The sequence below is a fragment of the Hoplias malabaricus genome, chromosome X2 (genome assembly GCF_029633855.1).
Source record: "Hoplias malabaricus isolate fHopMal1 chromosome X2, fHopMal1.hap1, whole genome shotgun sequence".
Lineage (NCBI taxonomy): Eukaryota > Metazoa > Chordata > Actinopteri > Characiformes > Erythrinidae > Hoplias > Hoplias malabaricus.
In genome coordinates this window covers 43,535,329-43,607,417 of record NC_089819.1, presented here as the reverse complement: position 1 = coordinate 43,607,417, position 72,089 = coordinate 43,535,329, and the positions used below count along the sequence as shown (strand labels likewise).

Genomic DNA, 72,089 nt, shown 5'->3' with positions numbered 1-72,089 from the left:
ACGATGCTGAAATTTTGATCAGTTCGGTTTGATCAATTTGAGGAAAACAGTTGTGGTTTATCATCATTTTAGATTAGTGAGCATAGTTCATGTGTGATTTTGGCTTCCTATTCCATATCCCATTTCAACATTGGGAATTGCAAAATGCTTTGTCTGATATATTGAAACCTCAGTCATCAAGAAATTATCATTAAATCAATCAAGTTATCATAAAATGACTGTACCATTATGACATCAATTTTAACTGAGTTGTGAATACATGCAATTTGCATGACATTTTGTTGTTTGTTTTTTGAGAGTTAGTGTTGCTATTAGTTTTTAAAACCCAAAACTTGATTTTTTTAATGCACTAACATATTTTTAACAAAATATGATCACAAATTGCTAGCATAAAAATAAAACAACAGAAAACAAGAAAAAAAAAAATATATATATATATATATATATATATATATTATTGACTATAAATTGTAAATCAGAGGGAGTAAGCTAAATGAGGTCAAAGGTCATGAATAAAATCTCGGTTATTATTGAGGAATAATAAGCGAGTCATCCATTTTGTCATAATCTGTCAATACATTTGACGAGTTTGCAATTTTAGTTCACCCTTAATTTATTTAACACTAATATAATGACACATAGTTTACTTAACATTAAATTAATCTATTAATAGTCTACTACAGATCACTAATTGGAAATTACGTGTTCAGTGTTTTGCTAAATTTTCAAACACAACTTCTTAATGCACCTTTAAAATTTACACCAAAATCTGATCTACAAACATCTTATTTAAAAAAAAAAAAAAAAACAGTATGTATTTATACTCTAAAATCGAGTTTGTCAATATCTGAAAAAATAATGTTTTATACAGAATTAAATTAGGTCATTGATCAAAGCTAAGTGGTTATTGGGGAATTATCGAAAAATCAGTTTTACCATCCTTAATTATCAGTACACTGTTGACTTAGCAGTTTTACATTAGCTTCTGATAGTAATGGTATTTAACACCTGTTTCATTCCACGCTGCTTACTGAAATTAAATAAACATATCGATCAACAGTAGTTGTGTAGAGGTATGCTGTATTGGAAATTTGCCAAATCTTTGTACATACTACAGGTCTTGAACACATTGCCACTCAAAAATGAACAATCTTGCTCTTTTATTTAAACTATATATATTGCAAATTAAAAAGAAAAGTGGGGATAGATTAGGCCAAAGTTGTAGCAAAAACTGGGTTATGAGGAAATTACCAACAACTTAACACAGATGCATGGCATTACATTGATGACCTAACCTTATTTAACACTAATTTCATGCCTTGTGACTTACTCACACTATATCTACAGATCAAAGATTTTTGCTGTAGAGTTCTGGTGTAATAGATATCAATGTTCAGACTTACCAAATGTGTGTACATATTGCAGGTTCTTATCAAACTGGCACTCAACCTAAATGCAAATTTCTCCACCTCATATGATAGACGAAAAATATTTTTGAAAATTACTGAAGTTATCGGAACAAAAAGTATTTTACTTGACTCTTGTGGTGAAAGTTGTTTAGTAGATCTTATCAAGTAATTATCAGTGAAACAAACTTTGCAAAATTGCAGTACATATATGACTGTTATATATGCAGTTTAAATTAAGCACCAGATAATTTATTAATTATTAATTAATTATTTAACAAGTCTAATCTCAGGACAAATATTCTAGGTGGAGATAGATGCAGGCATTAATTTCACATTCATACATCCACACATGCTGAATCAAGGCAAAATTATGCAGTTAAGTTATTAATTCTGATGAACAGAGATTAACAATTTCTGAATGTGGTTGATGACTAGAAAAGAAAATATAATCGGTATTTTATTTATTTTTTATTTTGTTTTGTAGGACATTGCAAGTTCACTATTATACCATGAAAACATTGTTGTGCTAGCAAACTTAAGTAAATATCATGGATGATCAGTGAAACAAATTGTTAACAAAAATCAGTGAAAAAAATGGTTATATTAGGTTTGGCATTATTTTTCTGGAACAATGATACAAGGCATTATTGGTGCAAGCACCAACAACCCATATATATAGCAGTGCCTAAATTTGAATAAGAATGTGAGAAATAGCACCCCTTGTGGGGCAGTTCCCAGCTGTGAGTGAGTGAGTTAAAACCAGATCCCAGATTTACAGTAGAGTAAATTAGAACATGGCTCAAAAATGACCTGAGGATTGTATTTATCTACCGACATTATCTTCTGTTTACTCTTCTGTTTAATTATGTATAGTTTTTTGTAATATGTATCCTGTTAAATGAGCAGCCCATAAGCGACTAGCTGTGTTCCCTCAATCATCTCCTCACTGCGAGACACAGAGGATTGCACAGCTTATCTACTCATATTAAGCACTATCTAGGGGAAAGGTTAGCGTTACATTATAGCGCTGTTCTACACTCGACTAATGGGGCCAATCTGTCATTGAATAACATCAAGTAGAAAAGGCAATGTAGGTGAAAGGGGATTGCTTAGAGAAGGAACTGCATTGTGCCCTTTGAGGGTACATTCATAGAACTTCACAAGAGCAAGTAGTAGCAGTGTATTTTTGTCTTATCAGGGCAATACACAGTTGAGTATGGAACTTCGAAACAAAGCTGTGTCAAGTAGTTTGGCAGAAGAAAGCAAACAGTAACCGTGAGTTTGCATCGTTTAAGTCACACTTACCCCTGTGTTAGTTAATTACATTTTTTGTGATAGTTTGTTGGAAAACACACACTTTCAACATTCTACCTGTACCCCACATGTAAATGCTAAATTTTAAAAAAATTTGCAATTTTTTAGTTTGCAAAAAAAAGTTTGCATCTTTAGCTTTATGTTAGCACTATATGGCTAATGTGATATAGATAAATAATGGGTAGAGGTCCATGTATTAAAATCATTCCAGAATGTTGCTTCAATTGCACCATGGGATGCTGTGCAAAATGTATATTTAATTGAAAATAGTACAAAGACAGCATTTCAAATGAAACTGAGAAATTTGACTTATGCCCATTTTAAATTTGACGCCAACATTTCAAAACCTTTGGGACAAAGACATGTTTACCACTGTGTTAAATATAATTCAAAAAATAAAATGTATCATTTGTATACTTCAACATTTGAAGTATAATCTTTGTGCTATTTTCAATTAGAGTTTAAATGATTTGCACATCATTGCATTGTTTTAATTTATATTTTGCACAGTATCCCAAATTTTCTGAAAATGAGTTTTGCACATTTTATACAGACAAATTATGATATTTATATTGTATTATTTCTGTTATTTTCAATTACATTCTCTAACTGTTTTGTAACAGTAGTGAGTTTTTGTTGGTAGTTTTTGTTGATATCTTTTCTTCACAAGGCTGGACATGAGCATCCCTCAGATAGCACTGCATATGATACTGTCATGTTACCATAATAAATATAGTCACATGGGCATGGAGTACACAAACAGGCATTTTGATGTTGTTGTATCAAGAAACGCAACCTGAAACACTATTACCCAAAGAGAAAGTGACGCATCGAATCTATGCAGAAGTGCATAAATCTATGCAGATTTCTCTGGGCCCAAGGTCACCTCAGGTGATCCAAAAGACAGTAAAAACATGTACAGTGGTCGAGAGGAGTCCATGTTTCAGCTTCTACAATGAAAATTGTAAATGCTAATTATGGTAGTAAAGGTACCATCCAGAACATTACAATTGATAAGAGCAAAAGTCTATATTTCATGTATGTGGGGTTTAACAGTGACCATGGTATGGGTGACTTGCATATGTAAGAAAATTCCATTGATGTAAATGCAAACATTTGGTTCTTAGAGAGACATGTGCTGCAATGAAGACAACGTCTTTTCCTGAGTAGTCAATGATTTTGTTTTTTAACAGGACAGTGCCAGGCCTCATTCTGCATGTGCTACAGCAAAATGGCTTAATACACACAGAGTGCATGTGATTGACTGTCCTCCCAGAAGTCCAGGTATGTCTCCTATAGTGCATCATGAAGAGGAGGATCAGGCAAGAAACTGGCCAAACACTGTTGAGCAGCTGAAGTCTTGTTTCAAACCGGAATGGGAAAAATTCTTCGTGTGAGACTTTAACAATTAGTATTCCAATTTCCCAAATGATTAAACGGTGTGTTTAAAAGAAATAGTGATGTAACACAATGGCAAACATGTCTTTGTCTTACTTTTGTTTTTTGAGTGTGTTGCAGTCGTCAAATCCTAAATGTTTAATATTTGAAATTATGAAATTCTATTTGTTGTGCTCTTGTCAGTTAAAGGGAATGTATATAAATGCAGGTATATTCACTTCTCTTTTTTTCCATTCAGAAGCTCAGTGTCTTTTAAGGTGAAACCATATGTTTGAGAAAAAATGACGGTTTGTTTGTGGCTGAAGTTGAGAAAACATCATCAATTTTATAAAAGTGCTTTTAGATTATGATTGTGAATGTCACTTTTAAATAAAGCTTCAAGAAAATTGAAAAAGTTAAATCACTGATTGTTTTTAGTGCATTTTACTTTTGATTGTTTCCTGTCTGCAAGACAACACTAAAAACAGAGTTTTTGAAAAGGGTCCCTTTTTGGGACCTAACCATTCTACTCTTGTGAACTACTGTATTTTCTGTAAGTATTATTAACACAATGACAAGATTTAACCTGCTCCTTATACACATGGACTCACTCCAACATTACCCGAACTTTGTAATAGGGGGCTGGTAGTATGAAGTCCAGGTAATGTCAGTTTAAAGTGTTACAGCAGTTTGAGTTCACATATACAGCTCTTCCAGGTAATGTCCAGAAAATTCTGGGTTACCATGCATGTGTGAAAGGGACTTATGAAACTTGGATGAGAAAAACAGAATTATATTAAGTCCATATAAATCTGTGAATGAAAACTGAATTATGTATGCTTATAAGAATTTTAAAATAGATTATTTACCTATTTTCATACTACTTTTAGACATTTAAGTGTAAATTAAAATTAGAAAATTATTTTTTTTAAAGAATCCACTAAATTTGCTTACCCCACAAGCAAATTTTGTTGCTTAATTTGAGCACTTACATCTCATTTTCACTAATTTGTACATTGCTTTTGCTTACATCAAATTTAAAATGCTTAATTTACATATTTTACAGGATGCAAAGATCTACAGTGTTTGGAAATTTGTGAACACTTTAGAATTTGTCTTTATGCATAAACTTGTCCTAAAATGCCATTAGATTTTAACAGACGTCTTAAGAGTTGTTCAGGAGAACCAGCTCCAGGGACCTGGAGGTTATGGGTTCAAGTCCTGCTCCAAGTGACTCTCTATGAAGAGTTCTCCCCATGTCTGCATGGGTATATTCTGAGTACTCCAGATTCCTCCCACGGTCCAAATACTGAAATGAAATGAACCTTTATTGTCATTTCACATTGTACTTGGACAATGAAATTGGGTTACAGCCCCCCCTCCCCTTGGTGCAATTAAGAGAAAAGGAAATGAAAGAAGAAAAAATTTAAATAGAATTATTTAAAAAAGCAATAAGCAAATTTAAGAGCACAACTTAAATTATTAACTATAAGTTATCCTATGTACACAATCCACAACTGCAGCATCAGTTATTGCACAATATAACTTTTAGCAGCATCAGTTATTGCATATATACATGTTGGTAGGTGGATTGGCGACTTTAACGTGTCCATATGTGTGTGTGTGTGTGTGTGTGTCGCCCTGTGAGGGACTCGTGCTGCCCAGTGGTTCTGTGTGGGCTCCGGGCCCAATGCGAGTGGTAATAGACAATGAATGAAGGAATGAAAGTTTTAGTTCTCACAGTGACAGTTTGTTTCAATTGTACTACCTGAAATATGAAACCTTATTTGTCAAGGTGGCCCAACAATTCAGTTAAACCTGTAATGACAATTCTTTATACATCACCTTGCAGATGCCTACTGTTCTGAAGTTAGAGGTCAGGATGAGATTGAAATTTTTAGGTAATTTTTAGATTTAAATCTTTCACAGTCACAAAGCAGCAGGAAACAAGAAAAAGGCAGGGGAGTAATAAGGGGTGGGGTGCGCAGTATAAAGTCCAAAGAATGACCAGAGGTTCTGTATGGTTCAGTGCCCAGGTTTTACAGCTCACTGACTGTTTTATGTTCTCCAGAGAGAGAGCAGAGAGAGATATACAGTAAGAGAGTGAGATTAAGTCACTTGAGGCTGTTAAGAATTAAAATTCAGATTCAAATGATCAAGGCTTGCTCTGTGTAATTAGGCCAGATGTAATAAATAAATATGTACTACATTAAAGTAAATAAATTAATTACATTTTTTGGATTAACAGTAATCTGCAGTCAGAAAATGCCACATTCATACTCTTGCATACATACAAACGCCATTTCCAAAAATGTTGGGACAAATGTAAATACAAACTAAATGAAATAAATTAAAATAAATAATACCCTATATGTAATTGAAAATAGCACAAAAACAATATTTCAAAGATTGAAATAGATGTTTTTTTTTTGTTTGTTTGATTTATTGAAAAATATTTTAAAGAAATGATTATTGCTCACATACTGCTAAAACATCTATTGTTAAAACCGAATACAAAACTCCAGCCATAAACTGAGCAAAGGAATAATCTTTTTGCTATCATCAGTGCTCATGAAAACACCCTCAACCATCTCCTTTTTGAAAACTCAGGACAGATTGCCCTCATTGGTGTAGTAGAGAATTCTTTAAGTGACAGTAAAAAAATAAAATACAACAAAAGGCATTAAAAACTACTCCAAAATATATTGATCAGCCCCCCCTTTATATAAAAAAATTGAGATTAAGATCATTGGGGAACAAAGATAAAAGTTAAAATAGTCTGCAAAACACCAATCCAATTTTCCCAACATACAATAAAGGTAGGGCAAGTTTATTTATAGGGCATCTTTCATACACAGGGGCAATTCAATGTGCTTCACAGAGTCAAAAGAAACAATAAAAAAAAGAGTTGAATTATGAGCAAGAATAAAAATAATAAACATAATTTAAAAAAAATTAAAATAGTGCAATAAAAGAATATACATAAACATAGTAAAAGAAAACATGATTAAAATGATTCCAACAATTAAAATGATACAATAAAAGCAAAAACTAAAGTGCCATTACAGAATAAAAACTGCAGAATATTTTTTGTAAGCCTGTTCAAACAGAAATGTTTTCAGTCTTGATTTAAAAGTGTTGGTGCGCTTCTAAAGTTCTCAGTCAGCTGGTATAGTAGGACAAAAAGGACAAAAGATGAATAAAATAAAAGGACAAAAGATTATATAACATGTAGATCTAATAGTCTATGTTTTCCAATTTTGATGATAAATAAAATTTCACAAATGAGCACAAGATACAACTGTGACAAGGAAAATTACCTTGGGCATTGGAGAGGGTTGCAGAGGCAATGGCAATATATATGTATAACATATCTGCATAATCTGTCGCCATATTTTTTCCTCTAGAACAAACACAGAGGCACATTTGCTTTGTAAAATGTGTCAGAGTACAGAGTGCTAATAATATTCCACATTTTTTGGGGGGGAACCAGCTCTTGGTGTGAAGAACATACCTTTTTTCCTTTTTTAGAGCAGAAACAAGCCAATTCTGTGGAAATCCACATGGATTACATCATTCTTATACAATGCAAAAATTCAAAATAAAAAAGGACAAAATTATCAGTATAATTTTTAAACAAAATAACACTTTTTGGAAAATAATTCTTATTAAGATTACAATAGGGTTTTCAGCACTTCATGCTCGAACCCCAAAATACTGCTCCTCCGAGTAACCCAAATGAAGTTTTGAATAATCAGGGGCCACAATGGATTTTGTGGAATTTGTGGCTGGATTCTTATATTCTATTTCAGTAATTAACAGATATTTTTTGCAAGATTTTCTGACTTTTTAGCAGTGTGCAATAATAAAATAAAAAATATTGGACAAAAAATAAATAAATAAATAAATAAACAAATAGGCCTATTTCTTTCATAGGCCTATTTCTTTCTAAGAGCTTAGAAAAAGCTGTGGCACCAGAGCTCTGTTCATAAATACATAGAAATCACATATATGAGAAATTCCAATCTGGATTAAGGCCCCATTATAGCACTTCTCAAAATAGCTTTCAATATCTTTCAATCAAGTAAAATACTGAATGTTGTGTAATTTCTTTCATCAGAACAAAGGCTCTCCTTCTGGCTTCAAAAGCCACAAGAATGAAACAGTCAGAATTAATGATAAGGATAGCAGATTGCTCAGTAGCACCTGAAAAATACCTAGGTGGTCAAAACAGTGAGGTCTTGCAGCACACACACTCAAAGCAGTGTCAAAGCAGTGACTGTACTTACTAAGAAGGCTGAGGAATGTTTGCATGCCAGCCAAAATTGTCAGTAACTTCTACAGGTGTACAACTGAGAGTGTCCTTAACAGCTCCATCACAGTATGGTATGAAAACTGCACTGGTCAAGATAGAAAGGCTCTCCAGCAGGTGATCAAAAGTAAACTGTATCTCAGGAGCAGCCTTTCCTGCACTATAGGACATTTACTAATAAAGGGTCATTAGGAGAGCACTCAACATCATCTAAGATAATGCATACCTCCAACACAGACTGAACTACCTGATGGTAAAAGTGTGAAGTCCATGACAACCAGACTCACAAACATTTTTATCCATGGCCAGTAGGCTTGTGAATGATTTCATCAACACACTACCACTTCCCATCACTCTGACTAACATGCTACATATAAACACACTACTATCAAATTATACTATATGTACACACTTGCATGCATTTACTTGATACATTATACTTACTGCTGCAGTTTTTTTGCACAGTACTGCACCTGTAAATTCACTGGACATTTGTGACTGAAATTTACCTAATAGCATGTAATACCTTCAGAAGCAACAATAGCTGAGATTCGATTGTGCATGCACTGAAAAAATTTCTGGATGTAGATGGCAAATTTCAGCCATGTTAGCATCAAAGAATTGTGCAGTTTGGCTAGATTTTGTGAGGTTCAGTCCTGATATTTGAATGCTCCTGAATGTTCATCACGCCAATCCTTCAGGTTTGTAGTCCTGAGAATGCCAGATGTGTCATCTTGTAATTTCTGGTGTTGAAATGTTATATTCCTTGGTAAGATGATGAGCAAATGGCAAAACTGTTTATCCCAGCAGTTCAGTGTAGACACTGTGGTTCAAACTTACTGTCAAATGTACTGTCATCTCAACAAAAGGACCCATTTCCATGTAATTAAACACCCCCAATACAACACAGAACCTCCTTCAGCTTGAAAAACATCTTGGACCCAGTACTCACGGAAGGCTTCCTGAGGTCCACATTGAAAAAGATACCTAAATGTATCATTCACATACATGCAGAAAAGAGATTCATCTGACCAGATAACAAATTTGGGAGCAGAAGTGAGCCAAGGCCTTTTGCATGTCTCTCTGTTACATATGTTCATGGTATTCCTTCAGAAACTGGTTTCGAAGGACCTGGTTTCACTTCTAGAAGCAATTCTTACATGGGACGCGAAGTGATTTTTTTATACACAAGCCATAAAACATACTGGCAGTCCCTGTCAATCAATTTCGTTATTCAGCCACCATTCTGACAGGAATTATCTGTGCACTGGGATTTTTGCAACTGCTAGTAGACACATATGACTGTACTTTTCAATACACCTGCAAATTCAGCTACTTGCTTCACACTTTGGCTTTTAGCATGTCCAAATCAGTCCTTTTTGCGCATTGTTGTCAAGTGCTTTGCGACCCATTTTCCACATAACAAACCAGACATTCATTGCACTGTACCACCTCATCTCAATCTATGAAACTATGGAAATCTATGATATATATAACTTGATGCTTGAGCAATGCCATTTGCAGGAGACTGAAGTTACCACCACCTTAAACACTCAAGGTGGCAAACGTTATGTCCAGGGAGCTTATGTTTACTCCCATGTATTTTGCATGACACTACTGCTGTGTAGCAAAAACCACCTTGCTACCTAACTCCCTCTTACATGTCTATAGGGCGTTTTCCTTCCACAGGGTTTTTGTGAATTATGAAAATGTGCATAAAGACCTGAATGGCAAAGGCCCAAAATTCACAAAAACACAATATCAAATATCAAAATATCAAAAAATGTTTTATCTTGGAGAAGGTGAAAAAGTTAGAATATCAAAATGCCAAATTGCCAATGGAAAACTGGTAAACGGAGATGTGCAGTAGTCCCACCAGTCACACATTATAACTCAAGTGTGATGACAGTGTACTAGGGTGTGCAAATGTTTCAGCGTATTCCTCTTTTAGTTTGACTGTTATAGTTATACCTACTGGAGTCACTAGCTACACACTGACAGTATTCATATTCTCTATACTCGAAGAGAACTAGTTCTATATCTCTACTCTCCTCTCCTGAGAGTTACTGACTGCCCATCCTGTCTGGCACAACTCTTATGGATCTGCTACACTCCACAAATCCACTCCACTCCTTGCTACTTCATATTTGTGGCATCTGTTGTCATGATTCACCAACTTGGATATGTGAAGGAATTGATTCAGCACAGAGCTTTACTAAATGCCCTTACTGCTCATACAGACTCCAAGGCTGCTTCTATGAAGGTTTATATTAAAGCTCCTTCGCTCATACAGTGAAATCTCCTCAACCTCTGCCAGCATCTTTGTCTGATATTTTCAAGGTAAATACACTTAATTGAACCAGTTTAAGTTTTTACATTCTCTTTTATTATGTATTATTAATTTTATACATTATTTGTTATTTATAAACTACACTTCTTCTCATAGGGGCAGCACGGTGGCGCAGCAGGTAGTGTCACAGTCACACAGCTTCAGGGACCTGGAGGTTGTGGGTTCGATTCCTGCTCCGGGTGACTGCCTGTGAGGAGTTAGTGTGTTCTCCCTGTGTTCGCGTGGGGGTGCTCCGGTTTCCTCCCACAGTCCAAAAACACACGTTGGTAGGTGGATTGTGAGTGTGTGTCTGTGTTGCCCTGTGAAGGACTGGCGCCCCCTCCAGGGTGTATTCCTGCCTTGCGCCCAATGATTCCAGGTAGGCTCTGGAACCACCGCGACCCTGAATTGGATAAGCGGATACAGATAATGAATGAATGAATAAATGAACTTCTCATTTAAAAACATGTAACATAAAAAATTGATTTTGGTGTGTTTTTTTGGGGGGCTGGAACATATTCATATAATTTAAATTCCATTTTAATGGCGAGATGAAATTTGATATATACGAACAAATTAAGTTACCAGCTTAGTCACAAAAAGAATTAAATACATAAGTTAAGCTATTACTGTAATTTGTTTGACCAGGCCCCACTTGTGAGTCTTGGTTCCTCCCAGTGTTCTTCCTCTATGTTTAAAAGGTTTTCCTTCCCACTGTTGCCTTTGGCTTGCTCACATGTGGTTAATCATATCATTTTATTTTAAGTTTTGAAGTCTGTAAAACTACTTTGTGAAAACAGTTTGTAAAAACCTTTATACAAATAAATTTGTCTTGATTTGAGGATTTTTTTGCATTAGTTTCCAATCAGACAAATTTCTCTTCTGGAATGCAGCAGAGGGGAAAAAGAGTGAGAGAGAACTAGGTATAAACATAATGACTGACTCACTTGAGGTCATGCACTCACATGAATAAGACTGGAGACACAGACTCAGAAAAATTAATCAGTATTACCCACATATGGAGACAAATAAAGGAATATTCTCATCTCTTTTCATGATTGTCAGTGTTTGGAGGTCTCTTTGCAGTTTCTTTTCCATGAGCAAAAAAAAGAGGAAGCAACAGAGCTATTTTTTTAACTCGTTTAATGACGCTGGGGTATCGAAAAAACATTGCTACATCACTGCTAAGTTATATTTTAGTAATAGAACACAAGAGGCAGTGTGTTATCACAAAATAACAGCACGGCTGTGATGCGGCGCAAGAACAAGCTGAAGGCGAGTGCTGTATTGCATCTCAGCCATGCTGTTATTTCACGATAACACACAACCTTGAGTGTTCTATTGGATTTATACAACAGTTTGGGTAATAAATCTTGAAATAAATAAACAGAGCTGTGAAATTTGTGTCAAATATGTTAATGGGATTTTTCTTCAGTGGTATAATTGCAGCTCACTAGGCTAGACAAAGACTCTTTAGGGAACAAGCAAGTATATCAGGGGTAGTTTATTCAGCAGATTAAGGGTCTGGGTAGTTTACTCGGCAAGTTACTAATATTGTTCCAGTCTGGGTGTTGTGCACAGTACAGTAGAGTTTGTTACTGTGGTGTGGCAACAGTCTATTTGTTGAGGAACTATAACTGGGTGAAAGGGGTTACAAAAGATGTACAAAGCTTGCTTACATGGTTTTATTTTTGTGCAATTGTTGATAATTTTCAGCCACTTGTATGAAACTTTCCGTATAGGATCTATAGATAATATGACACATGACATTTGACAACACTGAGTAAGAATAATAAAATCAGCCCTGGGTCTGGAGAATTCCCCACTGAAAATTAAGAATGCAGTATGCTTAATCTGGGGATGAGAAGCAATTCAGGTTTAAATGTATGAGAAGGTTTTTGTATGACTTTTAGACTGTTCTGAAAAAACAAATAATTTATAAATTCAGCTTCTGTAACCAGTTTATTCTACTCTGGATTGTGGTGTGTCCGTATCCCACAATCAATGGACACAAGGCAGGAACACAGAGGGCATCACAAACCCAGTCGCTCACACATTTACACCTGTGGACAATTCCACACAGCTATTCCGCATCCAACTTGCCAAGAAAATCAGAATGCCATGAGAAAACCCATACATTTATGTTTTTGAGCATGTATTTCTATATTCTATTTCTATTATATTGCTATTACTGTTTGAATATCAAAAAATAAAAGTGAATCAAGAAATCAAAAAGTGATGTTTCTTTAGTTTCAAGGTTTCTTATATTTACTCAGCACTTTGTACTGAATTTCCTTGCTTGTTCTGGGAAAATAAAGCAAAATTGTAACACACTCTTGCTATCACCAGCAACTGATGCAAGATCTACGTGTTTAATGGGGCTGATTTTCCACAGAAAACCAAATTTTGCTTTGTGGCAAACAGAATTTGCATGAAAACTGTAGGCGGTTCATTGGTAAGAGTATGCGACACAGTAGTTAAGTGCATTAACTCAAAATAAACAAAACAGACATATCAATCAGAACAAACCTACACAAAAAAAGCAAAAATAAAAAACACATATACACAAGTGCACACTTGCTCAAAATTTTTTTTAAATGCCTGATAACATCTAGCAACCAATGAATATTGTTGCAGCAGAAAAAAATCAAATACCTGAGTACACATTTTTCTAACACATTTCTCTGACTAACATAACGACTGGCAACTGTTCATGAAGGTCTTTTTGCTGCCATGAATGTGACAAAAAAGGCTATTTACACTTTTAGTTAACTAAATATTGCTTCACTATATAGCACAATACTAAAGAGGGATTAGGGAGCTATTCCAGTCACAGCCAGAGAGCAAGGCAGCACAGAGAGCTGAAGGACATTTGGTATTTTTGCTGACGTTCATGCATGCCCTCATGCAAGTTGGTCGTTATGTTTGTAAGTCGTGAGTTTCATCTTGTGTAAGGAGTAATTCCTTTTGTTCTACTGAGTGAAGTAATGCTTAACAGAAAATAGCTTAATGTGAAGCCTAGCACTATGCCGCTGAGATGTTAGATATACCAGATAGTTTATTTGTGTTATTGAGGTGCAGTGAGTTAGTACAAAATTCAGTTATTTCTTATGTGTGGGAACTCGATTTTTTTTTTTAAGCAATACAAATATTCTGTATATGTTTTGTTATTAAATGTGAAGTTTTAAGGTTTTTTTCTGGTTGTGCTGTAGATGTATATGCTGCATTATATATTTTTATAAATAAAATAATCTAATTTATAGATCAAAATCTTTGTATGTTACTGTTTACAAATTAAGCAAATGTTTACAGATTCTTGTCGTTTCTGAATATTTTAACCTGTTCCATTTGTATTAAAATAGAACATTTTATTTTAATATAAACTTCACAGGGCAACACACACACTCACACCTACAGACACATTTGAGTCACCAATCCACCTACCAACGTGTGTTTTTGGACCGTGGGAGGAAACTGTAGCACCCGGAGGAAACCCACGTGAACACGGGGAGAACACACCAACTCTTCACAGACAGTCACCCAGAGGGAATCAAACCCACCACCTCCAGGTCCCTGGAGCTGTGTGACTGCGACACTACTTGCTGCACCACCGTGCCGCCCCTAATATATATATATATATATATATATATATATATATATATATATATATATAATTAACATTAATACATTAATATAACATATTTTTTTGCAATAGTGTGTTGTTGGAATTAATGAAAGTATATTTCAGTGTTTTGTCAATCGCCAAGAATATAGTTATTGCCAGAATACACTGAGATACTATAAAATTATTTCACCCACCCCTAGCCCAGAGCCCACCCGGAATCACTAGCCGCAAAGAGCAGGAACATACCATGGAGAGGGAACCAGTCCTTTACAGGGTGACACACACTCACAGCTATGGACAATTTTGAGTATCCAATCCATCTACCAACATGTGTGGGAGGAAACCATAGCATCCAGAGGAAACCCACACAGAAACAGGGAGAAAACACTAAACTCCTACCAGGCAGTCACCCGAAGTGGGGCTAGTTTATAAACAATTAAATGTTTTTTATGCCATTTTATAGCTGTTGTTTTAAGCTGGTTTTTAATAGGTCATATTATATTTGTTTATCTCAAAAGAAATGTGCATTTAAATAGATCTGCACATCTTATGTTGTAAAACTGTTAAATAAATGACTGTTAATTGTAAATAAGTGTTCCTCATTTTATATTTAAGGCATTTCTTTTTTTAATCAGTATCTAGATAACAAAAAAAGAATTCAATTTTTTGTTAGTTTTATCACACTACGCAATTCCACAGATATCGGAGCATTTTTGAGGGAGCATGCAATTGGCATGCTGAATGCAGGAATGTCCACCGGAGCTGTTGCCCGTGAATTGAATGTTCATTTCTCTACCATCAGCCGCCTCCAAAGGCATTTGGCAGTACATCCAACTGGCCTCACAACCGCAGACCACGTGTAAACACAAGAGCCCAGGTCCTTCACATCCAAAATCATCTAAGACACACCACCCGTACAGCAGCTGCAACAGTGGGTTTGCATAAGCATCTCAGGGAAGCTCATCTGCATGCTCGTCATCCTCGTCAGGGTCTCCACCTGACTGCAGTTCATCGTCGTATCCTACTTGAGTGGGCAAATGCTCACATTCGATGATGAACAGCATATTGGAGAGGAGTTCTTTTCATGGATGAATCCCCGTTTTCACTGTACAGGGCAGATGGCAGACTGTGTCTATGGTGTTGTGTGGGTGAGCGGTTTGCAGATGTCAATGTGTGAATTGAGTGGCCCATGGTGGCGGAGGGGTTATGGTATGGGCAGGCGTATGTTATGAACAATGAACACAGATGCATATTATTGATGGCATTTTGAATGCACAGAGATACCATGTTGCAAGGTTTTGTAAACAATTCCTAGAAGCTGAAAACAACCCAGTTCTTGCATGGCCAGCATACTCACCAGATCCACTGAGCATGTTTGGGATGCTCTGGATGGGTGTATACAACAGCATGTTCCAGTTCCTGACAATATCCAGCAACTTTGCACAGCCATTGAAGAGGAGTAGACCAACAGGCCACGATAGATTTATTGTCATTTCTTTGTAAGTAGTAGCATAGTGCAGAATGGAACATTGTGCAAAAATGGAACATATTACCAAAAAAATGGCAGTATTGTCCAATTACAAATAGGGTGCAAAAATGACAGTATTGTGTAACTATAGATAGGGTGCAAAAATGGCAGTAAAGTGCAAGAGTATAATATTGATAAATAAGAATATTGATAACATATATATTGTTAAATAAGTCCAGTGTGTATAATGAGGCAGTGGCGTAACCAATGTGGAATGGAGCTCAGTGTATTATAGTATGTTGTGTATGTCAGTGTAGTGAGGAGTTCTGTAGTGTGATTGGCAAGGGGAAGAAGCTGTTTCTAAACCGACTCGTTATGGCATGGATGCTCCTGTATTTCCTCCCTGAAGGCAGGAGGTTATAAAATGAGTGGCCTGGGTGAGAGGAGTCCCTGATGATGTTGCATGATTTTTGTACAAAGGGATACCAGTGCAGGTCATCAATGGCAGGTAGTCATGTGTCAGTGATGTGCTGAGCGATCTTCACCACTTTTAGCAGGGCCTTCCTGTCAGCCACAGTAGAGCTTCCATACCACACAGTCAGTCAGTATACTCTCAGTGGTGCATCTGTAAAAGTTCTAAGTAAATAAGGAGATAGATGACTCCTCTTCAGAAAATAAAGACACCGTTGTGCCTTTTAAATTAAACAAGATGTGTTATTAGTCCAAGAAAGATCCACAGAGATGTGGCCAAACAAGAACTTGAAGCTGGAGACATGTTCTACCTCAGTTCAGTTGATCTGTACAGGAGTGTGTTGCTGTTTGGATTTCCTGTAGTCCACAATGAGCTCTTTGATCTTTTCAGTGTTGAGGGATAGGTTGCTAAAAAAAAACACTCTGCCAGGTACTGGATCTTCGCCCTGTGGGCCTCAATATTACTGATGTGGCCGATGACAGTACAGTCATCTGCAAACTTGATTATAATGTTGCATCTATGCAGTTGCACATAGTCATGGGTGAACATGGGGGGCTCAGTACACACCCTTAGGTTACACCAGTGTTCAGAGTGAGGCTTGGAGACATCTGACTGTGGGAGTGCTGATTCTCAGGTCACTAAGCTTGGACACCAGCATGGTAGGGATGACTGTGTTGAACGAGGAGCTGACATCGATGAACAGCATTCAGACATAACTGTTATAATTGTCCAGGTGGGTGAGGGCAGAATGAAGGACAGTCTGTTTGAGTGGTACGCAAACTGGTAAAGATCCAGTGATGGAAGCTCTGCCTTCAGATCGCTGAGAACCAGTTTCTCAAAGCACTTCATTGCAATAGGGGTGAGTGCTATAGAGAGTAAGTCATTTAGACATGAAGCAGAAAGACACTTCTGTACTTGTATGATGGTTGTGGTCTTCCAGCATAAGGGAACAGCCGTCTCGGCCAGTGAGAGTTTGAAGATGTCAGTGAAAACCTGGGCTAACTGTCCAACACACACTCTGAGGACACATACAGGGATGCCGTCAGTATTGGCATATTTAAGTGCATTCACTCTGCTTAGTGCTGAGAGTGCTTCCACTGCAGAGAGTGTGAGTGGAAGTCGTCATCATGCTGGAGCCCATAGGTGCTTTTCCATTGCATGGGTCTGACTCTACATGACTCGGCCCAATTAAAGCTTTTTGCTTTTCCACTTGCAGGGCCCCCCGGTGAAATGGAGCCAGTGAAGTTGCAAAAGTCTCACAGATCGGTTTTACTTGTTGCACGTTCAGCTTTCACTGGAAATTTGTGTTGGCCATCGGCCCAAGGAGTGTATAAACTTCTTCAAAACACCTTGAGGTAAAGTTACGAGCTGCCATCATGAGTTTGATAAAAATAAATGTGAAAGCTGCTGCAAGTTCACAGATTTTATAAGCTGTGGTCAATCAGCACTCTGTAGGTTTAACACATCACCATTGAGCACCTACACAGCACGGCTGGAACACAGAGTGAGCTGGGACTTAATACTTACCTGGTTCCAGGCACCAGGTACCAGATTTGGCCAGTGGAAAGTAAAAGAGCCGTACCAAGTCTAGTAGTGTCATATAGGTTCCATGCAGTGGTAAAGTGCCAAATGAAAGGTGATCGTACCATACCAAGTCAGGGAGGGGGACAGCCTTGTAGACATCTTCGATGTTGGTGTAAACATAATTTAATGTTCTGTCTCCTCTTATTGGGCAGGAGACTTTCTGGTGGATTTTGGGCAGCACATTCTGTAAATTGAGTGGTTAAAGTCTCCAGCCAAAATAAAAACTCCATCCAGGTTTGTTTGAACAGGTTGTTGTTTGTTAATTGCTGCACTCTGTTCTTCCACAGCTAACTTGGCATTAGAATCAAGAGGAATGTAAACTGCAGTCACAACAGCAGAAAATTATCTTGGTTAATAAAAGGGTGTGCACTTAATAGTCAGGTACTCCATATTAGCAGAGCAATGACTTTCAGTTACAGTGGAGTCTGTACACTATGATTTGTTTATATAAATGCACAGACCACATCCCTTACTCTTACAGGTGTCCCTGGCCTCTGTCCGGCTCCACCACACTGCTGTAGATGTTACTTTTGAGCCACATCTCCATTAAGATCATGATGTTAGACTCCAACGTCCATCCCTGTGTTGTAGTCCTGAGTCATAGCTTATCCATTTTATATGGCAAAGCACGAACATTAGTGAGAAAAATGCTGGGAGCTGATGTCAGATGCGGGTTTAGCTTTCCTCGCCTGTGTTGGTTCCTCTCACTTGTAAGTCTATTCAGGAGTCAACAGAACCCTTATGATTTCCAGAGGGAGCAGATTAGTGTTAAATAAATTGCTCATGCAATTCATACCAAAAGGATTAGCACCAATAGAATAAATACTACTAAATACTGAAATCTGGAGACATGCTCAGCCTCGCGCTGTGCACGTGACGCCATGTGGGACAATTAACATCCTGATCAACTATATGTCAAGGAGATGTGTTGCACTGCATGAGGCAAATGGTGGTCACACCCCACGTGCCCCCCAACACAGTAAAAGTAAACTGCCCATTTTAGAGTGGCTTTTTATTGTGGCGAGTTTAAGGCACTCCTGTGCAATAATCATGCTGTCTAATCAACATCTTGATATGCCACACCTGTGAGGTTAATGGATTATCACGGCAAAGGAGTGCTCACTAACAGATTTATACAAAATGTTGGACAATATTTGAGAGAAAAGGGCCTTTTGTGCTCATAGAAAAACTCTTAGAGTTTTGAGGCCAGTTCATGAGAAATGGGAGCAAAAACAAAAGTGTTGCCTTTATATTTTGGTTTGGTATAAGTCAGTGTGTGGAAACAGTCCTTAGAGTGGGATTACGAGTGTAACATTAAAAAATTCACTACATACATTTTATTAAACAGTATCCCAACTTTTGTGGATACAAGGTCTTTAGATAATATGACACATGACATTTGACAACACTGAGTAAGATCAATTGCACAGATCAGCCCCAGGGTCTGGAAAATTCCCCACTGAAAATTAAGAATACTGTACGCTTAATCAGGGGAAGATAAACCAATCCTATTTAAACTGTATGAGAATTTTTTATGAATTTTAGACTGTTCTGGAATACTGAATAAATATAATACTGAATAAAGAGCATTATCTTACAACAAACCATTTATTAATTCAGTTTCCAATTTATTCTGCTCTGGACTGTGGTGTGTCCAAATCCTGCAATTAATGGACACAAGGCAGGAACAAACCCGAGACAGCATACCAGTCCATCAGAGGGCATCACAAAACCAGTCACTCACACACACGTGGACAATTTCACACAGCTATTCCACAGCCAACCTGCCAAAAAGAATTCCATGAGAAAACCCTCAAATTTATGTTTTTGAGTATGTATTTCTATATTTAATATAGAATTATTATTACTATTACTATTTGAATATCAAAAAAATATAACATGGCCAATATATAAGGGATGTTTCTTAATTTCAAAATTTCCTATACTTACGAAAGCAAATTTTCATTAAAATTGTAGAATCAGTAATTTGCATTTAATTTCCTTGCTTGTTCATTGGTGGGGGCAGCAAAATTGTAATACACGCTTGCTATCACCAGCAACTGATGCAACAGCCAAGTGTTTAACGTGGCTGATTTTCCACAGAAAAACAAATTTTGCTTTGTGGAAAACAGAATATGTGTGAAAACTGTAGGCGGTTCAGCGGGAGTATTATGTGAAGCAGCAGTTAAGTGCATAACTCATAATAAACAAAAAGGACATGCCAATCAGGCCATTTTTTTTTTTTCACTGGAAATTTCTGTGAAAACACACTGAAAAACCAACCTACACAAAAAAAAGCAAAATTTAACGAAAAAAAACATACACAAGTGCACACTTGCTCAGAACTAGACGAATGTATGGGTTAAAAAAAACTTTAATGCATAATAACATCGTAGCAAACAACCAATTAATTTTATTTCAGCAACAAAAAAAAAAGAAACACAAACTGAGAACACATCTTTCAGAATGTTCAGTTTGTAAATCACCCTTATATTTAGTGGATTCAGTTATATTAAAGTAGATCCTTGACAACATGGGGTAAATTCTGCAAATACAGTTTGTACTGTCCTCCTAGAAGACAATTAAACAAAATGGAACACTCAGGACCCTTGCACGTGCCCAAGGTCACAATGCTGTAAATTAGAAGGGTATGATGCCCTCCAGCACTTGACTGTTCAGTGCTCCGAAGTGATGCAGCTCCATTTTTGGGCATAAGCCATGAGTAAGCTATGTCAGCAAACAGTATATGTGGAAATAGAATACATATCATAATATAAATCAGGATTGATCCAAGTCGAGTATAAGCACCACAGTTAAAGACAGAGCCAACATGAAACCGTCCTAAACAAAGTTTACTCAGATCCAACATTTTGATACTGAAAGTCCCTCACCAGATTTTAACCATGCTTCTGTGGTCTGTGGTTGACTTTATATAACCTTAATTCTCCTTTCACAAATGAACGCTGGATAATTTCTAGGCAGCTCTCACAGCGGGAAATGAAACATGTGCTTTGGGCGTGGCACACAGCACTCAAACAGCACGTGCAGGAGAAACTCCGGAACATTTCCCGTGCCGTTCTCCTATGCCCTGACGTTAGCTGCGTTCCAAAGCCTAGGCTGCATTTCTTGGCCGCTACGTCACAGAAGGCTGTTCCAATGTGAAGGATCCTTCATGTACAGCTGAGAAATGCAGCCTACATTTTGATGGATTTGAAGGACGCAACAGAAGTATCCTTCGTGGCCCTTAGTTACCCACAATTCTCTGCACACCTACAGCGCGTTGGAGAAAATAAACAAGACATCGTGAAAAACTGACCACCAGAACTCATTTACCTTGTAAAGTGTAAAATAACCAAGTAAAATATTGGTCTCTATATCATATTTAATCAAAAATCTTTTTGGCATATTACAGTACCATAGAAAGCATATAGTAGTATGTAATTTTTAATCCTAGTTGAAATGGTTTAAAGATTTAGTTTGAGTGTTTATAGGTTGAAATAAGTTTTAATGTTTAAGTAGTATTGTCTTGCAGGATAATAGTAAAAAGCAAATAAAATTTATTTTAACAGTCATGTTAGTGCTTCAATGGAAGACCTTTTCGGCAACGTCACGACACATCCTCCTTAGACCATTCCACTTGTATGATCGGGTTACTGAGAAGGACTCTTAAGAAGACACGTCCTACCTCGGCTGCAGCCTAGGCTTTGGAATGCTGCTTATGACTTTACATGGAACATTTATTAGGGCTCGAGGAGGTCCAGGACGAATATTGCGGGTGGTCATGTTCACGCATACAGCTCCTCCGTAGACATCAGAACATTTTTGGTTTACAGTGCATGTGTGAAAGGGGCATAATTTTGGTTAGACACGTTAGACACGTTAGACCAGAATGAGAGGAACCAAATGAATAGCTGTAAAATAATGTTCACTTGGCTGTACAAGAAAGAGAAGGGCAGGTGCATCTAAAACACATTCAGATTCAAATTTCTTAAAGCTTTTGTCTGTGTTTTATTTCTGGAGTTGCCAATTTGTGCTTGCATACGCTTTTACAGATTTAAACCAAATGGAACTGCTTTTCTGTATTTAAAAACATATGATTAAATCAAGAGAAATCCACAGACTGGCCCCTTTTCTGTAAACTTTGTATTTATCATGGCCATTTCAGTGTCTAAATTTAATTCATAATTTAAACTAGCAGCTTGTTTGAAAATAGAGAGAGACACAGTGTGAGCGTAGCCTGATTGTTGTGACCAGTCGATGTAAAATGTAAATAATCTTCAACTAAAGTTAGACAACTTGAAACATTTATGGGCCAAATGATTCTCTTGTCCTCCTCACGTGTCGCCCTTGAATGTGGGATCATTTGGAGTGGTGTTCGTGATACAGAACTGATCACCAACTGCTTAATGCCATTGAATCCTCACAGAGGTTTTCCTTTCCTATTCTGCCATGGACAAAATAAAATCAAGAAACAATCATACACACAATATACTGCTGCTCTGATTTCATTACATAATGTGTAAATCATTGATTCATGTGTTCATTCTTCTGCCACCACTTCATCCTTGGCAGGGATGTGGCAGGTTCAAACCCTTTCTTGGAATCACAAGCAGCGAGATAAACACCCTGGATAGAGACCCAGGGCACTGAGGGCATCGTAATCATGCACTCATACACTCACGCACTCAAATCTGTGGACATTTTCTCACAGAGAAATCAACCTACCAACATATTTTTTGGATTGTGAAGTTGTATCACAGCAGCATTTTGTGCAATGCCACCATGCCAGCCTGAGCAGATAATATCATGGGTGAAAAAGATCAACATTGCGTGCTATGGGCAAACAGTCGAAAGAACCAGCAAGTCAGGTGTACAAGTGACAGTTTTCAAACAGCTGCGATTTCACAAGTTCTGGTTGTTTTTTTTAAATCATGCTGATGCAGGTTATTTACCACAGCTTTTCTTAAATTTTAGTTTGTTGTTGTACTGTCCTCCTACTTTCTCATGATTACAACTACACTATATACACCGTATACACTATATGACCAGGTTAGTCTGTGGCTAACCACTCATACAAACTTGATCCCTTGATGAAGGGCTTGATTAGTTCATTAGTCACATGTATTAGGAGCAGGAGGAACTTTACAATGTACAGGGCAGTGGTGCTCCAGGACCAGGAATGAGAACATCTAATCTAGATTAACTTTAAAACACGCACTGGAAAACAAAACTCAAAAATTAATAATTAAATAAATAATAAAAGAAGCTTTTATTTTTGTCTTTTCCTTATACCCATTTGTACTACTGCCTTGTACTACTGTACCAATCTGGAAATGCTTACATTAGTAAATAGTATCAGATTGATTAAACATTATGCTTTTGCTAATTCACACAATTTCCTGTTTAGTTAATTTGACTAGAAATATAAATTGCTTACTAACATAGTTATAATATAATTTTAGGTTGAACTTACAATATCATTTAAACAGTAAATATTAAGATGAGGTTGATCTGCTTGATCTACAGCATTGTATGGGGCAGCATTCTACCTTTTGGTTTAACTTTTCAACAGATGTGATAGGCCACAGGGCCATAGGTGCCAACACAACCAGTCCCAGGTAAGATAATCATGATGATTAAGCACTTTGGAAAAATAAAAGGACATATGAGAGAACAAGAAAAATTGGAAGAAACAAGCAAAAAAAAAAAGTCTTTATTTAGTTTAGGTAAATCAGTTGAACATTAATGCTGGAGTGGGGCACAGCTATAAGCCTACAAAGATGTGCAAAATGGCCATAGGCCAGTGATTCCTGGAATGAAAGATCTTTTCCTAGATAGATAGATAGATAGAAAGAGAGAGAGAGAGAGAGAGAGAGAGAGAGAGAGAGAGAGAGAGAGAGATACTCTAAATCTGAGCAATTTTGACCCTCTGTCCTAGAACTCCAAATAAAAATCAACAAACATGGTCTATCCAAACATCGATCAATCAGCCAAATAAGAGTTTTCGGTGACTGAAACATTTTAAATGAGCTAACACTAAAGCCACTTAGACTTGTCTTTTACACACAACGTTTTCAGCTAACTGATCTTGATATTGTTCTGTAACATTGCTTATTGCACAGTATATCATCATTGTCAGCTTCAGGAAATAAATAAATACATATACACATACTTAAATTAATACATACTTCCTCTGTGTATTAGTGTGTCAATTTTAGATTTCAATGTACAATTTCTCAGTCATGAAGAAATATTTATAACTAGTGCTGTTTTTGTTTGTGGTTTGATACAATTCAGCAATTGTATAAATAGCAGCTGAAGGCCACCAAGGTCATGTTGTCATGACCTTAACAGGAGTTTTACATCTAAGCACTTCTGAAAAGGACACAGGAAGAACTAGATTTGTCCGTTTACATGCATATAATGTCTGAACAGTTAGCTTGACTGTAAAAATATTTCATAACATAGGGGAGCTAACAAAGTCATGTTATCTAGTAGTTATTTATAAAGCAGATAGTTTTTTGCAAGAAATATTAGTCTGCAATAGTGTACACAGTTTAAACACAGCCATAATGTTGCAAATAAAGCAAAAAAAAAAATAAATTAATAATCGGTCTGTGAAATATTTTGCTCAGCTACATTAGGTTCAGAATCAAAGCACAGGTGGTCATCAATGCATCAGAGGTGTGGTATAACAATCCGGTCTCACACTTACTCGTGATATAGTCACATATTTTTGACATTTTATAAGTGCAAATATCACAATCATAAGTGTATGGGTAATTATCATTCAAACACTAAGCGACAGTAACATGAAAACTCTTCCTCATTACAGGCGTCATTGTTCATATAACAGAAAAAGGCATAAAAGTTATAAAGTATTTTATTATAATATTTCTCCTAAGCAATGCTTATTATTGGTGTCCTACTTTAGCTTTAACTGTAACAAGAACATTTCTTTCATGTAACGTTATTTTAACTAATTTTCAAAAGGTTAATACTAAACAGGACATTTCTCTAGCTATTATTTGCTTTGATATAAATTAGTAAGATTATATACTCCGTAAATAAAAATAAGACAGTGGTATTAATGGATGGTAATGACGCCCTGATGAGGAAGAGTTTTCGTGTTACTGTCGCCTAACACAGGGCACTGATACAAGTGTTTGTATGGTAGTTACCCATTCATTTATGATTGTGATGTTGTCGCATAAAATGTCAAAAATATGCGACTATGTCACGAATTGCAGTCCCCTATACATGTGACTATATCACGAGTAGGTGTGTGACCCGGTTGGATATAAACACAGCACAAACACTTGCAGGTGAACTTAGAGTGGTTTGATGTGAAATGCTCCGTAGAGAAACAGGCAGAAATATTTAAAGTAGTGGTGACAGGAACCAGGCATCTGAAGAGTTAAATACCTCTAAGAAAAATATTCAAATCATGTTTTAAATAACTGATATTATTTTATTAATGTTTGTAGATATCCATTTAGCATTAATATTTTATTTTTAAATGTTGATGATATTTTGGGCATAAAATGAGCCTAAGGCAAAAAATTCCAAAAATACATATTTTCTTTCATATTTAATTAAAAATGTTCTGACAGTAGCACGTACAGAAACAACGTAACATGTGATACTAAAGTTTCATAAAAGTTTAATAAAATGGTGGTGGGGAAAAAATTAAAAAAAAAAATATATATATATATATATATATATATATATATATATATATATATATATATATTATACCAAATTAATTCATTAGCACCTAAGGAAACAATGGTTCTGAAGTAAAATAAAGAGTTTACTTTAGGACTGATGAGGCAAGCGTTTTCATTTGAAATTTTACCAACCAAGTTGTAAACCAAGTTGTCAACATGCATGTTTTAAGAGATCTTGTATAAATATGTATGGGGCACTTAGACATATATGAGAGTGTAAGACAAATAGAAGACCTAATTAAGTAATTCATTTTATGACATTTTTAATGGACATCTGATAATAGAATGAGAGTCTTTTAGACTCTTAGACCAATACGATTCTTTCACTTCAGATCCTATTGTAATTGGTGAACAATAAAAATAGTTATTTTAAACTGGTAAAACAGTTTTCGCAAAATACAGGGACTTATTCTTTTGCCAATGTTCAAAAAAGGCATATTGACTGTCTGACAACAAAAATGATTTATCTGATTTACTACAGTCAAAAAGTATTTACAAGTGCATTCTGGTCCCCTGGACTCTGCATTCCTTATTTTGATATCAGAAACTTGGCAACCCTACGCCCACAATAAGGTGTGGTGAATTTCCTGACAGTGAGTGTCATTTCAAGATAAAAATAAAGAAAAAACATGAATTGATTGCCTGTTGCAATCTTTAATTAATCACACAGAAAAGCCATTGATGCACTACTTGAAGTAGCATTATTCCAACAGAGGAAACCTGATTATTGATGAACGTAAAGTAGGCCTGCTGAAAAAGCCAGTTAAAATGTTCATGCATTAAACACTGCAGTATTAAGGGCAGACTGAACTGATGTTTATTTTCTATAATCAGTTAATAGTAGTTCACAACTCAGTTTGGTTTTTCAACCTGTAGAGGACTATTTTAAAAATGTTAGTTTTCTAAAGGCAGCAGCTACTTGCGGCATTGCTTAATGTGTACCTCATCAAAGAAATTTGCTGCTATGAGGCAAATACCCCAGACCCGCCTGGTCTCTAGTGAGACCCTGGGACTATGCTTTGAAAAAGTCGTTCTCTTTTTGTCATGCAATATTAGGATGCATAAAAAGGAAAAGACAGGGGAAGATTGACTCTTTTTTCAAGCAAACAAGTAAGTGAAGTTGACAATTTGCCACCACAGGCTTGCAATATGTAACCCCTCATGTGTGTCTGCTTCATGATTTTCACTCAAAGATCGAGACCTGGGACCATGCAGCGGTTTTATTCACCTGACACAAACTTTGGGACTCCACGCAAGGCAGCATAAGTTGAAATGCATGGGTAATAATAGTATGGGGAGAGAAGGAATATTAGCTATCCTCACGTGTGATTTCAAAATGTCGACATAAACCACAGTATTTCCATAGGCCTTGATGTAGATAAAATATAGAAATTCCCAAAGTTATAATTGGTAGTGACTGTAATTATAATTCAAAATGATAATTTCAGAGAGAACATCCCAGAACAACCCCACTTTTGAAAAGCTTGGTACACTCCTGCTGATCCCAGTCACGTACAGTGAAAAAAAAAACATTTAAACCCCTGTGTGCAGAAACGCTCTCTAGCGGGCCCATTTTTGTTAACAAAAAATTTGTTTGTTGCTAGCGTCACATCTATTAAAAAATATCACACAGCCCTCAACACCATTTTTAGAAGTAAGACAACGACCCACACACTGATTTCCAACCGCATACACTCAACCGTACTCCAGAAAACAACAAAGAGATCCCACCTTTCTTGTTACTGATTGTTTACACCTGGAGCAAGACGCCATTTAAACTCGGACTTTTAAACCATAACAGACAGTCTCTTCAGGTTCTGTCTTTAAAAATCACTTACAATCTCAGGAAAGGAGCTGCGCTGGTGAAAAGCACTTAAAACAAAAAGTTTTACAAGATAATCTCTTGCTCCCCACGCCACAGTAAACATGCCTTTATTTCTTGCATAATATTAATGCACTGGTGTGGGGCTCCTGGCGCCCAGGTTTTAGGTACAGTCTACGTGAATGCAAACTGAGGGCGTTCCTTCTTTGATTTTGTGTAGTTGTGGACCAATGAACAGCTGCCGACTGTGAGGAAGGGTGCGCTGTTGGACGTCACTCTTCTCAGGGCTCACAGCTCTCAGCAAGCGGGTCAGAAGTGATTGACACCTCTGTAAACCAATAGCAGCGACTCAGATGAAGACAAAGAGAGGTGATGTACCGTGATCACTCACTCGCTGGGCCTATTGTCTACTTTCAGAAAATGCTGTACAAATCCACAATACTTCACTGTTTTTGCTTAAAACTTTGTAAGTTGTCCTACAAGACCCTAGTCAATCTGAAAACATAAAGACATGGCTGTCTGTTATCCCCAGCATCCAATAACACATTGTTTACCCCTAAAATAATAGGCACTTTTTGTTTTTTGCCTTTTTTCTTTCTTTAAAAGTTCTCAATTGCAACTCAAATGATGGAAACAAAAGCCAGAACGTGAATGAATGCCTTGGCCCATTGACTTGTATACATCTGTTTAAGCCTTGGATGATCATTCTACTATTTGTAAAATGTAAGATATCTAGTGTTAAAGTGGAGTAGTACAAACCACTGTAAAATCAACTGAAAACTGCACCTGCGCAGGAGTTTTTAGCCCTTTGGAACCAAGAGTGTTTTCAGCGCAATCCAAAAATAATTCATGTTTATCACCTGTTTGCTTGTCATTAGAGTGAACTAATCGAACCCACAGCCTCCAGGAGCTATGTGACTGTGACACTACTTGCTGCACCACTGTGTCGCCCTTATTGAAACATTACAGGTCATATTGGTAACCTCTGGTGAGGACCATTTGGAGGGTTTTATCACCACCGCCAGACTATACGTCACCAGCGTCAAACAGAAAACCTGACGGTGGTGATGTCTGACGGTGGTGACAAAAGCTATTCTTTCACATGACATGCATCAGTTGTTCACATTAGCCATCTTGTTTTCCCTCTGTTGCTAGCTACTTTAGATGTCTTCTTAAAAAGTATACATTTATGTCATAATCTATTCTAATATTTTTTTATACAAAAAAGATAGTGTTGACATGGCTATGACAGTAGCAGTGTCCAAAAATATGAACACGTTTAAGAGGAAATAGCAAACAGGAGTTTGAGTGACCTTAAAACATGCTGTAGAGCTGAAGGTTTGAAAATGGGGTGCTCAGTGATGTAGATGACCTTGTATTTGCCAGATTGTATTGCTTTTTATAAATATCTTACTGTGCTGACTAATATGGTAGACACATTTTGAGCAACCACAAAAAAAAGTAAATATTGTTCAAAAGTCACTGTTTGTAGTTTTTAATTTATATACAGTTCCTTGTGAAAGTATTCGGCCCCCTTGAACTTTTCAACCTTTTGCCACATTTCAGGCTTCAAACATAAAGATATATTTTTTTTTATTTTTTTGTGAAGAATCAACAACAAGTGGGACACAATCGTGAAGTGGAATTAAATTTATTGGATGTGTCAAACTTTTTTAACAAATAAAAAACTGAAAAGTGGAGCGTGCAATATTATACAGCCCCTTTACTTTCAGTGCAGCAAACTCACCCCAGAAGTGAGGATCTCTGAATGATCCAGTGTTGTCCCAAATGACTGATGATGATTAATAGAATCCACCTGTGTGTAATCAAGTCTCCATATAAATGCACCTGCTCTGTGATAGTCTCAGGGTTCTGTTCAAAGCGCAGAGAGCATCATGAAGACTAAGGAACACACCAGGCAGGGCCGGGATACTGTTGTGGAGAAGTTTAAAGCTGGATTTGGATACAAAAAGATTTTCCAAGATTTAAATATCCCAAGGAGCACTGTGCAAGCAATCAAATTGAAATGGAAGGCGTATCAGACCACTGCAAATCTACCAAGACCTGGCCGTCCCTTTAAACTTTCATCTTGAACAAGGAGAAGACTGATCAGAGATGCAGCCAAGAGGCCCATGATCACTCTGGATGAACTGCAGAGATCTACAGCTAAGGTGGGAGAGTCTGTCCATAGGACAACAATCAGTTGTACACTGCACAAATCTGGCCTTTATGGAAGAGTGGCAAGAAGAGAGCAATTTCTCAAAGATATCCATAAAAAGTCTCATTTAAAGTTTGCCACAAGCCACCTGGGAGACACAACAAACATCTGGTCAGATGCAACTGTCAAACATGGTGGTGGCAGCATCATGGTTTGGGCCTGCCTTTTGTCAGTGGGGACAGGGAAGATGGTCAAAATTGATGGGAAGTTGGATGGGGCCAAATACAGGACCAGTCTGGAAGAAAACCTGTTGGAGTCTGCAAGAGGCCTGAGACTGGGACGGAGATCTATCTTCCAACAAGACAATGATCCAAAACATAAAGCCAACTTTACAGTGGAATTGTTCACAAATAAACGTATCCAAGTGTTGGAATGGCCAAGTCAAAGTCCAGACCTGAATCCAACGAGAATCTGTGGAAAGAGCTGCAGACTGCTGTTCAAACTCTCTCCATCCAATTTCACTGAGCTCGAGCTGTTTTGCAAGGAAGAATGGGCACGAATTTCAATCTCTTGATGTGCAAAACTGATAGAGGCATACCCCAAGTGACTTGCAGCTGTAATTGCAGAAAAAGGTGGCGCTACAAAGTATTAATGCAAGGGGGCCAAATAATATTGCACGCCCCACTTTTCAGTTTTTTATTTGTTAAAATTTGACACGGCCAATAAATTTCATTCCACTTCACGATTGTTTCCCACTTGCTGTTGATTCTTCACAAAAAATTAAAATTTTATATCTTTGTTTGAAGCCTGAACTGTGGCAAAAGTTTTAAAAGTTCAAGGGGTCTGAATACTTTCGCAAGGCACTGTATTTGTGATTCATAAGCACATTAGACCAGTTTCCAGTGTGCAAACATACCGGAGAGCTAGCAAATTGTGAAACATTTGAATTTTATAAAAAGTATTATTTTGATTAAAATCAACAGATGGGCATACAGGTAAAAAGAATTGTCCCTTTAATCATTTAATTGTGGAGAAATTTGTAGATTGTCACCAGAAAATAGAAAAGCAAAATGAAAAGCAATAGCAAAGAGAAACAAGGCAAGCCTAGTTTTGCCGGACCATCATTAGCCATATAGTTTTTGTCACAGGTGTTTCTGGCATTTCAAAAACAGGACTGCCCAAAATAAATACCCTTGCATTGGAAGGTCTGGAGAAGCTTTGGTGCTTCATATCAATGTCTTTACATGTGGCTTTTATTATGTGATTGTGTTGTACAGAAAATAAGGGGGGCAGGACTAATAAATGCAGAAATGAAAAAAGCACAAAGATTTGTTTATAATATAATACACCGGTGTTTTCCTTTTTCATTTTATTTAAAAATAAATACTAGATGATCTAACACCAAAGAAGACCAAGGACATTTAGTTGACTTTAAGAATTACAATTGCTTATTTATTCAATGTAACAGAGTAAAAAACATGAAATTTAAGGAGACCGTGTGCAGCTATATGGTGTTTTATAAACACATTAATGCCACAAAATATCTCACCACCCCTCCCCTTTACAACTGTTCAGGCAAAGACACACACTCATGTGAAGTAAGACATATTAAGCAGTATTTTTCTCTCTTTGAGATATAATACGTGTGTAAATGTTGCCGAGTTCCAAGCCATCATAATGAGCTTGTAAACGGGAGAAACATAATTAATGCAGAGCCAAACACAGCCCCAGAAACACACACAAACAGAACGGGTTCCTGTTTTATTTCCTATTTTTTATGTATATGAAACCTTGTAAATAACCCCATCCAGCTCCACTGGGCAATAATACTCTTCCGAGAGTATCTTTTGCACTGAATGTCTTTCTTTAATGCACTTATTACTTCCTGGCATATTGCACTTAATGTAAGGTATTTTGTATAATTTGTGCGGTAGTTCGAATGTTAGATCCTCTTTTGTAGATCGCTTTGGATAAAAGCGTCTGCCAAATGCATAAATGTAAATGTAAATGTAAATACTGTGTCTGGGGCTCTGATCTCTTTCTTGAACTACTGAATCTTGACATGCCCATGGACAAAGCCAAGGTTTGCATTGAAGAACCTATTGTAGTCCTAGCAGGGTTTATTTACATGTCGTCACTGTCCAATTAATAACATGTATCTCCATTTTTTGTGGATTTTTAATTTACTACATCATTTGAAAATAGGTGTCTTTTACAATTTGTGAAAATTTAATGAAGAATTTTAATGATGAAATATGTTCTGACTTCCATTGAAACGTAAGAGGTTTTTTTTGCTTCTCCTGCAAAGTTACTATTTTGGGAGATTTTCCATTGGACATTGACGATATATTACCCTGTAGTATATTACAGTAGCCAAAATTATTGGAATGAAAGGATTACATTTTGAAACAATATTCTCATTCTCAAGTGTGTTGAAAATAATGATGAAAAATGTATGATACCTTATATTTCTGGTGCATAGCACCATGCACACATTTTAAAAGAAAAATGCATACATAATGTGTATGTGTAATTCACGTCCTCATGTTTTATATCTTACATGATGTTAATGACATTATGGCATAATAATTCCACATCTGTGTCTTTAATTACAGCAAACCTCCTAAGTGCACCACAATACATTCACTTGATTTATTCTATTTTAACTGTGATTATGTAACCTTAAAAATGCTCTTACTGTTGCACAGCATGCTCACTGCACATGATGTGTGTGTGTGTGTGTGTGAGAGAGAGAGAGAGAGAGAGAGAAAGAGAGAGAGGTGGCCAGTGGAAAACGACTGACTGTCCCTTAAGGCTGCCCCAGTGACTGTGTTCAAAGGTGAATGGTCTGAATCCAAAGGCCCCAGCCCACTCTTTACATTCTGTTCAGATCAGATCATGCAGCCAGCCAGTCAGCGCGATTCTTTTCTGTACAGCTGATTTGCCATCTCTAATTCCATCATAATCACCAATTTATACAATGGCTTTTCAATTCATTATGAACACATTTCTGTATGTTTTCTCTTCTATTTAGTGTACATGCATTCTTGTACAAGGTCACTCCAGTATGACCTCTCATTTTAAATGATCTGTCATTGCAGTCAAATCCTTTTCATTAAGATCTTTCTAATTTCAGTACCTGCTTTTACTCCAATCTGTGATGCCACAACACAAGGAACCTCTACAAAATGTAAACATTCTACATCTTATAGTTGTGTAAGCGAGTGCACTGAAGAAGCTGTAGTTTTCTGAGTTTGTGAACTGACAGTTCAATATGATCTCTCATTTCTGTATGGTGCCTTGTTTCAGTATGATCTCTATTTTCATTCATTCATTGTCTGTAACCGCTTATCCAGTTTAGGGTTGTGGTGGGTTCGAAGCCTACCCGGAATCATTGGGCGCAAGGAAAGTATACACCCTGGAGGGGGCACTAGTCCTTCACTGGGCAACACATACACACACACACACACACACACACATTCACTCACACCTATGGACTCTTTTGAGCAGCCAATCCCCCTACTAATGTGTGTTTTACAACTACCAGTTTCAGTACCTCTTGTTTCATCATGCCCTCTCCGGCCTAGCATGCCTGATTAGTGTAGTGCCTAGCCTAGAGTTCAGTATCATAAATTACAACGAGTTGTAACTGCGTACAACCTCAACAGACAACTTTGTAGCTGCTCACTGCTTATTATAAAGTCATATCTTCTTCCCCCAAGTCTGAACTAACAAGGTTATATTCTGCTTTAGTTTTTATTGCTACAACTGAGAACCACTTAAGACTAAAACCACAGCTCTTCAAACAGTTCACAATGACTGAAGAGCTGACTGCCTGTAAACAAATCATTCTTCTGAACGGGTTCTTTTAAGTTAAACAGGCTAAAATGCCTAACTGTTAACCCTTAATACCAAGCTGTGTGGCAGTGTGGACACATAGATCCTTGCAATTCAACGGGCAAATGGTACCATGTTCCTTTGCCATTAATGGTAGAGTCTCGGTAATGTATGTGTTGTACAGAATGTATGTGTGATATTATGCTTCTGTTCTTCTGTGGTCATGAATTTGATTAATCAAAACGGACAACTGTCAAAGTTAATACCAATATGGGGCGTGTTATTGGGAGGGTCAGCATAATCCCTCAACCCCTCAATACAGAACAACAGTATTAAACTCCCCAAGAGATGGAAGACATCCTCTGTTCAGTTTTCCTGTCCTGGGACACTGTGCTCTCTCACTGAGAGAGAGAGAGAGTGCGAAAGAGAGAGAGAGTGAGGGAGAGAAAGTCTGCTTACTGTCTCCATCAGCGTGATTAGGAGCTGAGCTTGATCAAAGCCTCACACAGAGAGACAGTACTGAAGAGTTTGGAAAGAGAGGAGATGGGGCCAACTGCAACGCAAGGCTAAGAATAGAGTTCACATTTGGCTATGATTTATTGTTCTTTCAAACTACTCAAAGTGAAAGAGAGAGAGAGAGAGAGAGAGATGGAAATGAGCTTCAGCCCAGGGGTTTGTGAAACAATTAAAATGAATTGGAGCTCCTCTTCAGGGGTTTTAGACACCAAGCTTTTAATATCCATCACAGCCCCTGATAATATAAAACTAACCACATGCTCAAGACAATAGAAGTTGAATAGACAAATATTACCAGGCTTAATTGTGTCCTGACAGCACTCATATGTGTCCTCAGGCACTTGTTGAAGTTTGCCTACTTTGTAAGACAATGCCGCACCCTGGTGGATCTGACACCATTAAAAGGAGATTGCACTCTTATTTACACAGAGTCATTTACTTGTCCAGGCTAAAGTAAATAATGCATGTGGCCGATAATACCGATTAAAGGAACACTATGTTGCAGTGGCACCCAGAGAAAGGGCATTGGGGCAAAGTTTCACTTGATGAGTCATATTTGTGTGTGTGTGTGTGAGTGAGAGAGAGAGAGAGAGAGAGAGAGAGAGAGAGAGAGAGAGTCTGAGTGGGTGTGTAAAGGCCATAATTATGGAGACCAAACCGATAATAATCCGGAATAGCCTGACATGGGGAACGCCAATACATTTGTACAAAAGTGCTATGAAAAATTCCATTCTGGTTTTGCTCATGTGTGGCTGCTCCACAGCCCTATTCTATTGGTAAGAAGGGTCTACAAACCTTTTGACATACGTGGTTGTATTTAGATACAGTCATACATGTATCCATTGAAATACTGCCCAATATGATAGGAATACAAACTTATGTGGAGAAATGTCTGATATTGTGGCAGCAATTGGTTGGAAACAATTGGCTTTGAATTTTGAGGTTAGAGTGTGGGTTGAATTTCATGTGACATAGCAGCATGTACATGCAGTAATACAGAACTTAGACAGCAATATGGACTTGTAAACTTTGTAAGGTCTTTGTGAGGACCACATTTCCCAAAATGTCAGAACACATGAATAATTTAGATGGGCCCCATGAGGATACGACTTTTAAACCAGGAGTGCTGGGAAATAATTTATTTACGGTTCTTTGGGTTAAGGTAAAGAGGCATTGTGTGTATTTTGTGTTACATTTTTTTTGGGCACCCAGCATCCTCAGAATGATGGAAGACAGACTGTTATTTTTAAAAAGTAATATGTTTCTTCTGGGGTTCCTGAGGTTAAGGCTGGTGTTGGGCTAGTGCTCTAGCTACTTGAAGTCATACAGAAATCAATGTAAATACAAACTTGTTTGTGGAAGTGTCATTCTGAGCTAGATTTTGTCCACCAGGGACAGAACTTTGTTCCAAGATGGAAAACCTAGTTTAAATGCGAGAGAGAGAGAGAGAGAGAGAGAGAGAGAGCATGAAATAGACAGCTGATGAGAAAGCTAGCTGTAGTTTATGAACAAAGTAAGAAAGGTGGTGGAAGGCCCAAGACTCGCGTTCAAACGGAACAAAATGTTACGCAGTCGAACAGTACACATACAACACGCACACACACAAACGTGTCTGCGGAGCGCGCCTATCTGTTGCATCATATCTGCATTATGATAGATAAAAAGCAGATTTGGCTGATATCTGATCGATGTCTTTCAACATTCCGTGTTTATTGAGCTGAAGTAATTCTCCAGCTCCCTGACCAGCCTCAGCTCCTCTCGGCTCTGCTGGAATTTCACGGTATTTCATCAGTAAACGCGTTCACTGATGCAACCTAGTATCAACCTGCTCAGCTGAGGCGGGGAAACAGAGACCCCTACAGGCCTACAGAAATACATGCAGGATGGTAGCAACAATAAAACATTGTGGCTGTTGTTAACATTTTTAATTTATTCACATACATTGAAATACCAGCTGCCCTCTTCACTGTGTCAAAATCTCATGATGGACTAATTAAAATATAATGCTTCAAAAATAAAAAATGCTTCAAAACATAATGCCATTAAATAAATCATACCTTAAAATTTTGGTACATCTGTTGCCTTTCCTGAAAAGTTGCTTCTTTGCTGGCACAAGGATATTTTTCTGAGAGCAATGATGAATGAATTGTATTCATTAAGGTACACACTCTCCATTCTTTTTTAAACATTTTATTACAATTCATAATCACTTCACTGAGGAATCCAGAATGGATACAATATGTTCATTTTTTTTGGTAGTGTACCAGTGTTTATTCATGTTTGTAAATAAACAATTTTGTACTGACTTCATATTAAACCACAGAGCAAGTCTGTAAATAAAAAAATCCAATAAATATCTTAGATTTATATATACACACACACACACACAGTTTTAGTCCTATGAGAACTAGAAGAGACACTAGAGTTAATTTTTATCAGTTATGCTGAAAAAAAAAGTGGTACAAAATGCTACTAATTAAGGTTTCAGTCAGTTTTAATAAAGAAAAATATTTACCCGTTTTAAAATTTGCTACATTTTCTAAAACCAGAATACAGAAAAGGTGTGCTAGCTAGAGTTAATCCTGAACAAAGCTTTCATTTACTGTACTATGAGGAAAAAAAAAAAGTATTTTTTCATACAATTAACAGAAATACATGTGCAAAATGTGTTATGACCAAAAATCTCAGTACAGGTGAATATTAACCACTCAAGTGTAGCTGTGGTTTTGTGACTCCGATAAGAAATGTACAATTTATGTACAGTACATTTCTCTTTAAAATGCACAAGAAAACTGAAAAAAAATGCAAACATTCCTGAAAAATGCAGTAGTATCAGTTCTGCACAGTACTACTTCCAATAAAAAGGTTCCATACAGAACTCGACTGGTTCCATCAGACCTGAAACGACTCAGTTTGGAAACCAGAAGGTTCTGAAATGGATTAATTTTCTACATGATATTCTTTTTCCTAACATACAACCTAGGTTTTTGTAAATAAAACTGAAGCCCACTTCATCTCACCCTCATTTGTTTAGTGGTTATGTATTTAGATGTAAATGGATGCCTTGGAGTGAGTTTAATGATGAGTGGATCACATGCAGAAAGCAGATCAGCTCAGATCCGTGTGTGTGTGTGTGTGCGCATGTTTCAGGAGTTGACACTATTGGCTGCTGCTAGTAGTGATGCAAAGAGAGAGTCTGGTCTCTGGATGAGATTCTGCGGCCGATCAAATTCAACAGCCTGAGAGAGAGAGAGAGAGAGAGAGAGAGACTAAATGAGGTTACATTTACTTTGTTACTGTGGTTATAATAATTCCAGATTAGAGGATTTACAGGGCGAGGGAAAACATTGGTCAAATTTTAACACATGTTTATATACAAATACAATTTTTTTTTACCTTGCCCTTGTCCATGATGAGGATGCGGTCGCACTCCAGGACAGTGTTGATGCGGTGTGCTATGGTCAGCATGGTACAGTGCTGGAAGGCATCTCTAATTGTGTGCTGAATCAAACTATCCGTCTCTGAGTCTATAGATGCTGTTGCTTCATCCAAGAGAATAATCTATGTACAAATAGAACAAATTCAGATGAGCAGTCAGTGTTCCAAGTGTCTGTGGATGTGAATAGATGCCTCGCGGTGAGTTTAATGATGAGTGGACCACATGCAAAGCAGATCAGCTTGGATCCGTGTGTGTGTGTGCGCGAGTATTCTTACTTTTGAATTGCGTAGCAGTGCTCTGGCCATGCAAATGAGCTGTCTCTCTCCTACAGAGAAATTCTCACCATTCTCCACCACTGTCGATTCCAGCTTTTCTGGTAAATTTAAGATCTATCAAAATAGACAAAAAGTGTCAAATCAATTGCGTTGATTGTAGCAGGATTGATTTTTAACCTCACTTTGACTATAACTGAGAGGCATAAAGTAATGTTTTTGTAAAATGTAATATACAAAGTAATTTCAGGCAAGTAATACCTTGACTCATGACATCTCAAAAAATTGTAAATTATCTATATTTGCCGACATTTAACACTTCAAATACGAAGACACTGCAAAATGCACTCACATACCGAGACTGAGTTGACTCCAAAAGTTTCAACTAGATGCTTTTCATAGAACATTACACAGCAGCATCTGCCATCATGCCGCTTGACTGTGTTAAAGAAAGAGCTTCACTTTAAATATAGAAATAGAGATTTGACTCTGGGCTTTTCGGACTAAAATCTCTGCACACACTTAAAGTAAAAATCCTTCTTCCCATAGTCATGTAACATAGTGGCAGATATTAATGTGGAGGATAGTCCTCTCTTTCCATATCTAAAAATATTTCAAAGTCTCGTTCCAGAGCTCTGAACTGTGAGAGTGAGAGGATAACCGTCAAAGTGACAACAGCCCCAGAAAACATGAATCCAACCTTTGACTTTTCAACTACTATTTTCAGGCAAACCAGATTTTTATTTAACGGCTCCTCCTTACTTTCATTTTAGCCAAAAATCTTAGAGTGCAGCTATACTTACTGTTTCTTTCATATATGTTTTCTCTAAAGCCATCCATATCTCCTCGTCTGTGTAGTTATTAAAAGGGTCAAGGTTATACCTACACAAACACAAAAATATATAACTTTAATGTTCAATGCTTTTACTTACATTGAATGTTTAGATCTACAGTGTATGCTCAGGTTTAGAGGAGAAAACACAATAGAGGGAGGTCACCTGACTGTGCCAATGAAGAGGACAGGGTCCTGGGGGATGATGGACAGCTGACTGCGCAGGTCCTGCAGGCCTAAAGTGCTGGTGTCTACACTGTCAATCAAAATAGTACCTCCTGCTGGCTCTGCCAGTCGAAACAGAGCCACACCCAGTGATGACTTGCCTGAAAACAGACAGATTATTTATTTAATACACAGCAAATTCACCCTGCAAATAACATTTAGTTTTTTCTCCACATTTGTTCTTTGTTACAGCGAAGGCACACCTGAGGAAACAGTAGCTTTCCACATTGGTATTGTTTTTGTTTTTTTGTTATTTCTGTTTGTTGGTGAATTATCCCCAATTTTATTTATGACAGTCAGTTTATTTAACCATGTCCAGATGTGGAAGTACAATATTAATAGTAGCTACAATTTAATGCCTGGTTATATTATGTTGGTGACTAAACTAAACAAATGTAAGCAATACTAAATATATAAATAAATTATAAATTAAGTGTGTGTGTGTGGGGGGGGGGTCAATTTTTCTAACTGTATTTATGTTTCGTTGATGTGCAATGAAACATGTACAACTTGCTATAAATCTAATGAGATATTTTGTTTCTTACAAGAAAAAACACACATTTGAATGAATGGTTTTACATAACAGAGTTTTAAACAGATGTATACAGTATAAAAACACTGGTTGCCTCTTTGTTTTCTGATTAAAGGCAGTTCATCAAATATTATTCCAGGGGTGCTATAACATTGCCTCCTGATCTCTCCTGTCTCTGCAGAGGAAAGAACGGACTCTTACCTGAGCCAGTGCGACCCACAATGCCAAGCTTCTCTCCTGGCTGGATTGAGAGGTTGAGGTCATCGAGAACTATTGGTGTGTTTTCTCTGTACCTCATGCTGTAATCTCTAAAGGTGATAGCCCCCTCCTGTGGCCAGCCAGTGGGGGTGCTGACACCTTTCACTTTACGCGGTGCCTCAGACACACAGCCCTAAAATTACATTAGCAACGAGCAGACAGAATTAGCATGAACGTAGTCACTGCTGAAAGGCATCAACTGCTTTGACTGAACTGATATTATAATCCCGATAAGCCCATACCTTGAAAAGTTACGAGACCATAAAACAATAACAAAGTCATACTTAACATACTTAATGCTTAATATATTTATTTGACAGGTAAATTTGACTGGGCCTCTTACTGTTATGTATTCCTGCAATCTCTCCACTGAGGTGAACTTTGCCTCCACTTCTGTAGAGAGTCTTACAACGTACTGCAGCATGCCTGTCAACTGCAGCAACAAACAAATAGTGATAGTTGAACAATGTTAGAAAATAGCTACACGATTCTCACAAAAGTTACAAATTATGGACAAAATACCATATTGCAGCTATATTATTCTGTGACTGAGATATTGCATATTGTTTGTGGACAACAGCTCATCCAGTGTTACTTTAAAGCATTAATATCCTTGAGCCTTTTGACAAAGCTTTACACACACACACACTGCTGTGAAGATATGTTCTTGTGGCGTTCACCCACAAGAACATTAGTGAAGTCAGGTATTTCTATATTATTCTCAGATGTTTCTATAATTGTCTGGACCTGTAGTGTATTTTATGCATTATAACAAGCCGGGTGAACCCATTTTTGAAAGAAAATTAAAAGGTGGGTCTGTGTTAATTTCTTCTTTATGTTTGGTTAAGCACATGATTTCATCAAGTCTAAAAGACACTACCTTGATCACAAATCTTGATAAATGTTTTTGTGAGATGGTATGCATTCTCACTATAAAGAAATATTGTGATTGGTTAGAAATCTCATGTACACAGTGGAACATTGCAAACGACAATTGTGATTTTATAGCCCTGTTCACAAACAACGTCATGTACCATGTTAGAGATAATGGTAAATGTCACCATGAACACCGGGTGTGATGAACTTAAGACTCATGTATAACTACTCCAGAGCATCCCATTTCATTTATTACAAATTTTTTCTAATGCATGAATGTCCTATTTGTACAAATGGCATAAAATTTTAACTTGAACAATTAAATATGTAATTAGGTAATTAAATTGTTAGTACATTACAAGCTAATTGTAACTTGAAAAGGAGACCGTGTGTGAATGTGCACACACTCAGGGCTGGGAAGGAAACATTCAAGATGTAATGAGTAATTAATTTATGATTAAAACTGTAATCAGAGACAGAGTCTAAAGGGTTATACAATCACTTATAATGAACTTACATTTAAAGGTCATTAATCTATATAAAGTTGTACACACAGTTATGAAGAAATGTTAGATTGACGTAAAAAAGGTTCCTATCAAGTCACTCCCAGCAAACTTGTTACCATGGTGTTACCCTCAAGGTTCAGCACCATTAGTTAGGGAACATAACCACACACACCTTGTATCCTTAAAAAATACATAATTTATTATTATTATAATAGTAATAAATTATATATGAACCATGGGTAATCATTTTGTAATATGTTATGATTTTATACAGCAGAGAAAAGCCCTGTTGATGATCCAATACAGTGACTTTACCGCTGTTAAGAGAATTTTATGTACTTTATGAAGACTGAAAAGTGTAATAGCATTAGCACAAAATTGATTGTATGTGTTACCTGTATAGTGTAAGAGAGAGCTAGACCCTTGAGTGCGGGGTTGATACTCCCCTCATTGGGACTCAGCACAACAAACAATGCCACCAACAGGGCAACAGTAGCAGACAGAAAGTCCAACCAGAATGACAGCCACCGAGTTCCACAGTTAAACAGCAAAAAGTGATTGGAGTTATGGTCACTGATGACTTTAAACCTGGCAAGCAAAAACACACATCCGCGCATATATTTACACACATACAAACACAAAGGGTGTGAGATGTAGCAACTGGTCACAAATATTAATTTTACAGTATGCCACTGGAAATGAGGTCAGTGTACTACAATAGGTTGTTTTATCATTGTGCAATTTTACTCTCATTTATTGACATTGGTAGGAAGAGCTATGCCTCTGTGAGCTGAGTATTGCCTGTAATTAAGTAAAAATATTACTTTATTATTGTATTTACAGTTGTACTATACTGCTGTATCAGGTGTATTATTACTGTAGATAGTGACCGTTTATTTATAATTCAAAATGTGGCTCCAGGTTTACTGGTAAGATTTACACAATCATCTATATTGGCCATTTTTCAGAGATTTTTTATAGATTTGAACAGAATCTAGCTAAAAGTGGCCCACTCTGGTGCAGATAGACACTGTCCTAAATAAAAGGAAAAATACAACTGTAAAATATCATTGGCATTATCTGACAATTTAGCAATATTTCATGAGGCTGATCATTCCTACCCTACATACACAGCTGTATTTTACACATCTGTGCATACAGTGTTGTATATTGCAGTGTGGTTTTGTTTTTGGAATCCTATAGCTATTTGTATGTACACTGTGTCTAAGCTAAAATATGGTTGTGCAATCCATATCACTTGTTAGAATGTTAAATTTCGCAAGTGTATGAAATTTTATTAATAAATATTAAGACAGTTAGGTAGTCATACTGTTCTATGTATTGTGCTCTCTTGTCGTAGGCGTGGATAGTGCTGAGGCCCTGGATAGTGGAGGTGGTGTGGGAGATCCAAGGAGAACGGCTAATATTTTCCATTCTTTTCATATGTCGAATGCTCCTCTGGAAAATACTAAATGAAGCAAAGCAGCACAACATTAATACACAACACAACTCTCTCCTGATAATGAATGCACAAAAAGTTAACCTTCACCTGAAAGTTAATTCCTAAAGTTAGTTCTACTTCTAAAAGCTTAAAAGCTTATTTTTTTTCAGTAAAGTGTTCTTGAATTATATAGTGTATCACAAAATAAATTAACACACCTTTTTAAATGTATTTGAATTTCTTGACTGTTTTTAGACTTTTACAAAATACTATTATCCCTTTATTGCAAAATAAGAATAGCTCAGATCATTGTCATTTTCATTTCTATCACTAGGTGGCAATGTCTATCTAAAAACTACAGTTTGTCTCAACTTATCCCAAAGATAGAAGATTCTGTAATTTTAGTATTCTGATTAATACGTTTTGTGATTTTTCCAGTGTGTTGTTTGTCCTAGCAGTGCATTAGATTTTCTCCTCTTCCATGTGCTCCTCGAATGTAAATGAAGTGACTGTTTTATTAAGACTTACTAAAGAATGACAGTGAAGATGAGCCCCAGTGTAGCCACAGCAATGAGGATATATGGAAAAACCACACACACGGTCAGAATGATGAAAGTGACCATCAGGCAGAACTGCAAGAAGTTCTCCATGTTGAACGGGAGGGCAGTATCAGTCTCATCTTGGTCCTTACTGAAGCGGTTTACCATACGACCAGTAGGGGTTGTGTCAAAGAAGCTCATGGGACTGGACAGGATCTATTTGACAGAGGTACTACAGTAATAAGAAAAGGTTTTGATGCTATTAGAAGACCTATATGTTACAAGTAATTGTTTTCTCCTCAAATGTGTACTACAGAGCACGTTCCAAATTGTAATCACAATTTATTTACTGAAGCTAGCATTAGAAAAACTGCAACAGTTAATATTTTACATTTGTTTGAAGTTCACAATTAAATTAGCAGGAATTACAATCCCAAGACTAGTAATATTCAATTATCTAATCTTTTAGGACCGATGGAGATTTTGTGTGTGTGTGTGTGTGTGTGTGTGTGTGTGTATATATATATATATATATATATGGCTCTTATATGAACACTTCTGTTCATCTTTTTCCAACTGTAACAAATTAAAAGACTGGGTTGCAAAGATGTCAGTGTAATGAAATGAAGCTCACCCTCCTGAACATGGTGTCATGGAGTTTTGAAGAGGCGTGTAACGTGACTTTGGTAAATGCATATCCCTTTGCGACAGCAAGGACTATCATGATAATCACAGACAGTCCATAAATTATCTGATAAAACTCCAAATCTGGGTTCTCCGAGATGTTACCAGTGTTTGTGCTATTCTATGAAAGAAAGAGAGAGAAAGAGAGAAAGAAACACAAAGGGTTAAAACTGAAGAAAGGTATAACAGTCTCTTCACTATTCTATATCAATGTCAACTACACTGATGTATATTGACATTTACATTTGGCAGACTTCCCAATAAGTGACTCACAGTATATTGTTATTATTAAAAGGAGACAAGTAACATTAGGAGTCTATCCCATTGAATCGCAATCTGCTGTATGGAGGGCAATGGCATCTATAGTGCCTTACACACACCCAAGATTGCTTTTATAATTACAACTGATTTGGGGGGGCAATTACTTATTTTGTAGCTTAGACAAAATTTTACTTGCCAATGATTTGGAAGTGTATTTATAAAGATCTGTGTTACTATTCTAATCATTGTTATCAACATAAACATAGTTCTAGCCCTGAAGAAGCAACATTTGAAAGAATGAAGGAGCACTGTAGACTCCGTGACTATAACTCAAAGGAAAATTGCGTGAGTTTTTGCTGAATTGTTGTAGAATGCGTTCTGGTATAAAGAGTAAATCACCACAGTAATGCATAGTTCAGTGGAAAACTTCAGATAAAGACAGTAATATAAGACTTTGTTTACCCCAGAGCCACTGTTCAGCCAGAAACTCAGCCACCAGCTGCTGAAGGCAATGCATCCCACCAGCAGGACGAAGATCAGTATGACAAAATGCAACAGAATGTAACCTATACCGTGTGAGAGAGAAACACTAAGAAAGACCAAAGGAAAAATGTCAGACTGAAAGTGTGCAAGTTAAAAAGAGTGAGAGATATACCTCCAGCAGCCATGCAATACTGATGGTAGGTTCTCCAAGTGACTGATCCTTCTTGAGAAACCTCTTTTGTGACCAGCTGATCTTTACCCTCTAAATCACACATATACACACACAAAATCAAGAGTCCATTATGACTATATTATCCATTTTCCATGAATCAATGTCATAAACATTAACATACCTTTTTTTTCTGGGCCCTCATTTACTGAGTCATCTGGTTTAATTTTCTCATCAGACATGTCAAAGGCTGCAACAGAACAATAATCAAACATTATTAATCTTTTATTTAAATTATTTATAAATTAAATCAAATTCAGTTCGCATTTACAAAGCTGTATGGCCTCTGACCTGGGTTTACAATTCCATTAGCTTTGGAATCTTCCAGTCCCTCTTTCCTTTGTTTACTGGAATCGGGGGGATTTGTAGTTGCCTCATCTTTTTTCTCCTTCAGGACAAATGATTTGGAAAAAATAAATACAACCAAATACAAACTACAATATCACAGTGGTTATTTGTTTGATTGTGTTTAGGTTACATAAATAAATGTATGAAATTATGCTTCCTAATAATAATACTTACAAACTTAACTTGTTTTTTTAGATCGTTATGTTCTGCTCTTAAAATTACAAATCTCGTTTTCAAAAAAGGTGAGATGTTGTGAAAAATGTAAATAAAAACAGAATGCAATGATGTGCAAATGATTTAAAATTGACATAAAAGAGTAGATGTGGTTTAAATTATTTACAAGATCAATCCCACTCCTAAAAATTTAAAGGTTTAAAACTGCAAAGGAAACCGAATTAAAAATAGCAAACACCAATTGCCCTTTTCAGACAAGTGCTGTATATTTAACTGAAAATATTGCAACATTTTACTCTTTCTTGAAAAATGTAATTTGATGCCAGCTACATGTTCCTAAACATTGGGATAAAGCAACAAATGTGAGGTAGAATTGCATAATGCTACAAAACGAGGCTAATAATTGGCAACAGTGACATAATCAGATCATTTTAGAGAGGCCAAATCTCAGTAGGGAAGAGGTTCTGTGAAAAACTTCACAGGCAAACAGTGAAACAATTCAAGAATCATTTTTATCAACATAACAAATAACCTAGGGATTTCTTCATCTACAGTACATATAATTAAACGTTAAAGAGTATCCTGAGAAATCTCTTTATGCAAAGGTCTAAAACCTGTGGTTTATTGTTGTCTTCAAGCCCTCAGCTGGCCCTGCATTAAACACAGACATGTTTCTCTAGTGGAGTTCCCTTTTTTTTTTTTTTTTACATTTTGCATTGCATCCCAAATTTTCAGGATATGGGAATATTTAACCATTTACCATTGTGTAAAATTTATCCAGACACGAGTTTCCCAACAAAAAAATAAATAAAAATTTAGTTTTATGTAATAACTATTCTATCTGACAAACCCAGTGAATGAAATACACTGCACTACAGATATTTACAGTAGAAACAATACAAATTACTAAAGGTTTTTGCTAATTACCTCTACTGAGTAAACTATATTGTGGCTTGACCGTGGTAGGGATAATGTTCATCAGTGTGTATTATGTGTACAAATAATTTGTGTTACATATAACAGTAATTCAGAATTGACTCATTCTCCTGCTATTTTGACATTTTATGGTAATTGTCGAGTAGTATTAAAAATGACAATTGTCATTATATTCAACAAAAATAATCTACATTTAAGTAGTTTGAAAAAAAATGGCAAGTCAAAAAAGGCATGTGCATCTATTGGTTCTGTTCTTGGGGATAATCCATAACTACATAGTGTACATGTGCATTTATAAGTAAGTGATTTTGATGTTAGCAATCACAAACATAGAATATTAACATTTACATTTTAGTTCTTTAAAAAATTAAATTATAATTGCCATTTTAAAACTATGAAACAGTTACTATAAAATTACAAAAATGTTACAAATAATTGCTTTAAAACATGTGTACACTTGATATGCTAGAAAAGACAGGAAGAAAGAAAGCTTCAATACATTGCTTTGTTCAAGCTGGAAATTGTTGATGAGCTGAGCATATCGACCCTTTGCTTTCATCAAAGTTCTGTGTGTTCCAGCTTCATTTATCTCACCATTCTCCAAGAGCAAGACCTCATCACAGAACTCCAAATACTGCATGGAAAAGAGAGAGAGAGGGGAGAAAAAAAATGGCTGAAGGTATAAAATCTATAATAAAAATCTTTATTCACTATAATACATTGAAAGAGGTCATTAACCCACTTGGATGGCTCTCTAAGGCTGGTAAAACATTTACCAATGTGCATAGTTATCATGATTCAGTAAAACTAAAGAGGAATGTTTACATTGACTGTGTACAAACTAAATTCCAAAGAAAACCTTGGGACACAATATTAAAAAAAAAAAAAAAGTTTTCAAAATATTAGACTACAAACATCAAAAAGAATATATTTAATAGTCAGATATATACCCGTTATTAAGTTGTTTAAATATAAACTTGATATCAGGAATTAATTTTAAAAAACACTGGGACAGATGAATGGTTGGGATATACTTGGAATAATCGGAAATACTTGTTTTTGAACTTTTCCCTGTTAAAAAGATGAATAGGTGATTCTATCATTGGATATAAATGTCCAAAAAAGCCAGGGCCAAAACCCAGTAGAGTGCCTGAATCCTTCCATTCTTCAGAAAGCACGGCATAAAAAGCTGACATGCTTGTGCAATAAACATATTACACACACACACTGACTGGGGAATAATTCAGAAAACCTCTATCAAGTCCCAAAAAATGTATCAATATTTTTAAAAAAGTATTATCTACCACAGTGGCAAACATTTTCCAAGTATTCCAACTTTTGTTGGCAGTTTTTTAAAAAAAGAACTACAATTTAAAGGCTAATACTATGAGAAAATAGATGTTTCTTTGATAGATTCTAAAATATGAAAATATAAAGATATGGTAAGATTATTTTGACTCAAAAATACTACATAAAATCATGCAAGTGGTGTGTAATCGAGTTTAGCTCTTCTCAGTTTGACTGCCTTACCTGGAGTTGATGTGTGACCAGTATAACAGATTTGCCCCTTAGCACTTTTTTGATGCACTCCTCAAAAATGTGTTTGCCTACATGGGCATCAACAGCTGAGAGGGGGTCATCCAATAGAAAGATGTCTCTGTTGGAGTAGACTGCTCTAGCTAGACTAATTCTCTGCTTCTGACCACCTGACAGGTTCAGACCACGTTCTCCAATCTATACATACACAGATATAATAAGACATAGGATCACATTTATCAACTGTATTTAAATACACACTAATGCATGAAGCACAGACACTTACAAGCAATAATTAAAAACAAATACAAAACCCGTTTCCATGAAAACCAATGAAAGTACAAACAGAATTTTCCAATGTCTTGGCTGACAATATATTTTTTATATTGTAAAAATAAACTAATTAAAATGTGCTGCTGAATAAGCATGACTTTCTAGCACCTCAGAAGCCATTGCATGTGAAACTATGAAAAATATAGTCATATGGGCTTGATCTTTGGAAAATCACTGTCACTTAACACGGTCTGCTGCTGCAACATGCTATTACAGAAAGAGAGAAAGCCAAACATCAATTTTATCACAAACATGCTATGGGATGAATTTCATCCCAGAAGCTTTATTTTTTTCAGAACTGTGTGAACATTCATTCATCGTCTTTAACCACTTATCCAGTTCAGAGTCATGGTCGGTCCGGAGCCTACCTGGAATCACTGGGCACAAGGCAGGAACACACCCTGGAGGGAGCGCCAGTCCTTCACAGAGCAACACACACTCACACATTTACTCACACCTAGGGACACTTTAGTCTCCAATCCACAGGACGGCACGATGGCACAGCAGGTAGTGTCGCCGTTACACAGCTCCAGGGACCTGGAGGTTGTGGGTTGAGATCTCGCTCCCAGTGACTGTCTGTGAGTTTGGTGTGTTCTCCCCGTGTTTGCGTGGGTTCCCTCTGGGTGCTCTGGTTTCCTCCCACAGTCCAAAAACACATTGGTAGGCAAGTTGGCGACTCAAAAAAAAAAAAAAAGTGTCCGTAGGTGTGAGTGAATGTGTCGCCCTGTGAAGGAGTGGCGCCACCTCCAGGGTGTGTTCCCGGCTTGCACCCAGTGATTCTGGGTAGGCCCCGGCCCCACTATGACCCTGAATTGGAGAAGCGGTTTCAGACAATGAATGATTTGTCTGTATGATAAAATAAATCTGGCATTTCACAACAAGGTGCTTGGTAAAAGGCAAAAGATTTGAATGAGAGAATAGAACTAACAACTGTTGTTGACTAGAGATGATAGATTTTATTATATACTAAATCAGTAACCTGATGAAAGTTTTTGTCTGTACATATGCACTTAGGGCTGTCATCTCAGCCAACACCAGCAGTGTAGCAAACCAACAATGGAGGAGAGGCTTGGGCTGTCTCTGAAATTGCTAAATACTTCAAACATCCAAACAAACTTCACTGATTAGGGGGGGAGAAGAGAGAGAGAAAAAAAAAACAACACTTAAACAAGGCACTAGTTCGACAGAGAGACGTGAAACCTATACCAGAATATAATCTATAATAATACTACGAGATACATGTATCAATGTGCACATGCTTGCCATTCTGGCACAGATTCATTCACATAATATTATATATATTATAAAGTTATTGTATTTTATTTAGTCACAGACACCAATTTCACACTGATGCCAAAATATTTGTGCATCAGGCCTAAAATTAAAACAGTCATAGTTAAATCTGAAGTTATGACAACAATGAGGATTTTACATAACTACTAAGAAAGATTCAGCAAAATAATATAAAAATAATACAAAAGACAAACCTCTGTCTGGTCACCGTATGGCAGAATAGCCAGATCTGGAGTTAGGCTACAGGCGTGGATAACAGTGTCATACCTAAACACAACAGTACACATACATGTAGAAACTATCTGACAGTGCAACAGATCAGTAAAACCTTACCCTTGACACCTAGACAGCAATCAGTATTTAACCAAGAGGAAGGACCAAAGGCTGTGAATAATTAACTGTACTATAAAATGCCAGAAGATAAAATATTACTGATACACTTCATAGTCTTGTCCACATCGTGCCAAAACAGTATCCTCCTCCTTGGCATTTATCATGTGATTATCAGGCTGTTGGCAGTTCAGTCTTTGAGATTCCTGCCAATTTGAATACATTGTGGTGATGGGGATTGTTGATAAAGTGCAATTGTGTGCACCATGTAGAAAAACATAGTGCCATTCAGAATCATTCTGAGTAAATAAATCTGATGAGAGCAAGCAAATTGAAATTGTAAAAAAAAAAATTTACTATAATAGCTTTAAGGGAAAAGAAAAAAGTTGAAGCCTGAATTAATCAAGTCCAAATATTAAATCTGTATACTTTATTTAAATGTATTTGTTTAAAATAAATAAATAAATAATACACTGATATAATTGAAACTGAAATGGGTGCAGTATCCCACATAGGACTGGTGTATGTCTAAATGTGCATTAATATTTGTTTGATCAAGCATTTAAAACATATACTATATTTGTGTGTAGTACCTCTTTTGGTCAAAGGATTCACCCATTAGAATATTATCACGTACAGTTCCATGAAAGATCCAAGCTTGTTGGGAAACGTATGCAAATGTACCATTTGCAGACACTGACCCACTCTGAAGTTGCATCTAACAAAAATAAATAAATAAATAAACAGCCATTGCAAACACAGTAAACCGCTGGTATATACACTTTAAATTTAAGTTTCATGACATTCTGAAGTGATTAAATTGAATTTAAAACCAAATCATGGATGCAGCACTACTTTAAATATATATATATATCACATTGAATTTACTTAATATTTATGTCAAATTTTTGCAAGAAACTACATCTACATCCAGAGATAAAAGGTTAAGTAACATGTACTCATATATAAAAAAAAGTATATATCTGGATGTAGATGATTTAATTTCATACAACATTTTGACAAATAACTTCATTGTGTATTTTTTTTTCAATGTAATATCCTTTGAATTAATAGTAAGAAATGTAAACAAAGCTGTGGCAAAATTTGCAAAAAAAAAAAACAATATCATACATTGTGTATCTACAGTGCTGTGAAAATGAGAGATGTAGTAATAGAAATGTACCTGCTCAAGTATGCTTGAAACTAATGAAGTTTTTCCACTTCCAACATTCCCACAAACACCAAGCAGATTTCCCTGGATGGGGGGGGGGATTAAAAAAAATCTTCATGTTAGCTTTATAAAATGTTAACTTCACATTTGTCAATCGTGTAAAACAATCTAGTGACAGAGCTAAATGGCTAAAACATTGACTTAATTATTGAATATGGTATTAAACAAAAAGAATGATTTTAAACTTTGAGTTTAATTCAAAATATGATTAAAGAGTTTAATGCAAAATTTTATAATTACTAATGATGAAATTGTGAAGCTGGTTCTCAGTGTGCTCTGTGAGGCCTGAGAAAGCTTATCATTAATGCTAAAGAAGTCCATTTAGTTCAGCAGAATTCTGATAAACATTACACATACACTTTATGTAAACAAAGGCTTTTACAAAAACTGAGTCTTACAATCAAAGCATCTGCCAGATCCAAAGGCAGAGGCCTGAGACAATGACAGTTATTAAACGCATTATCATTTTGTCTTATTGACAGACAGGGCAGCCATGAGAGACGACCAGCTCAAACCCAGGTCTGAGACCTGAAGCCTGAGATTGTTATTTACGTTTATTCAGCAACCTAAAAAATATCATATCATTTGTGAATAATGATCAAGGGGTGTGATGAATTTGGGAGGACAGGGAAAAGCCAGGTATTAGTCAAAAGATTGTCAAAGGCTCTGAAAAACAGAAATATAATTAATGAGAAGAAAGGTTTCTTTTGAACCTAATAGTGTCCAGTAAACAATGTTTGAAGAGCTAACTGGAAGCAGAAGTCCTTATATGTACATGGGGAATAAAGTGCCTTTTGGTTGTAGTGGGATCAAGCTTGGCCTATGGAGTGTGTGAAAAAGGAATACTGTATAATATGTAAAATATATATAATATGTCTTCCTAGACCTACCCAGGTTAAATGTGACTATACCTTAAACTGCTTAAATAAAGAATGAAACCGTTCTCTTTTAACCTGAAACCTGTGTCTGTAAAATCTCTTAAAGATGGTTTTTAATTTGACAGATTAAAACCTTGTTTAAGGCATAGGGCCTTTTTGACCCAACACTAGTATGACACACTGAATATTCTCTTTCTGACAGTGACTACATATCTGTACAGTACATATTTTTTTTACATACTGTGTAAAACAGCAAACACATCACTGATACCCACCTTTGGGAGGGTGAAAGTGATGTTCTTGAGAGTTGGTTTAATGTCTGGGGTGTTTTTGCCTTTTTGAGTGACTTCTGCAACTGCCACTTTACCCCCTTTCAAAACACTGGCTTCAGGCTTGTTGGGGTTTTTTTCAGTGGGGATGTCCGGAACACACCAGGCAAATGAAGCATTATTCATAAATACAGCTGCATCCAAGTCTTTGTTTTGAATCAGATAGGGGTCAGGGTTTTTTACTAGAAGTAGTCTCTATAGGAGCAAAAAAAGAGCAGAATGTCAAATGATGAGTTACCTGATTTCCAGTCTTCTTTATATTTAACCGGTTATTTTTATTTTATTTTTTTAAGGTACATGAAGCATAGAACACTTTAATGCCCTGTTTGCCAAATTTTCACCTAGTCATTAATACTCCTTTTTATTAATTGTTAGCTGAAATCCCCCATCACACATTATGCCAAGTACACTGGTAGGTTGAGGACCAGCATGTGCTTCTACTGAGACAGATGATGTCTGCCACTAACCTAATTTCACAGTGCTGATAATTAAACATCACCAGACAGCTCAGTGCCCTGAAAAAGAGTGCTGACAGAACATATCTGTCACATCAACTGACGAAGCTGACATTAACTTGCTTGCACCATGCCATCCCACTCACCCAGACACAAAGCTAACTGTACACTAAGACTCCTGGCCTCGATTAGCTGGAGCTTCACCAGAAAATAAACAAATGGTTTCTTGATTATAGGAAAAAAGCGTATGTATTAGACAATGTTAATTTTAATAATACAGCTTCAGCAATAATTTAAAAAAAAAATAAAAAAAATTTGTCAATATTTCAGGACATGGGCAAACAAAAAAAATGATTAATGATAAATAATATACTGCATTTAATGTATAATTGATTTACATATACATGTTTTTTCATGTTACTGATTTTAGGATTGTATATCCATTTATGAAATATACTCTTTTCCATATCTTTTCCAGTCATTTTACCATTGTCAATTTGTGAAGGGTAGAATATGCTCCAGTGCTATTCATATGCTCCATCCTTATCAGTATTATTATTATTAATAATATTTACTTTTTAAAGATGTTACTCAATTACATATTATGGATATGAACATTATATTTTTTGGAGTTTTTGTTTGTTCAGATTATATTGAATAGTATTAATTTTTTGTACCCTTATATATATTTTTTGTTAGGGCCATTTTGAACGTCTACCTGGATGGAACTTTGTGGGCAGGATATATGAGACTTTTCGTTTAGAGTGAGATTGTCATAGCTGAGATAAAAGCAGAAAATAACATTTGTCAAACCCACATAAGGAACAACATTCAAACCTTTAGTCGAGCTAAGGCCACTTTAGCTTCAGCCATGGATTTTACAGAGAATGGAAGGAGCCCCATAGACATCCGCATTGCGTTAAACACAGCAATGACAGTATATGCCTAGAGATACAGAATGAAGGTCAGATTCTATAGACAGTAACAGCCAAACTGTACAGAAACAGCATCATAACATAAGTATAAGTTTCCTGAAGACATTGCATTTCTGATAAATAAAAGTGTAGTTAAAAAGCCTGGTAAATTTTCATTCAGAACAATCATATTATGCACATATAAAGTTAGGAGTTTTTCTGGGAATCATGTACACTTTCAGAAAAAAACTTTCACTGTGGTGATGCCTTCAAGGATACACCTCTATCTTCAGTTAAGGAACGTAATTGTACTTTATTCTATGAGAATATTATAATGTAAAATTGTGTTGATTTCATATGCCCCATTTCATCTCCAGGATTTTCATTATGTTCTTTTATTTTACATAATGAAAGATTACAAATATTCACCATCCTTCTGGAGAAGAGAATGTAATGTATCTTTATGGAACACAGCTGGACTTTAACACCACTGTTGTACTTTTAAGAGTACACTTACATTTACCATTAGTGACCAATAATGCACCTCTACCTTACCTTTTTTTCTGAGGGTGTAATGTGAATTTTGTATGTTGCATAATACGAGAAGGAGAGAAGTACACCAAAATGGACAGTGCTTTGCATATAAGGGGATTATTTAGCTGATACTCACTGTGGAGGGCTCAAGAGGGAGTCTAACAGCTGTGTGCACGATGAAGGTGAGGATAGTGGCCAGAGTGGGAACTACTGCAATTAGAGAGGAATTTATACTCTGAACATACCCCGCTTTCTCCAACAGAGACTTTTCTTTCTTCCTAATGTCTAGAGAGAAAGGAGAAAGTGTGTGTGAGAGAGAGAAAGACGTGATGCAACCATATAAGAATGCAGAATAATATTTTTATACCAAATACATTTTTCTTATAAAAATCTTATGGAAGATCTATAAAGCCCTGGGGAAAAACACGGATGCTTGACTTTTTTTCTTTTTAGACATATGCAGGGATAGACGATACAATAATGTGAGAGGAGGCAGCTGAGCCATTTACAATTGATGCATTTACAACAAGAGTGAACTATAAACCTGTGGCCAAAATAACCAGAGTGCTTGTAGAATGTGCACTCATCATACAGATCATGAGTTTAAAGTAGCAAGTAGTTTTCTCCACAAGAAACAAAGGCAGAATCCAACAGCAAAAGCACACTATGCTTAATACTCACTCAAACACTCAGCTGTTACTTACTTAAACACTCAGTTGCCTTAAGCCTAAGAATAGATCTGCAATACATTTTATAAATATGATAATTGTGTCACATAATACTCTATCAATAGATGTAGCATTATGATAGTGATTTGTGATAGTTGGCATCATAAAACTGACAATGCATTATGAGTATTGGAAATTTTATTAATGATGCTACATGACTGCAAAAAAATAAAAAATAAAATAAATAAATAAATAAAAACCGACACACTCTTCCTACCTGCAGCCACCAAAATTCCTGTTGAATCGCACACCAACACTAAGGTTGCTGTAGCTGTTTAAGATCTGATCAGCAACCAGCCACCCTTAACAACTACAGTTACTCATTGAGCCCAGCCTATGAGTACCCAAACCAGCCACTGTATCACTAGGACTTCACAGGGGTCATCTGGTAGGCATGTCATCTCATTGGTCTTTCACTGAATTAAGCCCACAACACCTCCAGAAGTCTCAACACTGAAATGCCAGGCATCCCAGACCACCCCCTTCCAAGCCAGTTTTACAGTCCGTCCTTACACTTTATCATCAAAAACCATAAATCCACACTGGCTTCCCTAGTGACTAAGGCTGTACTTAGCCCCACTGGCACCGTTAATGCATGCTCAGTGCCACCAGTTGCATGTGAACTTTACATGCTTCATCACCAACAACCCCCATAGCATCTTTACAGTGCATTTCCCCAAGTAACCTGTGCTCTCCTTATCCACAACCACTGACTAGACCTTTCAGCTGTTTCTGATAACTCCTTCACAGCGCCCTTAGTTTCCAGCCCCTATTGCTGAAATGCACAAGCACGGATGTGGCAGATTTGGCTACAAATCCTCTAAGACCCATTTCCACTGGTCTAACATGTGCTTGCCACCCACATTCCCTCACCTCAGCCACCAAGTCTGTGTACTTCAGCTTTTTCCTTTCGAATGCTTCGTCTACTGCATTCTCAAATGGAACCGTTAACTCTGAAATAATTTGTAATGAAAGTCCCACAATGCTCACTAACAAACTCATCTCTGTTCACTGACATTGCATATTTATAAAATATTTCCCAGAGGGGAAAATTTACACCTTAAATATCCGTTTCACTGAATACTTATTTACCGGATATGTGATTTAGCATATGAAACACTACATGAACATGATAACAGCTAAATTTAAAAACTGAACTTACATTGGAGGAGGGGGGGGCGGGGTCGTTAAATATATGACGAGTCAGAATTTACAATGTTACAGCTCATGTTTACTAAGTGTAAGTCTGTACCTGTGATTTTCTTTTCAAAGCACTCCTCCCATGCATACATTTTAATGAGTTTGATGCAAGTCAAAACTTCATTCATGGTGCGAACACGCTTGTCCGTTACAGAGATAGCCCGTCTCCGCAATATGTTAATCAGCCTGGCAACAAAAAACTGCATACAAAAATAATATTTTATTTTAGATTCTTACAGTTGCATTTGGCAAAAATATTTTCCTAAGGATATGAACGAAAAATGTCAGCATCATCAAAATACACAGATTTTGCATTCCTTGTATGACAGAAACAAGAACTAGCATTATATTAAGAGCTACATCTTCTTATAAGTTTGTATGACAGCACAAGACAAAAATCAAAGTAAAACCAAACTGTGCACATGCTGCTAGATAATGTACAACTGTCACCTCACATTAACATGGCTAAATTATGTTTGTTTTAGTATATAGAAATATAGTTATAGTATATAGGTGAATAACAGACTTCTTTCTAGTCCTACATGCTTTCAAAACCAAAAAAAAAAAAAAAAAAATCTTACAGCATTTTTAAGGGATTTATTAAGTTGAAATCTGAATAAAAAGGTTAAGAACAATTATACATATAGCATACTCTTTAGCAGACTCTCTTATTCAGAGCAATGCAAAATGGTAGGTGAATATAATAAGTCTTACCCAAAAAACCCTTTAAAAAAATAAATAATAAAAAGTGGCATTTATAGTAATTACATGCCCCATATTCTTCCACAAATATCAGTGCAACCTAAATATTTCACTCCACCCATATAAAGCAGAGCACACACAAACAGTTCGTTACATATAGTGATGTGTTAAAGAAATCAATAACTCACCTGTATAGGTATAAAAATAAAGTAGGTCATGACCCCTATGAGTGCTGTGTAGCCCAGAATGTAGCAAGCATAGATTACACACACAATGAGCAGTACAGGAATACACAGAAGAAATGTGCCAAAAAGCACTGCCTCAAACATACGATATCCATCATTTGTCAACATGTTGATCATCTGAGAAACAGAGTTAAACACAGGCAGTGTTAATTGAACAGAGTTTCAATAAAAACTTATAATTCTGAAGGGAAGTGTAATTGTTCATGTTATTTGGTCTCACAAAATATAAACATTCAAAATAACAGTTCAGTTAAAAAGTGAGACAATCTTCCAAATCAACAATTAATCAAACTTCAAACTTCTAAATCAAAAGTTAGAAAATGAAGCAATCATGACTACCTCTCCTACAGTGATACCGCTGAGTGTTCGGAGGGAGATGATTTTATAGAAAGCCATTGTGCTGAAGGCTCCTTTCAGTCGGATGGCTGTGCGCAGGTTCACAGCCCAGAGGAGCGATGCGAAGAAAGCTTTAGAGAACTCAGAGATGAACAGGGCAACGCAGAGTCCCAGGCCATGCAGCAGTGTAGAGGAGTCAGGGTCTTCAGCATAGCGCAGGATCTCATGAACTAAAATAGACTGAAGAACACAATTTATTTGCACAGCTGTTCCTTTGGCAGAGACTCAACTCAAATTTTATGCATCAACTCCAAAGTTTAAACTAGGGTAGATCTCATGCTCCCACACTAACATTACAATGTGATTGCAATGATGAATTCATTATTTGCTACAACTCTCATTCTTCAGAACATAAATACTTGTTCAGAATAAAATTCACAAAAAACAGTTCTTATTGACCTAATTAACAAAATTAATTTGAGATCTCCCAAAACAATAAACAGCTTCCCCAAATTGTGTTTCAAAAAATTCTATATTCTGGCAGCATTTTTATGTTTGTAAACCTGTCTTTCCCTATTCTGAGAAGTCTATTACAATTTTGTGCCACTAGCTCAACTTATGCCTGGTTTTACAAAGTATCTCTCTGGGACAGCGTGAACGGCAATGAGAGAAAGAAAAGTATGTACCGGCCCAATGAACACTGCAAATGCGAAGAGAACAGAGATAAAGAACGATACTATGAGCCGTGTTCGTTGAAAACGCATCACTACTGAGGACAATGAGGCTTTTTCAATGCCTTTACGTTCCACCTCCTCTTCCCAGATCCTTTTGAACCTGCAAACACATACACACACAGTTGTACATCTTCCAAACAATAACAAAAAAAAAAATAAATACTGAAAAGTTTTCAATTCTCTAAAATGTATCCCACCCTTAGGTTCATGTGAGCTCGCTCTTCAGTTCCTCAGGCTATGACTTAACTTACATATTCTGTAACTTTTGCTGAAAAATCTTCACTTCATTAGTTCCTTCTTTCACTCTTTCATTCATACATACATCTGTAACCACTTCATCTTGATCATGCAGTAGGCATGAAGTCTACACAGAATCACTGGACTCGAGGCAAAAAACACTTTGGATATGAAGTCGTAATAGTGTTATTAAATAATAATTATGCCGCCATGGTCTAATGGTTAGAAAAGAGGACTTAGGAGTCTTAGCCCTGGAAAGTGGCTGGTAAGGACCATGACTGGCAGGAAAATAGTGGGTGATAGGAGTGAAGGAACTGCACCATCCTCCTAACTCAATCCATAGTTGAGGTGCCCATAAGCAAGCCAGCTAACCCCCAACTGCTCCTTGGACACCCGCCGCTCTGGGTGTCTCTTCATTGCCCACAGTGCACTAATGTGAGTGTGTGTTCACTGCCATGGATAGGTTATATGTGAAAGACACACTTAGTTGTGCATTGGGCGGCACGGTGGCGCAGCAGGTAGTGTCGCAGTCACACAGCTCCAGGGGCCTGGAGGTTGTGGGTTAGATTCCCGCTCCGGGTGACTGTCTGTGAGGAGTTGGTGTGTTCTCCCCGTGTCCGCGTGGGTTTCCTCCGGGTGCTCCGGTTTCCACAGTCCAAAAACACACGTTGCAGGTGGATTGGCGACTCGAAAGTGTCCGTAGGTGTGAGTGAATGTGTGTGTGTGTCTGTGTTGCCCTGTGAAGGACTGGCGTCCCCTCCAGGGTGTATTCCCGCCTTGCGCCCAATGATTCCAGGTAGGCTCTGGACCCCCCGCGACCCTAAATTGGATAAGCGGTTACAGATAATGGATGGATGGATGGATGGATAGTTGTGCATTGTACAATGACACATAACTGTATACTTATATACATTTATAATAAGCCTACAGTTTAAAGGGTTAATCTTTTGGCATACCTTTCCACATTGGTGTGGGCTCCGTCATGAGGAGACAGGCTGATAGAGCTCATGTCCAGATGATTTCTATAAAGCCTCCACATCATGGGAGTCATCCATGAAAACGAAGTGAAGGAGAAGAACCCTGCATCATCCATAGGGTTTGAGCTGCAGAGGTTCAAAGAAAATCAAACATCTTGAACACACCATTCCAACACACCCATTACTTCACTTCTACATAGAAATAAACCAAAACAGCAGAGACAAATTAGAAAATCACCACCATCTGTCTCCACTTCCAATCATCCCACTGTAAAACGCACCAATCTGGTTTAGAATGGAACGACTAGCTAGATATTAGGGTTGCTTTAAGATGACTTGTGTGGTTTGTGTTGTATTACAAACAACATTAAACTGTCTGAAGAAAGAAAAATCTTTTCTATAATTTTTTTTAACTTATAACAGACAAGAATGGATGATTGGTTTCTCACCCAGAGCTGAAGCGTACTGGTATTAGGGTCTTCAGGCTAACATGATATTTGTTTGAATGTTTTGAAGTGGGCTCTGTATTCCTGTAGTCTGGAACCGGAGGGCCTTCAGGAAATGAATTCATGGTCATGTTTGGCTCTGTTTGCCAAGAATTGCTCTCTGTTCTCCGTGTCTGCAAAAAGAGACAGAAAAGGAAAGTTCATGGGAAAACACAAGGAGAACAAAAGACAAAAGAGTAACAAATGGAAGATAGCATGGGCAATTATATGAATTACAAGAGAGAGAGAGAGAGAAAAGGTAAAGTGCAAAAGTGAAAGATCATATCAGAGAGATAGAGGCAAATATATAATCCAAAAACCATTAAAAAAAAAAAAATCATCAGCTGATTTCATGACACATGATACTTTGACACAAAATTATGCTCCCTTTATTGTGGATCGCATAAGAGACCTTTACATAGTCAGTAAAGCTGGTTGACTCCTGAATAAAACTCATCACAATAGCAATACAATATATAGTCTTGCCCATCTTCAAAGAGCAAGTGAAAGAGTAATAAGTGATCCTGGTTTACTTACGAAGGATACTCCTTTAACATAGTCATTTTCTGAGGAGTGATGTGAAAAACTGTTTGCTTTCATTTTTTCTAAATAAAATGAGAATTTAAGAAAGATCATAAACAAGTAAATAAGAAAACGTTGTCATCCTCAAAGATTTACAATGTTATTTCAAAAACTGCTAGATAAAAAATTACATATCCTTTTACATATGTAAAATATCATTAGTATCTTTTACTAAAGTCAACAGTTCACATATGACACAAAATTATATAACAGTCTATACAAGCCCTGATTTTAAGCATTGTAAAGTGTGAATATAGAAGGATACCTGTGCTCGTCTCTTGCAAGGAAGAGAAGTGAGGAGTCCTGAGATCAGATTAATTCTAAAAACTTCTATTTGATACCAGAAACTTGTTTCACCTTCCTCACGCACAGTGACAGCACAGATTTTTATGAGGTTCAAAGGTTAACTAGAGCAGAGGTCTCAGTTAGGTTTCCCTATGTCATTGTCAATGTCTTTGGCTCCCTTTAATGCTAGTACTGACTGTAACCTAAGCTATAATTTACCCTTTTTGCTTAATTTTTAACTGTTCATAAAAAGAAAAGATAAAAAAAATGTTCTTCACCATGAAGACACGCACTGAGTAACATTGCTGGGAGAAAGTTGAAAGGACTGTTCATAGCATTCACACTGCAACTTGGTTTGGTTGTTCTGCCTTTGCTTTAGTCACTGACCAAAGATAACTTCTTCACCTGCTCTATCTTCACGTGAATCCAAACCTACCTCCCCTACACTCAGCCAAAAACACTTACAACCTCTCACCCAAGCATACAACCTATTTACTGCCCTATAATTCCCTTGTAAACCAGAGATGCTTTGGGTAAAGGGGTAAAAGTTTGTGACCAGGTTGTTATACCAGCCATACTTCAATATAGTGCCTTTAAAATGATAAGGAAATGAGCCTTATCAGCTGGCTCCAACTATCCGAACATGCGGCCAGGTTTTAATGCAGTTATATGGTACTGTCTTATGCCAGCAGTTTTCAAAACTGAAGAATGTTGTATTTTTTCTGCAGACAAGTAACATCATTGGCTAATAAATAAATAAATATATATATATATATATATATATATATAAACATTAGCTTCCTTGAAAGCACAGTATTCTTTAAGCATGTGAAACAATCAAAATCAAATTAAAATCCAAACATGAATTTTGAACATGTTTCTATTGTTCTATATTATTTAATAACTGCTACTAATTACATAATAAGCACAGCAGGGAACATTGATCACTTATGACTGTTACGATGCCCAGGGTGAGTAAAATATATAATCATAATAGCAGAGCTCAAAATTTAATTGGACATGCCACAGAGTTAAACCTGACCACTCAGTCTTGCTACTGTTTGCTAAATCTGCAGCAGACCATGTGATTTTAAAAGTTTAGTGGGAGAACATGATGACTGATTTAGAACTGGAGTATGTAGAAAGCCTTCACAATATTGTTATAAAGATCACTGTGATCTTGGGCGTGAGAAAGTTCTTTTGATTTTATTTGTAAATTAAAAATTATATTAAATCAAATATTTGTTCAGTGCGTCATAACCTCAGTTTGGTGCAGTTTCACATCACTTGCCCCAGGAAAGCTAAGGAAGAATTTAATGTTGAACCATGCAAATATTTGAATATGTTTGGAAAACATCAAAATTCAATTCAGTGAATATTAACCATTCAGAAAAACAGTGGTGTGAACTGATCAGATTACTATAAAAAGAATTATAGCAGAATTCACATATGCAAATTTGCATTATGCCTTGAGGGTTAGATTCCATCATTTTTCTTGTTTTGCTTTGGCTGAGTGCTCCAAATTCAGCCATGGCCTCTGTGGTATATGGAAATATATAGATAAAAGCCCCATAAATGGATATTATGCATTAAAACGTCATTCATTAGTTAATGAATACTTCACACACACCGTAAACACAATGTTTCTTTGACATCCCTGTTAAATATTAACATAGCTGACAGTTTGTAGGGGAAGCAGTAGGTTAGGGGCCATAGCTGACTCTTAGGAAATAATGATTTATTACTGTGACAATAGTGTAAACCGTGTTGAACCACATTCTGATTAGTCATGCTTCAAAACAATGTTTGAATTTGGACTGGACAATAATTTATTATCAATACATCTTAATATAAAATGTTTAAAAACAATGATATGATTTTTAACACATTTTATATACAACCGTCTATACATATTGCTTCATTTTAATAAACAAGTTTTAATCCTCAGACTGGATCACTGGTGTACAGTGACTGTAATAATAAAATTATTATCTGAGTGGTTCATCCTCTAACTCTGAAGAGATCATTCCTATCACCCGACTGTGTCTGAACGATCACTGGATTAGGAACAGCTACCTTGTATCTACACTCATTGTCCATTTTATCAGCTCCACTGAACATACAGGAGCACTTTGTAGTTTTACAATTACAGACTGTAGTCCACCAGTTTTTCTGTATACTTTCTGATCCCAATTTCACCCTGCTTTTCAATGGTCAGGACCCCCACAAAGAAGATATTATTTGGCTGATGGATCAGTCTCAGTGCTGCAGTAACACTGACTTGGTGGTGTGTGTTGTGCTGGTGTGCCAGGGTTGGCTGTTGGCAAATGTAAAACCACACCCCGGACACCCAAGGCTGACACTAATGTGCACAATCACGATATTTAAGACATTGACTACACCACCCCTATATTACAGGAAAGGGGACGTTTTGCTAGGCCACTCAACTGAAAGAGTGTGAGAGCCAGAATATAACACACGTGTATCAATCAAAATGTCAAGTCTCAAATTTTTATTTCAGTTAATTAGAAAAATGCACTAAGGGAAGAAAACTTAATACTGTAGATACTCTTAAAAAAACTGTATGGGGTTTAAGCTGATATATATATATATAAAAACACAAAGTAACATCACAGACCAACAAAGTGTGGCCAAGGAAGTGCCCAACCCACAGAGCCCTTTATTAATTTGCACACTAGTCACATAGGCAATAACACTACCATGCAAAACCAATATCAAACTGAAGTCACCAAAAGCAAGATGACACCACCACAGTAAACCACCCCAAATAGGGCACAACCAGTGCACCTAGGGTGACCCATCCCTTGACCACAAAACAAAGAAAACTAAAAATAACAAGAAGCACCTTCCTGGGTGCAACTACACAAAAAACGGCGTATGATATGTTATCACAATGTGTTGTAGCTAGCGGCCTCAAGGCCCAAACCAGTATTAATAAAACCTTTCAATTTATAAAGGGGGCAGTGCCTCTGGACTGGCAGACTAGGGTGGTGGTTCCCCTTTTTAAAAAGGGGGATCGGAGGGTGTGTTCCTACTATAGGGGGATCACACTCCTCAGCGTCCCCGGTAAGGTCTATGCGGGGGTACTGGAGAAGAGAGTCCGACCGATAGTTGAACCTCGGATCCAGGAGGAACAATGCGGATTCCGCCCCGGTCGTGGAACACAGGACCAGCTCTTTACCCTCGCTAGGATCCTGGAGGGTGCATGGGAGTTTGCTCAACCAGTCTACATGTGTTTTGTGGATCTGGAGAAGGCATTCGACCGTGTCCCTCGGGGTATTCTGTGGGGGGTGCTCAGGGAGTATGGGGTACTGGGCTCTTTGTTACGAGCTATCCAGTCCCTGTACAAACAGAGCAGGAGTCTGGTTCGTATGGCTGGCAGTAAGTCCGACTGGTTTCCAGTCGGAGTTGGACTCCGTCAGGGCTGCCCGTTGTCACCGGTTCTGTTCACAATTTTTATGGACAGAATTTCTCGGCGTAGCCAAGTGGCGGAGGGTGTCCTGTTTGGTGGTCTCAGGAATCCATGTCTGCTTTTTGCAGATAATGTGGTCTTGTTGGCTTCATCGAGCCGGGACCTCCAGCTCTTGCTGGACCAGTTTGCAGCCGAGTGTGAAGCGGTAGGGATGAGGATCAGCACCTCCAAGTCCGAGTCCATGGTACTCAGCCGGAAAAGGGTGGAGTGCTCTCTCCAGGTTGGAAGTGAGATCCTGCCTCAAGTGGAGGAGTTTAAATACCTCGGGGTCTTGTTCACGAGTGAGGGAAAGATGGAGCGTGAGATTGACAGGCGGATCGGTGCAGCGTCAGCAGTAATGCGGGCTCTGTACCGGTCTGTTGTGGTGAAGAGAGAGCTGAGCAAAAAAGCAAAGCTTCCGATTTACCGTTCAATCTACGTCCCAACCCTCACCTATGGTCACGAGCTTTGGGTGGTGACCGAAAGAATGAGATCGCGGGTACCATCGGCTGAAATGAGTTTTCTCCACAGGATGTCTGGACTCTCCCTTAGAGACAGGGTTAGGAGCTCGGACATCCGGGAGAGACTCGGAGTGGAGCCGCTGCTCCTCCACGTCGAGTGGAGCCAGCTGAGGTGGTTTGGGCATCTGGTTCTGATGCCTCCTGGACGCCTTCCTGGAGAGGTGTTCCGGGCATGTCCAACGGGGCGGAGGCCCCAGGGCAGACCAAGAACACGCTGGAGAGACTATATGTCTCGACTGGCCTGGGAACGCCTCGGTATACCCCCGGAGGAGCTAGAGTCGGTGGCTGGGGAGAGGGAGGTCTGGGTTTCTTTGCTCCGACTGCTTCCCCCGCGACCCAGACCCGGATAAGCGGTGGATAATGGATGGATGGAATTTATAAAACGGTAACAAGTGGCTCAGCTAATACAATACAAAGACAGTGGAGAGAAAACAGTGGCCCGCAGTGCTTCTGGCTGCAGCCCCATTCTACAAGAATAATAACCAAATCACAAAAATACAGTTCAGTATAATAAAATACACAATCATAAATATAGCCAACAGCGCCAGTAGGTCACCTTAAGCATATGGCCCACACACACCCATACATACATATATATACACATACATACACACACACACACAATCACACACACACACAAGATACATACATACACACACACACTAATAAGTAAATAAATAAATAAATAAACAATACACCATATACCAATACACCCACACATGTTCATACATGTAAGGCCATATGCCATCATCATGGTATCCCGATATTAAATGACATACCCAAATAAAATAATAATAAGACACTGCTGTTGTCAATATGATTGATATGCCAACGTTCCGTAGTAACAAAATGTATCAGTAGGCGGCAGCCAAGCAACACAAACGCCGTCCAACCTGCCTGATACATAGACACTGACGAACAACAACGGTAGGGAGCACAAGAAACCTAAGGAACATGCGAGCAGCGTCAACCCAGCACCAGTTAGCCGCTGCTAATGTCACTGCACACCAACCTACACAAAAGTGGTCACATTCACCAGCAGCTAAGAAACTCTTCCCGGATAGGCCCCATTTCCAAACAGCTGCACTCAGCGCGAGCAATAATAAACCAGCGACCTACCGTTAATTCAGCTGCCTGGGCTTCAGGCACTTCACTTCTCAAATAATTTGCTCCAGCCACCAGCACACGTACACTAAAAACAAAGATATCTTAAAATATGCTCTGCCAACTCTTGAAATTTCAAAAACCTGCATATTACTAACAATAAGCCCGCATAACTTACCAGACCTAGTTCTCCTAATAGTGGCCGCAACGCACCAGACGATTCCCGCCCTCCCCTAGTTTAAATTTAGTCAAAGTGAACTCACCTGGGTGTGTTCACTTTTATCTTCCCCTGGGGATCAATATGCTCCCTACCTGGTTTCCACCCACTCTACAGTGGGCATGTCCCTATAAGACCTCTACTGGTCTTTAAAGTTGCAAGCTGTGGGTTGTAGCCCAGAAAAGCTGGCAACCCATGCCAGTGGTTAGGCGCTCTTCTCGCAGTACGGCCGACAACATTCAAATCCGCTCCACCTCCCCCGTGCTGCAGTTCTGTACTCAGCCTTGAGCATGCCTACATCGAACTGTGCTTCTGTTCTTTTTCGACCTTGGCAATAGCCATTATACTATTGGATTTATTTTCACCGGGACGGTGAACCTTGAACGAGAGGGTGAATGTGGTATAGAATTGCTGGGTGCCCTCGCACCTGCATTTGGTTAAACCCATGCTCGTCAGGAAGTTGGCAGCGCGAGCCACTGATTGTTGTGGTTTGATGCGTTTTTTTTAACGGATTCTTCAGCAGAGCCATAGATCGATACACGGACCCTGTACAAAAATAATTTCTTTCAAAAACATTTGACATTGAATACAATTAATTTAATGTATTTAATTAATACTTTGATTAAATGAGAATTATAATCATGGTTAAGCCTTAGTTGTTCTTTCAGTAACATGCTAAATAAGTGTTAGTGTCACGGCTGCAAGGAGGACGAGGAGACGGACGTAGACACAAGGAATTTATTAAACATGATGGAAGCAAACTATAAACAAAACAAACACGGGTAGATACAGGGAAACTAGACAAGACTAAACTATTAACTAAACAAAGACAATCAGGGAAGAGCAATGAACTGGGGTAAACACATGTAAACAGAAAGACTGAGAAACATACATCTACGCACACAACACCAGACCAAGGAGCACTCAAATCACAGGGGTATATCAGGACAAGACAAACGAGGAACACCTGGAGACAATAATGAGACAGAGGCAGGGCTAAGGCGGGACTAGGGAGGAGACAGGAACAACAACAAGCAGAGTCATGTGCTACAGGAGCACATGATGGGAAAACAGACAGGACTGGGCCAGGATGTGACGGTTAGCTAGCCAGTAAAGTTACCTCAGAATTTAAAAGTTGTCCATATCCCATGAAAAGTGATGTTTATTGTACTATGATAATTTGTTTATTACCAGTATTAACAAAAATGCAAACCATAGGGGATGAAGACTGAAATGACCGAAACTAATTTAGTAATGTTATTTATTGGATATTACATAAACAAACAATATTTTGTGACTTTTCTATCACAAGCAACCACTCTTTTCTCAGTTACAAAACTTATGCTATGTGTTCTTTAATTCAGATCGCTATATTTTTTTTACCTGTTTGCATATTAACACAGTAAGTATGGTTTTGATGAAACTGTATTACATGAGCACACAGGCTCTTATTTTGTTGGTTATTTTATATATCATTATATATTATATAATATTACATATTATATTTATATTTGGTGTGGCACGGTGGCGCAGCAGGTAGTGTGACAGTCACACAGCTCCAGGAGCATGGAGGTTGTGGGTTCGATTCCCACTCCGGGTGACTGTCTATTGGAGTTGGTGTGTTCTCCCTGTGTCCGTGTGAATTTCCTCTGGGTGCTCCGGTTTTCTCCCACAGTCCAAAAACACATGTTGGTAGGTGGATTGGTGACTCAAAAGTGTGTCTGTGTCTGTGTTGCCCTGTGAAGGACTGGCGCCCCCTCCAGGGTGTATTCCCGCCTTGCGCCCAATGATTCCAGGAAGGCTCTGGAACCACCTGAACTGGATAAGTGGTTACAGATAATGAATGAATGAATGTTTATATTTGGGCGGCACGGTGGTGCAGCAGGTAGTGTCGCAGTCACACAGCTCCAGGGACCTGGAGGTTGTGGGTTCAATTCCCACTCCGGGTGACTCTGTGTGGGTTTCCTCCCACAGTCCAAAACGTTGGTAGGTGGATTGGTGACTCAAAAGGGTCTGTAGGTATGTGTGTGTTGCCCTGTGAAGGACTGGCACCCCCTCCAGGGTGTATTCCTGCCTTGCGTCCAATGATTCCAGGTAGGCTCTGGACCCACTGTGACCCTGAACTGGATAAGCAGTTACAGATAATGAATATTTATATTTCTTTTATCTTATTTTATTTCATTGATTCTGTAAATGAATTCTCTCTCTCTCTCTCTGTCTTTTTCTCTAACACCTCTTCAGGTTTCAGCTGAGTTCCAAAAGGATACCCTGTATGGACCTTAAAACCTCCTTTACAACACCTCATGATACTCATACAGCCACACTAATCAAAATGTACAGTGTAAAGACCAGACACAAGATGATAATTCTCTTTGAAATTTACAACTTGATGACCAGGTGATTATGGGTAGATATAATTTAGTATATTTAGACCTGGAATTTCTTTATGAAAATAACTGTTAATAAAGCATTGTTTGCATTAAATTATGTAGAAAATAAATACATGACTATAAAAAGGTTACATTAAGATTGTAAATGTATTTATCATATATAGTCCATAACAGGGATATTTATTTCCTGACCTAGAGGGCTGGTGTCCACCACATTTTGATGATTTTCATGCTCCTCTATTATTTGCTGGGTTTAAGTGGGTCTTCTTAAGCAGGGAAATTATTCAGCAACGCTGGACACAGGCTCTTCAGGAGGTGAACATCCCTGGTTGACAGTAAACTGAGTTGTACTCTTATTCTGTGGTTGTGCACTTTATATGTGATTCTCTTCCATCTTGTAAACAACAGACACAGAAGGACTGCATCTCTAAAGCGACTGCCACAGGGAGTGTGAACCAGTATTAAAGACCTGCCTGGTGAGTTTTCAGACATATTTGATAGTTCTTTTTAGATACACTGAACAAAATATAAACAAAACACTTTTGTTTTTGCTCTCATTTTTCATGAGCTGACCTCAAAGATCTAAGCCTTTTTATGTACACAACAGGCCTTTTGCTCTCAAATATTGTTCACAAATTTGTCTAAATCTGTGTTAGTGAGCGCTTCTCCTTTGCCACAGGTGTGGCATATGAAGATGCTGATTAGACAGCATGATTATAGCACAGGTGTTGGAGCACAGCAATTTTTCCAAATTACAAATAATAAAAGGTTGTCTCTGATTTTTAAAATATTTGCTTGAATTTTTCTGTAAGTACATTTGATATCAAAATCAAATGTAAATGAGCCAGAACATTTTGTTGCTTGAAAATATATTTATTTTTATTGTAAAAGGTTTCAGAAAGAGTGTAATTAAAATAGAGTGAGCATGCACCATAATTTTGCATATATTTTTGTTTTTATTTAGGATACCCATCCTTAGGAGTCTTAGGATGAGGACTTAGGAAGTGGATAATAAAACAATTGTTGATGTGATGGAGTATGATGATCTTGCTCAGAAAACACTACAGACACTTGTGAACATGGCCATTGTCATTGAGGGAGCAGTGGTGATGGAATGTTTTTTTTTTTTTTTTTTTTTTTTTTTTTATTTCACCACATTCTTCATTATGCTTTTTGGACAGTAGTATGCACTGAAATTTAAATATCCAGACAGACTAAAACAAAAATTTGAGGCAAATTATTTTGTTGGACTATGAAACAGATGCACCAACAGAATTCAATCCCTATAGAGCAAACTCTTCAAGCCCTGGAAGGTATGTCACCTGTTTGAAAGTGTTCCTGTTAAGGTTTTGGCCATTTTACTCAGTTTTATGACTGTGACTTCAAGAATTCAGTCTCTAATTTAGAGCACCGGCATATTGCTGGGTTGATAGCTTCACAAATTTGGAACCTGGCTTAAATTCAGCACTTTCAAAAACAATGCGGGTAGATTGTCTGCTTTTGTTGTTTGCACCACTCTAAAGCACAGAATTGGTGGTAAATTCAGCATTAGCTAGGCTGTACTGATTTGTACTGGCTGTAAATTCAGAAATAATTTATTATTTGTTAATTTCTATTCAAGCTGTTGGATGTTGGTGATAAGTGTTCAGATGTGGACTAAACTTACAGTATATATATATATATATAATATTTTGTATTTATGCTTTACTAGTCTAAATTAAACTGAATTAAATGATTGTTGATGGAAAGAGGTTTTATCTTAGAATTATACAATTCTTATTTTTTCTTTTAATTTTTTTTTTCTTTTTTTTTACATTTGTTAAGGCTGTGAGATTAATAAAACCAAGCTTGTTCCTTCAAAACCAATGTCTCTTATTTCTTTATACTTCACACCAGTTGTACAGCAAACACGACGTTTTGACACTGGAGTCAAGCTATCCGCACTTTGGAAACTGACGGTCAAGCCATCAGCGCTTCAAATCCGAATGCACGTATAGGCGCGCCATTACGGTTTTTCATTGCGGAGAACACCACATCCGCTTTGGGACAGATAGAGAGTCTGAAACCCGCGTTTGAGCAGCGATGTCTCTGTTACTAAATAAATGCACGCAATGCTAAAATGGACTAAATGGGCTTAAATTAACAAGCCATTAGGAATATATTTCGTTTTAAATCACTTTAAAGAGGCAAAACACGCTTTGATTTTATTATTTCATACATTTACGTATTTTTTTTACTTTTCTATAAACACTTAACTGGCTTTGAATAGTAATCCTGGTGGACATATAGAAATACAGATTACATTTTACTGTAATTAAACAGAGGTAGCTCACTGTATAATATTCTCATGGATTTATACTGAATACCTACCAATATGGATTTCTCAAAAACTACCCATAATGCCTAAACCATTCCACTGTCATTAAACAGAGGGGCCTCGAGGCTATTACCTGTATGATTTTGGTAGAATTTCACTGTGTACTTTTCTCATAAACACATACTGAATATTACCAATATGGATTTCTCAAAAATTACCCATAATGCCTAAACCATTCCACTGCCATTAAACAGAGGGGCCCCTTGGCTATAAGCTGTATGATTTTGGTAGAATTTCACTGTGTACTTTTCTCATAAACTCATACTGAATATTTACCAATATGGATTTCTCAAAAATTACCCATAATGCCTAAACCATCCCACTGTCATTAAACAGAGGGACCTCTTGGCTATCAGGTGTATGATTTTGGTAGAATTTCACTGTGTACTTTTCTCATAAACTCATACTGAATATTTACCAATATGGATTTCTCAAAAATTACCCATAATTCCTAAACCATTCTACTGTCATTAAACAGAGGGACCTCGAGGCTATTACCTGTATGATTTTGGTAGGATTTCACTGTGTACTTTTCTCATAAACCCATACTGAATATTACCAATATGGATTTCTCAAAAATTACCCATAATGCCTAAACCATTCTACTGTCATTAAACAGAGGGACCTCGAGGCTATTACCTGTATGATTTTGGTAGAATTTCACTGTGTACTTTTCTCATAAACACATACTGAATATTACCAATATGGATTTCTCAAAAATTACCCATAATGCCTAAACCATTGTACTGTCATTAAACAGAGGGGCCTCTTGGTTATTAGCTGTATGATTTTGGTAGAATTTCACTGTGTACTTTTCTCATAAAATCATACTGAATACATTCCAATATGGATTTCTCAAAAATTACCCATAATGCCTAAACCATTCCACTGTCATTAAACAGAGGGGCATCTTGGCTATCGGCTGTATGATTTTGGTAGAATTTCACTGTGTGCTTTTCTCATAAAGTCATACTCAATATATACCGATATGGATTTCTCAAGAATTACCCATAATGCCTAAACCATTCTACTCTTATTAAACAGAGTGACCTCTTGGCTATCAGCTGTATGATTTTTACAGAATTTCACTGTATATGCTTCGCATAGATAAGAAAGATATTTTCTGAAGCCCATGGGAAAGGACCTTGTGCATTTTCATATCATATGGCAAAAGCATTTGAGTTACAGTTGTTTTTCTGTGATGCTTGGAAGGCAGACTGCACAGCTGTTTTTAAACAGAATCTGGAAATACACAGTAATTCAAGTTCTTCATAATTTTGATAATTATTAACGTTCAAGTTGTTAGGATGTTGGAGGTGGGGGGGGGGTATAGGTTGGAAACTAACCCTAGCTGTCTATGTTTTTGAACATAACCTACATGACAACCAATCAAATGAGAGCATCCATCCGCTACAGAGCAACCCAGAGTACAGCATGCCATGCTTATGTAACTGCAGGGAAGAGACCACTGATGCAACAGCAGAATATATAGTGCCTTGCGAAAGTATTTGGCCCCCTTGAACTTTTCAAACTTTTGCCACATTTCAGGATTCAAACAAATATATGAAATTTTAATTTGTCTGTGAAGAATCAACAACAAGTGGGACACAATCGGGAATAAAATAAAATATGCAATAAAAAACTGAAAAGTGGGGCATGCAATATTATTCGGCCCT

The 72,089-nt window shown here is 37.2% G+C and overlaps 1 protein-coding gene across 3 annotated transcripts; it reads right to left on the bottom strand.

The window, feature by feature from the left end:
- Positions 1-36,212: 36,212 nt before the first annotated feature.
- Positions 36,213-65,831, bottom strand: LOC136676753 (ATP-binding cassette sub-family C member 12-like). Of its 3 annotated transcripts, none has more exons than XM_066653957.1 (31): positions 65,742-65,831; positions 65,445-65,517; positions 59,430-59,599; positions 58,960-59,106; positions 57,719-57,866; positions 57,036-57,272; positions 56,640-56,813; positions 55,802-55,949; positions 53,958-54,106; positions 53,211-53,318; positions 51,865-52,113; positions 50,664-50,735; positions 50,074-50,198; positions 49,345-49,417; positions 47,519-47,722; positions 46,488-46,622; positions 44,822-44,918; positions 44,655-44,720; positions 44,474-44,563; positions 44,281-44,384; positions 43,508-43,678; positions 42,863-43,089; positions 42,224-42,361; positions 41,289-41,481; positions 39,855-39,944; positions 39,455-39,644; positions 38,663-38,822; positions 38,468-38,546; positions 37,668-37,781; positions 37,350-37,514; positions 36,213-37,192 (listed from the first exon to the last, which is right to left on the bottom strand). In XM_066653957.1, the coding sequence occupies exons 1-31, from the start codon at positions 65,768-65,770 to the stop codon at positions 37,100-37,102; spliced, it is 4,218 nt and encodes a 1,405-aa protein (XP_066510054.1). In that variant the 5' UTR covers positions 65,771-65,831; the 3' UTR covers positions 36,213-37,099. The 3 variants fall into 3 exon arrangements, with proteins under 3 accessions (XP_066510054.1, XP_066510055.1, XP_066510056.1); XM_066653958.1 differs by lacking the exon at positions 65,742-65,831 and adding an exon at positions 65,608-65,663; XM_066653959.1 differs by lacking the exons at positions 65,445-65,517; positions 65,742-65,831 and adding an exon at positions 65,608-65,647.
- Between the last annotated feature and the right edge of the window lie 6,258 nt (positions 65,832-72,089).

Bases quoted from the DNA above. Each gene is read 5' to 3' on its own strand.
- LOC136676753 (XM_066653957.1), bottom strand. From the start codon at position 65,770: ATGCCCACTGTAGAGTGGGTGGAAACCAG. The intron at 59,600-65,444 runs GTAGGTCGCTGG...CTCTTTTTGCAG, and splicing joins CCCAGGCAGCTGAATTAACG to ACACGGAGAACAGAGAGCAA. The intron at 39,645-39,854 runs GTAAGAGGCCCA...ATGTAATTTTAG, and splicing joins GATTGCAGGAATACATAACA to GGCTGTGTGTCTGAGGCACC.